The sequence below is a fragment of the Molossus molossus genome, unplaced genomic scaffold (assembly GCF_014108415.1).
Source record: "Molossus molossus isolate mMolMol1 unplaced genomic scaffold, mMolMol1.p scaffold_m16_p_31, whole genome shotgun sequence".
NCBI classification, from domain to species: domain Eukaryota; kingdom Metazoa; phylum Chordata; class Mammalia; order Chiroptera; family Molossidae; genus Molossus; species Molossus molossus.
In genome coordinates, this window is record NW_023425368.1 from 1,542,801 (window position 1) to 1,612,056 (window position 69,256).

The window sequence follows — 69,256 nt, forward strand, 5'->3', positions numbered from 1 at the left end:
AAAAAAAAGAAGAAAATAACACAATGACAGGAATAAGCCCTTCCTTTTTGGTAATTTAAGTATTTACGCTCAAACTCACCCAGCAAAAGATAGGTTGGTAGGACGGATGAAAACACATGATTCCCGCTGGCTGGTTTGGCTCAGGGGTCAGCGTGTCGGCCTGCGGACCAAAGAGTCACAGATTTGATTTGGGTCAAGGGCACGTACCTCGGTTGCGGTTCGTCCCCGGCACTGGTCAGGTCGTACAGGAGGCAACCAGTCGATGTGGCTTTATCACGTTGATGTTTCTCTCAGTCTCTCTCTCCCTCCCTCCCACTCTGATGATAACTGGAAAAATATTCTCGGGTGAGGAGCGAAAAGAAAAGAAAAGAGAAGAAAACGATATTGAACCCTGTGCTGTTTGTGCGGGCTCCCTTTAGGTCCAAGGACCATCAGGCTGAAGGAAATGGAACCAGCAGTCCGTGCAGAGCCCCCGACGAGAGCAGGGCGGCCACATGGATAGCAGGTGAAGCAGACTGAAAATGTTTAAAAAGTGAGGGTTACAGGAGACAAGAACATCACATATTAATGACAGACTGACTGCAGCTAGGTGACAGCACGGGTGTCCACGTGCCTGATTCTCCTGACAGGCTGACGGCAGCTAGGTGACAGCACGGGTGTCAGCGTGCCTGAGCCTCCTGACAGGCTGACTGCAGCTAGGTGACAGCACGGGTGTCCACGTGCCTGATTCTCCTGACAGGCTGACGGCAGCTAGGTGACAGCACGGGTGTCCACGTGCCTGATTCTCCTGACAGGCTGACGGCAGCTAGGTGACAGCACGGGTATCAGCGTGCCTGAGCCTCCTGACAGGCTGACTGCAGCTAGGTGACAGCACGGGTGTCCACGTGCCTGAGCCTCCTGACAGGCTGACGGCAGCTAGGTGACAGCACGGGTGTCCACGTGCCTGATTCTCCTGACAGGCTGACGGCAGCTAGGTGACAGCACGGGTGTCCACGTGCCTGAGCCTCCTGACAGGCTGACGGCAGCTAGGTGACAGCACAGGTATCCACGTGCCTGAGCCTCCTGACAGGCTGACTGCAGCTAGGTGACAGCACGGGTATCCACGTGCCTGAGCCTCCTGACAGGCTGACTGCAGCTAGGTGACAGCACGGGTGTCCACGTGCCTGAGCCTCCTGACAGGCTGACTGCAGCTAGGTGACAGCACGGGTATCAGCGTGCCTGAGCCTCCTTACAGGCTGACTGCAGCTAGGTGACAGCACGGGTATCCACGTGCCTGAGCCTCCTGACAGGCTGACTGCAGCTAGGTGACAGCACGGGTATCAGCGTGCCTGAGCCTCCTGACAGGCTGACGGCAGCTAGGTGACAGCACGGGTGTCACGTGCCTGATTCTCCTGACAGGCTGACGGCAGCTAGGTGACAGCACAGGTATCCACGTGCCTGAGCCTCCTGACAGGCTGACTGCAGCTAGGTGACAGCACGGGTATCAGCGTGCCTGAGCCTCCTGACAGGCTGACGGCAGCTAGGTGACAGCACGGGTGTCACGTGCCTGATTCTCCTGACAGGCTGACTGCAGCTAGGTGACAGCACGGGTGTCCACGTGCCTGAGCCTCCTGACAGGCTGACGGCAGCTAGGTGACAGCACGGGTGTCACGTGCCTGATTCTCCTGACAGGCTGACGGCAGCTAGGTGACAGCACGGGTGTCACGTGCCTGATTCTCCTGACAGGCTGACGGCAGCTAGGTGACAGCACGGGTGTCACGTGCCTGATTCTCCTGACAGGCTGACGGCAGCTAGGTGACAGCACGGGTGTCACGTGCCTGATTCTCCTGACAGGCTGACGGCAGCTAGGTGACAGCACGGGTGTCACGTGCCTGATTCTCCTGACAGGCTGACTGCAGCTAGGTGACAGCACGGGTGTCCACGTGCCTGAGCCTCCTGACAGGCTGACGGCAGCTAGGTGACAGCACGGGTGTCACGTGCCTGATTCACCTGACAGGCTGACGGCAGCTAGGTGACTTCACGGGTATCCACGTGCCTGAGCCTCCTGACAGGCTGACAGCAGCTAGGTGACAGCACGGGTGTCACGTGCCTGATTCTCCTGACAGGCTGACGGCAGCTAGGTGACAGCACGGGTGTCACGTGCCTGATTCTCCTGACAGGCTGACTGCAGCTAGGTGACAGCACGGGTATCCACGTGCCTGAGCCTCCTGACAGGCTGACTGCAGCTAGGTGACAGCACGGGTATCAGCGTGCCTGATTCTCCTGACAGGCTGACGGCAGCTAGGTGACAGCACGGGTGTCCACGTGCCTGAGCCTCCTGACAGGCTGACTGCAGCTAGGTGACAGCACGGGTGTCCACGTGCCTGAGCCTCCTGACAGGCTGACGGCAGCTAGGTGACAGCACGGGTATCCACGTGCCTGATTCTCCTGACAGGCTGACGGCAGCTAGGTGACAGCACGGGTGTCCACGTGCCTGATTCTCCTGACAGGCTGACAGCAGCTAGGTGACAGCACGGGTGTCACGTGCCTGATTCTCTTGACAGGCTGACTGCAGCTAGGTGACAGCACGGGTATCCACGTGCCTGAGCCTCCTGACAGGCTGACTGCAGCTCGTTGACAAGCACGGGTATCAGCGTGCTGCTTCTCCTGACAGGCTGACGGCAGCTATGGTGCCCGCCACGGGTGTCCACTCGTGCCTGTCTTCTCCTGACAGGCTGACTTCGCAGCTCGGTGACAGCCGGGTATCAGCGTGCCTGATTCTCCTGACAGGTCCTGACTGCAGCTAGGTGACAGCACGGTATCAGCGCCTGCATGAGCATCCTGACAGGCTGACGGCATGGCTCAGGGACAGCAAGGGTGCACGGGCCTGCTTCTCGACAGGCGACTGCCAGCTAGGCGACAGCACGGGTGTCCACGTGCGAGCCTCCTGACAGGCTGCCGGCAGTCTGGTGACAGCACGGGTGTCCACGTGCTGATTCTCGGACAGGGCTGACGGCAGCTAGGTGACACACGGGTTTGTCACGTGCCTGATTCTCCTGAAGGGCTGACGGCAGTAGGTGACATCACGGGTGTCACGTGCCTGATTCTCCTGACAGGCTGGGAACGGCAGCTAGGTGACAGCACGGGTGTGTCACCGTGCCTGATTCTTCCTGACAGGCCTGACGGGCAAGCCTAGGTGGCCAGCCGGAGGTGTCACGTGCGTTTCTGATTCTCCTGACAGGCTGACTGCAGCTAGGTGACAGCACGGGTGTCCACGTGCCTGAGCCTCCTGACAGGCTGACGGCAGCTAGGTGACTTCACGGGTATCCACGTGCCTGAGCCTCCTGACAGGCTGACAGCAGCTAGGTGACAGCACGGGTGTCACGTGCCTGATTCTCCTGACAGGCTGACGGCAGCTAGGTGACAGCACGGGTGTCACGTGCCTGATTCTCCTGACAGGGCTGACTGCAGCTAGGTGACAGCACGGGTATCCACGTGCCTGAGCCTCCTGACAGGCGACGGCAGCTAGGTGACAGCAACGGGTATCAGCGTGCCTGATTCTCCTGACCAGGCCTGACGGCAGCCTTAGGTGACAGCACGGGGTCCACGTAGCCTGAGCCGCCTGACAGGCTGACTGCAGCTAGGTGACAGCACGGGTAGCCACGTGCCGGAAGCCTCCTGACAGGCTGACTGCAAGCTAGGGACAGCCACGGGTGTTCCACGTGCCTGATTCCTCCTGACAGGCTGACTGCAGCTAGGTGACAGCACGGGTAATCAGCGGGCCTGAGTTCAACTCACTGACAGGCTGACTGCAGCTAGGGTGACAGCACGGTTATCCACGTGCCTGTAATTCTCCTGACAGGCTGACTGCAGCTAGGTGACAGCAACGGGTGTCCACTGCCTGAGGCTGACTGCAGCTAGGGACAGCACGGGTCCCGTGCCTGAGCCTCCTGACAGGACTGACTGCAGCTAGGTGACGCACGGGTATCCACGTGCCTGAGCCTCCTGACAGGCTGACTGCAGCTAGGTGACGCACGGTGTACCACGTGCCTGAGCCTCCTGCAGGCTGACTGCAGCTAGGTGACAGCACGGGGTGTCACTGCCTGATTCTCCTGACAGGCTGACGGCAGCTAGGTGACAGCACGGGTATCACGTGCCTGATTCTCCTGACAGGCTGACTGCAGCTAGGTGACAGCACGGGTATCCACGTGCCTGAGCCTCCTGACAGGCTGACTGCGCTAGGTGACAGCACGGTGTCACGTGCCTGATCTCCTGACAGGCGACTGCAGCTAGGTGACAGCACGGGTGTCCCGTGCCTGAGCCTCCTGACAGGCTGACTGCAGCTAGGTGACCGCACGGGTATCCACGTGCCTGAGCCTCCTGACAGGCTGACTGCAGCTAGGTGACAGCACGGGTGTCCACGTGCCTGAGCCTCCTGACAGGCTGACGGCAGCTAGGTGACAGTCACGGGTATCCACGTGCCTGAGCCTCCTGACAGGCTGACGCAGCTAGGTGACAGCACGGGTGTCCACGTGCCTGAGGCTCTGACAGGCTGACGGCAGCTAGGTGACTGCACGGGTGTCCACGTGCCTGAGTCTCCTGACAGGCTGACGGCAGCTAGGTGACAGCACGGGTGTCCACAGTGCCTGAGCCTCCTGACAGGCTGACGGCAGCTAGGTGACAGCACGGGTCACGTGCCTGATGCTCCTGACAGGCTGACTGACCAGCTAGGTGACAATGCACGGGTGATCCACGTGGCCTGAGCCTCCTACAGGCTGACTGCAGCTACGGTGACAGCACGGGATCCACGTGCCTGAGCCTCCTGACAGGCTGACTGCAGCTAGGTGACAGCACGGGTATCCACGTGCCTGAGTCCTCCTGACAGGCTGACGGCAGCTAGGTGACAAGCACGGGTGTCACGTGCCTGATTCTCCTGACAGGCTGACTGCAGCTAGGTGACAGCACGGGTATCCACGTGCCTGATTCTCCTGACAGGCTGACGGCAGCTAGGTGACAGCACGGGTGTCACGTGCCTGATTCTCCTGACAGGCTGACTGCAGCTAGGTGACAGCACGGGTATCCACGTGCCTGAGCCTCCTGACAGGCTGACGGCAGCTAGGTGACAGCACGGGTGTCACGTGCCTGATTCTCCTGACAGGCTGACTGCAGCTAGGTGACAGCACGGGTATCCACGTGCCTGATTCTCCTGACAGGCTGACGGCAGCTAGGTGACAGCACGGGTGTCACGTGCCTGATTCTCCTGACAGGCTGACTGCAGCTAGGTGACAGCACGGGTATCCACGTGCCTGAGCCTCCTGACAGGCTGATGGCAGCTAGGTGACAGCACGGGTGTCACGTGCCTGATTCTCCTGACAGGCTGACTGCAGCTAGGTGACAGCACGGGTATCCACGTGCCTGATCCTCCTGACAGGCTGACTGCAGCTAGGTGACAGCACGGGTATCCACGTGCCTGATTCTCCTGACAGGCTGACGGCAGCTAGGTGACAGCACGGGTGTCCACGTGCCTGAGCCTCCTGACAGGCTGACGGCAGCTAGGTGACTTCACGGGTATCCACGTGCCTGAGCCTCCTGACAGGCTGACAGCAGCTAGGTGACAGCACGGGTGTCACGTGCCTGATTCTCCTGACAGGCTGACTGCAGCTAGGTGACAGCACGGGTGTCACGTGCCTGATTCTCCTGACAGGCTGACTGCAGCTAGGTGACAGCACGGGTATCCACGTGCCTGAGCCTCCTGACAGGCTGACTGCAGCTAGGTGACAGCACGGGTGTCCACGTGCCTGAGCCTCCTGACAGGCTGACGGCAGCTAGGTGACTTCACGGGTATCCACGTGCCTGAGCCTCCTGACAGGCTGACAGCAGCTAGGTGACAGCACGGGTGTCACGTGCCTGATTCTCCTGACAGGCTGACGGCAGCTAGGTGACAGCACGGGTGTCACGTGCCTGATTCTCCTGACAGGCTGACTGCAGCTAGGTGACAGCACGGGTATCCACGTGCCTGAGCCTCCTGACAGGCTGACTGCAGCTAGGTGACAGCACGGGTATCAGCGTGCCTGATTCTCCTGACAGGCTGACGGCAGCTAGGTGACAGCACGGGTGTCCACGTGCCTGAGCCTCCTGACAGGCTGACTGCAGCTAGGTGACAGCACGGGTATCCACGTGCCTGAGCCTCCTGACAGGCTGACTGCAGCTAGGTGACAGCACGGGTATCCACGTGCCTGAGCCTCCTGACAGGCTGACGGCAGCTAGGTGACAGCACGGGTGTCCACGTGCCTGATCCTCCTGACAGGCTGACTGCAGCTAGGTGACAGCACGGGTATCAGCGTGCCTGATTCTCCTGACAGGCTGACTGCAGCTAGGTGACAGCACGGGTATCCACGTGCCTGATTCTCCTGACAGGCTGACTGCAGCTAGGTGACAGCACGGGTGTCACGTGCCTGAGCCTCCTGACAGGCTGACTGCAGCTAGGTGACAGCACGGGTATCCACGTGCCTGAGCCTCCTGACAGGCTGACTGCAGCTAGGTGACAGCACGGGTATCAGCATGCCTGATTCTCCTGACAGGCTGACGGCAGCTAGGTGACAGCACGGGTGTCCACGTGCCTGAGCCTCCTGACAGGCTGACTGCAGCTAGGTGACAGCACGGGTATCCACGTGCCTGAGCCTCCTGACAGGCTGACTGCAGCTAGGTGACAGCACGGGTATCCACGTGCCTGAGCCTCCTGACAGGCTGACGGCAGCTAGGTGACAGCACGGGTGTCCACGTGCCTGAGCCTCCTGACAGGCTGACTGCAGCTAGGTGACAGCACGGGTATCCACGTGCCTGATTCTCCTGACAGGCTGACTGCAGCTAGGTGACAGCACGGGTGTCACGTGCCTGATCCTCCTGACAGGCTGACTGCAGCTAGGTGACAGCACGGGTATCCACGTGCCTGAGCCTCCTGACAGGCTGACTGCGGCTAGGTGACAGCACGAGTATCAGCGTGCCTGATTCTCCTGACAGGCTGACGGCAGCTAGGTGACAGCACGGGTGTCCACGTGCCTGAGCCTCCTGACAGGCTGACTGCAGCTAGGTGACAGCACGGGTATCCACGTGCCTGAGCCGCCTGACAGGCTGACTGCAGCTAGGTGACAGCACGGGTATCCACGTGCCTGAGCCGCCTGACAGGCTGACTGCAGCTAGGTGACAGCACGGGTGTCCACGTGCCTGAGCCTCCTGACAGGCTGACTGCAGCTAGGTGACAGCACGGGTATCCACGTGCCTGAGCCTCCTGACAGGCTGACGGCAGCTAGGTGACAGCACGGGTGTCCACGTGCCTGATCCTCCTGACAGGCTGACTGCAGCTAGGTGACAGCACGGGTATCAGCGTGCCTGATTCTCCTGACAGGCTGACTGCAGCTAGGTGACAGCACGGGTATCCACGTGCCTGATTCTCCTGACAGGCTGACTGCAGCTAGGTGACAGCACGGGTATCCACGTGCCTGATTCTCCTGACAGGCTGACGGCAGCTAGGTGACAGCACGGGTGTCCACGTGCCTGATTCTCCTGACAGGCTGACGGCAGCTAGGTGACAGCACGGGTATCCACGTGCCTAATTCTCCTGACAGGCTGACTGCAGCTAGGTGACAGCACGGGTATCAGCGTGCCTGATTCTCCTGACAGGCTGACGGCAGCTAGGTGACAGCACGGGTATCAGCGTGCCTGATTCTCCTGACAGGCTGACTGCAGCTAGGTGACAGCACGGGTATCCACGTGCCTGAGCCTCCTGACAGGTGACCAGAGAGCAAAAACTTCTACCACCAACACCCTCTCGCAGTAGCGGGCAGACCAACCAGGCAGAGGAGAAGTAAGAAAACAGGGCCTACGAGTGGACCAGCTGTGTTTGGCGTGCGCAGAACAGTCCACCCCGCAGTGACAGCACACACATCACCCTCGAGGGCACGCGGACGCTGTCCAGCGCAGACCACGAGTTACGTCTCCACCAACTTGAAAGGGTGGATATCACGTACAAATCTCCGACCAAAACAGGATGATGTTAAAAATAACAAAAGGAAGACTGGTTAATTCACAACATTATGGAAATTAAGCAACACACTTTTACACAACCATTAAATCAAAGACAAGATCACAAGGGAAATTAGGAAGTACTTGGAGACAAATGAAAATGAAAACACATCATTCTAGAACTTACGGGATGTCGTGAAAGTAGTACGAAGGGGTCGTTTTGAAGCTGTAAATGCCCACATTAAAACACAGGAATGATCTTACATCAACAACCTAACTTTACGAACCTAAGGAACTAGAAAAGGAAGAATACACTAAGCCCAAAGCTAGCAAAAGGAAGGAAATAAAGATTAGAGCAAAGATAAACAAAATAGAGAATGGGGGGAGGGGGCTGTCAATAAGCCCGGCCAGTGTGGCTCAGTGGTTGAGCATCGACCCTGCACCAAGAGGTCGCCAGTTCGATTCCCGGTCAGGGCACATGCCCATGTTGTGGGCCCGATCCCCAGTGGGGGGCATGCAGGAGGCGGTCAGTCGATGTTCTCTCTCATCGATGTTTCTATCTCTCCCTCTCCCTTCCTCTCTCTCTCTAAAATCAATAAAGAAAAAAAATAAAATCAATGAAACTAAATGTTGGTTCTTCTAAAGGTTCAACAAAATTGACAAACCTTTAATTAAATGGACTAAGAAAGAGGGAAAACTCAAATCACTAAAGTCAGAAATGAATGAGGGACATAGCTACTAATTCTACAAAAATAAAATGGATTTGTATGAGTACTGTGAACAGTTGTACATCAACCAACTGGAAAACCTAGATGAAATGGACAAATTCCTAGAAACACAAAATGTACCAAGACTAAATCACAAAGAAGTAGAAAATCTCAATGCGCCTGTAACCAGTAAGGAGATTGAGTCATAATCAAAACCTTCCAACAAATCGTTGGACCTGAGGGCTTCACTGGTGAGTTTCAACAAACATTTAAAGAACTAATATCAATCCTTCTCAAACTTTTCCAAAAAAAATGTAAGAGGAGGGAACACTTTCTAACTTATTCTATGAGTCCAGCATTACCCTATACCAAAGCCAAACAAAGACACTACAAGAAAACAGACTTGTATCTATTATGAACATTTATGCAAAATTCCTCAACTAATTCTAACAAACCAATTCAGAAATATAAAGGACTATACACCATGACCAAGTGGGATTTGTTCCTGGAATGCAAGGATGGTTCAACCTATGAAAACCGATTATTTTAATACATCCCATTAACAGAATGAAGGAAAAATTCCCATGATCATCTCAATTGATGCAGAAGAAACAGTTATCAAAATTCAACACCTTTCATGATAAAAACACACAGAAAAACTGTTAGAACTAATCAGTGGATTCAGCAAAGTAGCAGATACAAAGTAACAGGATACAAAGTAACAGGATACAAAGTAGCAGGATACAAAGTAGCAGGGTACAAAGCCAGCACACAAAAGTCAGTGCCATGTTTATAAGCAAACAATGTAGAACCTGGAAAGGAAATCACAGAAACAGTTCCAGTTCCAGTAACATCCAAGAGAATAGAATTCTCAGGAACTAACTAAGGAGGTGAAAACCACAAACATTGCTGGAAGAAATTAAAGAAGACATAAATAACTGGGAATGCATTCTATGATCATTGATTAGAAGACTCAGTATTACCAGAATGATGATGCTACCCAAAGCAATCTACAATTCCCATGCAGTCTCTGTCAAAATCCCAATGGCATTTTATGCAGAAATGGAAAAACCAATCCTACAATTTATATGGAATCTCCAAGGACCCTGAGCCGCGAAAACAACCTTGAAAAGGAAGAACAAAGCTGGAGGCCTCACACGTTCCTTATTTCACAGCTTAGTACAAAGCTGCAGTCATGAAAACACAGTGGCCTGGGCATCAGGTCAGACACATGGACAGACAGATCAGAGGACACAGCCCAGAAAATGAACCCTTGCACCTATGGTCGAATGGTCTTTCACTAGGGCGCCAAAACCTTTCCACGGGGAAGGACGGTCTTTTTGATGACAGCACTAGAAACACTGTAGGTCCCCCACGTGGAAAGGGTGAAGCTGGACCCGTACCTAATACTCTACAAAAAAATGGACTCAAAACGGATCAAGGACCTAAATGTAAGACTTAAATCAATGGAGCTCACGGAAGAAAACGTGGGACTGAAGCTTCCCGACGTTGGTCTGGCGGTGAGATCTTGGCTATGACATCACAGGCGCAAGACGGAAGACACCGTGGATTTCATAAGAATTAGACATGTTCGCACATCCTCAGACAGTATCCACAGGGTGGAAAGGCAACGCCCAGAATGGGAGGGAACGTTTGCAACATGTGCCTCATCAGGGACTGCTACCCAGAATACACGAGGAACTCCTAGCACTGAACAACAGAATCCCAGTTTAAAATATGGGCCAGCCCTGGCCAGTTTGGCTCAGCGGTCAGAGCGTCGGCCTGCGGTCCAGAGAGACCCGGGTTCGGTTCCCGCTAAGGGCGCGTACCTCGGTTGCAGTTTGTCCCTGGCCCTGGTTGGTCGTGTGGGTGGCAGCCACTCGATGTGTCCCTTTCATGTCGATGTTTCGCTCTCTCTCTCTCCCTCCTACTCTATCTGAACAAAAAATGGAAACATGTCCTCGGGTGAGGATAAAAAAATGTAAAAAAATAAAATAAAATATGGGCCAAGGACTCGCATAGACATTTCTTCAAAGATGCTCAACATCACTGATCACAGGGGACGTGAAAATCCAAACTCCATGAGCACCACCTCACACCAACATAAACACACGCGCACAGAAAACCACAAGTGATCCTGAGGGCGAGGTGGAGTTAGAGTCCCTGTGCACGACTGTGGAAAATAGTACGGCGGGTCTGAAACAACTTACACAGAATGACCAGGTGACCCAGCAATTCCACGTCGGGGGACGAGACCCCAAGGAATGGATTGCAAGTTCTCGAGGTATCTGTACCCCCATGACCGTAGCGGCATTATTCACGGCAGATAAAAGGTGGACGCAACTTGAACATCCACAGACGGAGGAGGGTGAACAAAATGTCCATCCACAGCGTGGAGAGCCACTCGGCCTGCACAGGGAGGGGCGTCCTGACACCTGCTACGGCCTGGATGACCTCGGGGACATTGTGCTGAGTGAAATGACCCAGACACGGCACACACTGCGCGATCCCACTCACACGAGGCGTTTCAGTCTGATGGGTGGTGGTGCCGGGGCTGGGGAGGCGGATGGGGAGTCACGTTTATTGGGTGTCGCAGTGTTCCGGTGGGATCACGGAAGAGGACGAGCGAATCAGATGCAGTAATTAAACGGAATCAGCAGAGGGCTGGGCACTGTCGATGCAGAGCTCCGAGCCAGTATTTTATAGCATGTTTGTTGAATAAAGTTACAATGTAAGCATTCAGTCAATCACTAAAGAAGTGAAAAACATTGGCGATAACAATCCCTCCAGGACACCCTGTTCTATTCACAACTCAACCATTTATATAAAGAAGAGCAGTTCCTTGGGCCGGGCACACCCCTGTCCTCGGCGGCTGGCCTCCAAGGAGTCTGCGGGCTTGCACCCCGGCAGGCCCAGGTGCCCGGCCGGCCTTCTGTTCTTGTTTACCCAGAGTTACACGGCTCGGTTCCAACCAGGGCCCGCCCGGAGCTCACCACACTTCCCCCTTCTGTTTATGCTGTAATTTATGAAGCATGAGCGTAAATACAGCCGTCTTTTGATTCATGGCTTGACTTCGTCCACTCCCTCAGCGCCAGACTAGATAGAATAGGAAAGCAAAGATCAGCAATGTAATCAATGTCAAACCAGACGTACTGCCAACAATCTTGAACTCTTTAAAAGGATTCAGATCACTTGTCCCATCTGCAACACTGGCTAATAATTCATCACCACTCATTTTCTGCAATTGTTTTTCAAAAGTATTACTTATGTGTCTCTGCAAATCTAAAATTTTTGCTGTAACATTTTTATGATTTAACAAATGCTTTCTTACATTTTCCCGCGGAAAATGTGTTTGATTCCAGAGAATAGGAGTTACACAGATAGGAGAAGTATTTTAATCACATTTTAAAGTTATTTGTCTTAGCAGACCAACAATTTGATCCCCTAGCATAACAATGGCTTGTTCTAAATGACTTATTCTAGTATTCAATTCAGTATCACTTTGTCTTTGAGATGTCCATAATTCTTCTGAATGTTTATGCTCATCCTGGATATAGTCCACAGTTTGCACACTTTTTTTTTTCCCCTCACCCGAGGACATTTTTTCATTCTTTGTTCAGACACAGGAGGGAGAGAGAGAGAGAGAGAAACATTGATGTGAAAGGGACACATCGAGTGGCTGCCTCTTGCACAACCCAACCAGGGCCGGGGACAAACTGCAACCGAGGTACATGCCCTTAGCGGGAACCGAACCCGGGTCTCTCTGGACCGCAGGCCGATGCTCTGACCGCTGAGCCACACCGGCCAGGGCAGTGCGCGCACTTTGATGTACAGCCACCTGCTGCGGCACAGTAGCCACAGCCGTCAGCCCCATGGTTACAGCAGTGACTAGTCCGATCGTCCTTTTCGTCAAGGACTTTATCATTTGCTGCAGGATCATCATAGCGGGAGAGTCTTGCTGTTTTCGGTTCCGCTTCAGAGGAATCCACACCCCCTGTGTGAGCCTAAGGATGTGAATATCATCTCGGCTTTTACTAAATGGAACGTGTACAAAATGAGCAATTCAGACAGGGCAGAGCGGAATGTCCTTTGCGCCCGTGAGTTTGCCCAGTCACTAGTATATAAGGCAGCTGCACACAGGCAGAGATGTCATGGCTTTGATTCTTATCAAAGCCTAATCGAGTACGATTATTACTTTCATTTCTCCAGCCTGGTCCTGTCCGGGCAGCTGAGTGTTTTGGAGCTGGAGCTGTTTTTCCCGATGTGTGGCTGACTAGGGCCGTCCGGTAAACGAGGAGTTCGAGGTGTCACACCTCCTCTGTGACACACCACCCTCCAGTTCCCCTCTGTGGTCATGGTGTCCTCCTCTCGAGTCCGCCGTAAATCCCGCGTCCGTTCACCTGGACCGTTCACCCAGCGTGCCCAGTCGCTGAGTGAGTAGTTGCTGGGGTTTGACAAGGTGGCAGGTCAGGAGGATTCTCTCCCTTATGTTCCTTGCTTTCCTTCAGATCCACGGCCCTGCAGCAAATACGCTTCCTTAGGACCCTCTCCTTCAGTGTCATTCCTTACGTTAGCCATCCATGCTTGAGCCTGCATTTTCAAACAGTGGTCGCCGTGCCCAGTGCAAACGGGAATCCCTTCAACCCCTACAGTATAATTTCCTGTCTTAGTCCCTTCTGCTGCAGGCACTAAGGGCCCCCTGACGTCATGAGGTCCTGTCAACCAATTGGAGTCATTTACAGATCCTGGCACAGGACTACCTAGCCAGCGTATTCCTCGATCTAACGGGGGACTGGGAATGTATGCCCAACAGGTCTAATTGTCTGTCACAATACCTACCCGGTGGGGATCAGGGCGATCATGGCCAACATCAAACCTGCCGGAGATCCGGGTTGCCCCGTCTAGTGAACCCGTCGATCGCCGTCATTCGTTAACTTTTTCATCTGCCCCGGGTCAGACGGCTGCCTCTTTGGTCCGAGGTAATGGCCCTGTCACTGATGGTTTATCTAATGACATGGCCTGCATCTCATCAGTCGGAGGGTTGAGGTCGAGCCGACCCCGCTTACTCGTTCTCTGGGCTTGATTCGTGGAGCAGGAATTCTGTCCGTTCTCTGAAATTACACAAGCAGAACCTCGGCCCCGGCGTTGTACAGACCCAGGTTCCCACTCGTCCGTGTCATCTTTACAATAAACAGGCTGAGTGATGCTGGTGGGCTTTCTCTTAGCCAGTGTCTCAGCTGCTCTATGGTCATCTTCCCCAACATTTAAAAAACTGAGGGTAAAGAGTGCTTCCGTACTACATTCTCGGGGAATACCTCTCATCCCCCCCTTTCGTTTAATACGCATGTTTTTTAGAATTTCATTTGGCCGTTCCGTACTGGCCTGTCCCTGTGGGCGGCAAGCCAGCTGGATGCTCACTGTCCCACACCCGAAAGAATCGTCATACTTTAGCAGACAGGTGTGCAGGAGCCTTGTCTGTCTGAACAACCTGGGGACTACCCGTGACATTCAAGGCTTCAATCAGATGCTGAACCACATAAGCTGCTTCTTCACCAGCTACAGGACTAGCCCATCCAAGTCCAGAATAAGCATCAACAGAGCAGCATGCCGACGACCCAGACTAGACACACGAGGCACATCCATTGGCCACGGCCCGTTGGACCGCAACGCTCTCGGGCTGACACCCTGGGCACGCGGTTCACCTCGCAGAACGCCCCATTGAGGGCATTTTTCCACAACTTCTTTGGCTTGTCTTAATGTTACATCAAATTTGTGTTGTAATCCTTTACGATTTGCACGCGTATGAGCATGAAATTGGGTGGCTAATTGTACGGCTCTAATTATTAATTTATGAGCAGTATCATTACCTTTAGCCACAGGACCAGGGAGCCCAGGATGAGCTCTCATATGGGTGATATATACAGGTTGTTTGCCTTTTCCATGGCTGTGTCTGCGGTGTTTTAAAAAGATGAGATATGCCCTGGCCGGTTTGGCTCAGCGGTTAGAGCGTCGGCCTGCGGTCCGGAGAGACCCGGGTTCGGTTCCCGCTAAGGGCACGTACCTCGGTTGCAGTTTGTCCCCGGCCCTGGTTGGTCGTGCGGGTGGCAGCCACTCGATGTGTCCCTTCACATCGATGTTTCTCTCTCTCTCTCCCTTCCTCTCTCTCCCTCCCACTCTATCTGTACAAAATATGGAAAAATATCCTCAGGTGAGGATAAAAAAAAAAATAAAATAAAATAACTGTTAAAAAAAAAAAAAAAAAAGATGAGATATTTTCGTACCATCATTAGGTATATAGACTGTTTCTATTTGTTTAACAGTGTGTTCAACATACAGAGAATCAGTGGCAATGTCTGAGGCTACCATAACATCAGTTGGTAACATAATTACAGCCGCAATTTCTGCTGATTCTGCAATTTCTGTGCTGATGCGTACTTAGTGTGTGTTACCGATGAGGATTTACCCAAATATCCAGCCATTCCTGTTTTGTTTGCGTCAGTGTGATAGGTGTCAGCTTCAGGAACAGGGCTGCCCTTCACTATCTTAGGCAAGATCCATGTTGTTGTTTTTTAAAATTGTACACGTTTATCATGAGGAAACTGATTCGTTTTTCCAGTGCAATCTGTAAAAGCGTCCTGCCGATATTCACTGTTGTTTTTTTTTAATTCGTCTCTATTTGTTGTTTAGTTAATGGTACGATAATATGGTCAGGGTCTACACCTTTTAACTGTCTCATTTGCAACCGTCCTTTTACTATTAAGTCACGTATCGTTTCTAAATATGTCTGCAGCTTTTTTTTGCAGCTTTATGAGGGAGAAATAACTATTTTAGAATTTTTTTCTTGCCACAAAATTTCTGTTGGGGAGTGTGACGATGGAAGTATGGTTAGGCTCACTGGGAGTTTGTTAACTAAGAATGTTGTTTGCATATGTTTTTTTAATATTTTAATTTTTGTGTGTTAATTTTGACATAGTCCTAGGACTGTCCAAGGCAGAATCTCCCTGTAATGTGTTAAACACATGTTGTAAAGTGTATGTAGGAATACCTAATGAAGGCCTAAGTCAGTTAATATCTTCTAATAACTTTTGATAATCATTAAGAATACATAAAGTATTTTTTAACTTGAACTTTCTGTGGCATTATACTTTGATTTTCAATCGTTGTGTCTAAATAGTTATAGGGAGTCGTTTTTTGAACTTTTTCAGGAGCAACTACTAATCCAAATTCGTGAATAACTGATCCAATGTATTCTCATCAGCATGAGCAAATAAAATATCATCCATATAATGAATGGTAAGCGCATCGGGATATAATTTTCGCATTTCATCTAATGGTCGATGGACAAACTATTGACATAGTGTCGGACTATGTAGCATTTTTTGAGGTAAAACTTTCCATTGATGCCTCCGAGAAGGTTCATGATTCTTGGTGGGAGGAACAGCTACTGCAGGTCTCTCAGCCTGGGGGCTGCAAGGGTGTGGAAACACAAAACAATCTTTTAAATCTGCTATAATAATAAACCAGTTCTCAGGTGTCATACTTGGGCGAGGTAAGGCGGCTTGTAACGGACACATGGGTTGAATGATTTCACTGACTTTTTAAAAATCTGTTAACATTTTTTATTTTTCTTTACTACAAAAGCAGAACTCCAGAGGCTAACAGATTGCTCAGTGTGTCCTGCCCCTCGCTGCTCGGCAGCCAACTCTCCCAGCGCAGCGGGCTCGGCCGTCAGCGGCCACCGTCCGGCCCTACAGGCTTCCCCGTCAGCCGTCTCAAAGGCCGGGCGAAGCTTGGGACAGTGACCGCTACTCCGAATTTGGAAGCCCTAACCCTGATCCACTTGTTTGCCCCTTGGTTCCACATTAGTAACAATTTTTTGTTTATTTATTTATTTATTTATTTTAGTCTTTTGGAAAAGGAATATCCCACAGGTAACAATTGCGTGTTTTCGGTCCTTTGTTACTTAGAAGGAATGGGCTGGTGACCACAGTGAACATCTCCTGAGGATGCTGAGCGTCACTGGATGCGCCCCGATCTAAGGAGCGAGCGAAGCCCCCACATCTCCCCGCCCCTCCCTCCCGCGGCAGCCGCATCACCACCGGGCAGGAGCCTCCACGCGGGGCTGGCTCGTGGTCAGCAGGTGCAGACAGGGGAGCAGCGGGCACCCAGGAGATCCAGGGCCATCAGTTTGGTTTCTTTTCCATCGATACAAACTGAGGATGTGCTGACAAGTGTGTTACCTTTCCAGTCGGTTTTTTCAAAGCGCCTTCAGGATCTTCAGATTCCTGCACCGCACCTTCCCCAGGGCCGAAGGCCCACCTGGAGATTAAGGAAATTTCTTTTCTTCTCAGCTCCATTTTGTTCTAAATGTAAGCATCTAGATGGAAAGGCCCAAACTTTCCTGGCGGGAAGCTAGCGGTGTAGTCGCCGGCATGGCGCCCCGGGCAGAGCTACGGGAGGCGGTGGGGGAGTCGAAATTGTGGGCATCGGGGGCCCGGGACGAGTAAAGCATCGTCGGCCGATTCGCAGCCCCGAAGATTCTCAGTTGGAGCTTTGCGCCCCTCCAGGTCTGTCATAGCCTCCTCTCCTCCTTTTGGGATCCCCCAGAATCTGTCTGCAACAGCTGTCAGGCTCGTGCTGCTACGTCACACAAGGACCAGGCAGAGAGCGGAATTCTCTCTCCTTGCTGAAGTGCCTCCATCCAGCCTCCGTCACCTGCCTCCGTGTCTTCAGATCTAATGCAGCGCTCCCCTGTGGTTGGAACCAGTCACAATGCTTTTTTATTCAGAAAAATAATCCCTGAAAGGTCTTAGCTTTCACTTGCACCCCGGAGCTTCTGAGCAGAGTTGGCAGTAATTGAATATGGCCACGTCCTCTTCCAACCATGTTGTCTGACGGAGTCCGGACACGGGGAGGGAGCTTCACGGAGGCATCTCCTGGGAGAGGACGTGGCACGGGGGTGGCATTAATCGTTATTACGGGAGTTATAATATTGGGAATTGTTATTCTACTATATGACTACCCTGGGAATAGCAAACAAGGTATCTGAAGTCATGCCTCTTCAAATAAATTCTGAAGAAACTCCAGCTTCCCCTGAAACAGTCACACTGCATGTCCAGACTGTCTTAACAATTTACTAATTCAGTTAGGTACAAATTTCCCCCGAAAGTCCCTAATAAACAATGCGTGGATGAATGGCAACAGGTAGAGCTCATGGAGGCACCTTATACCCCTGTGCCTCCTCCCCAGATAGAAAGAGTATTTCTGGAGAATAGAAGAAAATTGTATCGACCCCTACCCACTGCTCAAGGGTTTCCTCATATAGCTTATTGGATAAAAGAAAACTATGGTCCCACCTAGAGGGGCCAGAAGTACACAAAGGACTCCTGACCCTCCCTCGCCCTTTACAGGAGCATATGACGAAGATGGAATAAGAACAGTTAACAAAGACTACAGACTACATGTTCCTTGGGCCAAGGCCCCCCTTGGTGTTTACGCACAAAGGAACAAAAGAAATCTCAGTCATTGCAAATGAATAGGTTTCCTAAGAAATGCTGTCCCGAGTTAGTTAGGGAAGTAAATCAAAAACTAACTGATCTAAAAACCCAGAACTAGATTTTAAGTAAAGGTCAACTATTAACCTCAGACAAAGGGCCTATTGAGAACTCTGTCTACAACCACCTTATAGGTCACTCTAGTCCTTCCCTTGATAGTATCTAATAAACACAAAAGGTCATAAATTAATTCCGATGAAAATGAAACTAACATCCTGGTTCTATGGGATGAAACTTCTATAGCCGCAAATGTTAAATTTAGGCCAAAAAAGAAAGTATATAAGCACACAGAAACTTGCAATAAATCGGAAGAGTGTCACACTGCTTCTGAGTCGTGTAGTCATCTGTCTCCCAGCGCCGATGCCTGACCCCCTCCGGGCCCCCCCCCCGGCCCCCCGCTGCGGCTGGACTGCGGCGGAGTATACTGCTGGGATCCCCGTTACTCTGCCAATACATTTCGGGAAGTCTCGCTCGCCCCTGAGCGTACTTTCCCGTCGGTGCGATCGTCCTGCTCCGTGCTGCCGCGTAGGACTTCAAAACTTCTCCTTCACGTCCCCGCTCCACGCAACTGTCACGGGGTTCGGGTGGGATCATGAAAGAGGACGAACGGATCAGACGCTGTGCTCAAACCGGGCGTCAGCAGAGGGCTCCACACTCCCTGCTGAGCCCCGAGCCAGTGTTCTGCAGCGTAAAACACTGGCGATAACAATCCCTCCAGGACACCCTGTTCTATTCACAACTCAACCATTTCCGTAAAGAAGAGCAGTTCCTTGGGCCGGGCACACCCCTGTCCTCGGCGGCTGGCCTCCAAGGAGTCTGTGGGCTTGCACCCCGGCAGGCCCAGGTGCCCGACCGGCCTTCTCCGAGGGACCCCTGCGCGCTCTGTTCTTGTTTACCCAGAGTCACAGGGCTCGGCTCCAACCAGGGCCGCCCGGAGCTCACCACCCTGGGGGCAGAGCGTCCGCTGGGACAGGTGAGGACGTTCTGGGGAGGACGGCGGGGACGCTGTAGGACAAGGAGTGTGCTCAGTGCTGAGCGTCTGCAAATGGCTGAGGCGACACCTTCTCTGTGCGTTTTACAATAAAAAAAACCCTCACGCAGAATGTAAAACTGTCAAGCTTTTAAAAAAAGATAACCCCAAAGACGGTCATCGGCCCTGGGCAGGGAAATAAGACCGGAGGCAGTAACCACGAAGAAAGACACAGATAAAGGGGACCCATCACAGCCGCGGACGCCTGTGTGCCCTGTGACCTCGGGGCCGCCGTGTCTGTCCCGCGCAGGGTGCGTGTTTCCGATCTTTGCTCCCAGCCTCCACCCAGCGTTTACCTTTCTACTTCCTGGGGTCCGTGCTCCCTGAGTAGCTTTCCACGGGTGGGGGCGGGGGTCACCTTCCCGAGTCCTTGTACGTTGAGAAGGTCTCGTTGTAAATGCTAAGTGATGTTTCCGTTGAGTGTAGAATCCAGTCCTGAACCCCCTCCCTGGGCACTCGGGAAAGGCTGACCGTCTCCCTGCGTCCTGCATCACGGGTGACAAACCTGACACGCCCGGTCCTCATCCCTTTGGGGGCAGACCGTCTCCCCTGGTGGCTTCCAAGTTCTCCCTTTCACGCTGTCCCCAAACTCACTGCCAGGCACTCGGGGTGGATCTGCGTCTCCACCTTCCTGGGCTCCCAGAGTCCTCCGGGTCTACGACACGTCTGCGGCCGGCACCAGCTGCTGTCTGCGCACACAGAAGGCCCCTCGGCAGTGGGGCTCCCCACACCCCCTCCCCGCGGGCGCCGGCGGCTCCACGGACACTCCCTCCGTGCTTCTCAGCTGCGGCCGATTCCACGTCTCTTCTGAGGGTCATGGCTCTGTGTCTGGGGTGGGGGTGCCCAGGTGCCCACCTGCAACCATGAAGTTGAAGCGGCCATCTGTCTCCTGGCCATCTTCACGCTGACATTCACAGTCGCCTCCCCGTCTCGTGCCTGACGGTGCGGCTCCGGAGTCAGTGTCAGGACTGGCGCCGCATCCTCCTGCCGGAGCAAGTCTCAGTGCGGTGCTCGGGCCCCCGGTAAGGGTGCTTGGGCCCCCCGTAAGGACGCTCAGCACCCCCCCAAGGACGCTCGGCCTCCCTGTAAGGACACTTGGTCTCCCCGTTAAGGACGCTTGCCCCCCCCGTAAGGACGCTCGGTCTCCCCGTAAGGACGCTCGGGCCCCCCCATAAGGACGCTCGGGCCCCCCCTGTAAGAACACACAGTCTCCCCGTAAGGATGCACGGCCTCCCTCATAAGGACCCTCTGGCCCCCGTCAGGACGCTCGTCCCCCCCCCCAAGGACGCTCCAGCTGCCCCGCTGGGGTGGTTCTCGGGGCTGAGAGGGAAGAGGCGGGAAGCTCGTCAGCGTGAACAGGACTCTCCCGGCCCAGGCACCTGCCAGCCGTGTTTGGACTGCGCAGAGGCACACGGGTTGTGCCGAGGACGGTGGAGGTTTGGGGAGCACGTGGGTTAACGAAGACGTGGGCCGGTGTCACCCGGCCGTGGAACCCCAGGAACTCAGACCATGAGACACCAGCTGAGTGTACAAAATTGCCCCCGTGGGGACTAGGAAGCAGCCAGCCTCACCTGCAGTGCACGTGCCACCGTGTCAGCCCACTGGGCCCCCCAGGTGCCTGTCCCCACCAGGCTTCCTGGGGAGGGGTGGGGGCCAGGGCGCTGGCAGCGGCCCCTGGCAAGAGCCAGGCCGCCCTCCCCAGGAGCCGGGGACCGGCCCATGGGGGAGCAGAGCCCTGTAAGTAAACGTGAGTCGCCGTCCCTGTCACTGGGCGGGTCCCGAGATGCTGGGAAGGCCCCAGAAGACCCTCCCACCAGCCCGCCTTTGCCCCAGGCGGCGGCAGCCCGTCACCGTCCTGCCCACTTGGCGGTCATTTCTCGTCCCTCCTGTGCGGGTCAAGCCCAAAGCCGGGGCACCCTCTGCCTCACTGCCTGCCACCCCCTGCACGTGCTCTGGACGAGCGACCCACGGGGGGTGGGGGCTGCCTCAGAGGAAAGGAACCCACACACAGGTGGAGGTGTGCCGGGTGCCCTGAAGAAAATACCTGCGGGAGGGAGTGTGGGCAGGCGGGGAGGGGCCGGCGGGGCAGCGGCTCCCTGGAGGTCTGAGCAGCGTTGCCCCCCCCCCCCTGGCCCATCTCTGAGCTGCCCCGGCCAGTGGGCCGCTGCTCCCTATGTGCCTCCTGTTGGCTGGTCCAGTCCTTCTCCACCTGGGACCAGCTTCCTGATGCTGAAGGTGTCTGAGCCCTTGGCCGACCCCTGGCTCCTGCCAGTGTCCTGACAGCCCCCCCAGGACTGACCCGGGCCCCCGCCCCTCCCGGCAGGTCCAGCACAAGCCCGGGGCTGCTTTGCAGCCTGTGGGGCCCGGCAGCCCAACTGGCCGATGGAGGGGAGAGCCCAGGGCAGACCCTGTGGCAGAAAGAGACCACGACCAGGACCTGTGCACGATGCTCAGTGTTTATTTGCAGGGTTGGGGCTGGGTGAGCAGAGGGCTTCAGGGCACTGCCCCTCCCCGGCCCCTCGGCCACCAGGTCCCGACGTGGGCGGGCAGCACCCTGCCTGACGCCCGTCCTGGAGGCGCTGGCCTGGCCTGGCCCGCGGTGAGTCCGCTGCTGAGGTGGCCGGCGGGAACCCGTGCTCCGTGGGGCTGCAGGGCTGGTGGGGTCCACGGGACCGGCGAGGGGCACCAGGGCTGTGTCCCTCTGACACCAGGAAGGGGTGAGTCTGGGCGGAGGGGTGTTTGTTTCAGATGAGGGCCGCCCCAATGGCAGGGCCCCTGCCCAGTGCCCTCTGCAGGATGACCTTCACTGTGCTGCCAGGTGTGGGTTCCACCCAGGGCAGGAAGGCAGGTGGGGGCAGAATGGCAGCAGACAGGGGGGGCCCCTAGAACGGCAAGACATGGGTGCTGTCCCCGGGAGCCGCAGGCGGGGACACGCAGGACAGGGCACAGCGGCAGTCGTCTATGTGGGTGTAGGTGTGCTGGACGGCCGTCCCATCGGGGCACCGCAGGGTCACCACCTCCTCGTGGGCCTTGGTCTCCTGGCAGCAGGTGCAGCGTCGCTGCAGGGCCTGGGCCTCGGCGGAGTACCTGTGGGCACGCGGCCGGGAGGCGGCTCACTGCCTGGCCTGTGACGGCTTCGCGGGCGGGCGTTCGGGGTCCCCTGGAGCCCCCACCTTTCCCGCCAGGCACCCTTTCCTCCCCAAACCAGCTCCTCAAACTTGCTGACCCCGCAGACTCCTCCTCCGGGAACCTGCCTTGGCCCCTTCGACCGCCCTCCTGGCCGAGGACTCAGCGGGCAGCAGCCCTGCCCGGAGGGCCTGGTCCACCCCCAGCGGACACTGCCCCCGGGGCCCTGGACACAGTGACCCAGGCACGGCTCGGAGGGTCAGGGGAGGCCCCAGGAATTCCTCAGATGGGCCTGGAGAGAGGGGAGCTCCTCTGTCGCCCCCTATCCTCCTTGCCGGACCCTCCCCCAGCACAGGGCGGTGGGCCGGGCCAGGGCCAGGTGGGCACTGGGTGGGGATCTTCCGGCCTGGGTGGGCTCCCCGCTTGCCCTCGGGCCCCGCGGCTGAGCACAGGCGGCTGGGGAGGCGCAGCGTCCACTCACTTGGACTCTCCCGGGCAGGCGCCCTCACAGAAGGTGAGGTTGGCGGGGGCCTCGCAGCCCTGGTGCCGCAACACCGTCCTGTTGACGCGGACCTGGCAGGAGTCTGCACAGAGGACGGGCCATGGAGGCCGCTAAGGCCCGGACCTGGGGCCGCTCCCGCCCACAGGGCCGCCCTGGCCGAGCTGGGGGGCGGGGCAGAGGCGGCCCCCACTTACCCTCTTCCTCGCAGGAGTAGCAGCAGCCGATTTTCCTGAGGACGCCCTGCAGCAGAGGACAGGCGGGCTGGGGGCGGGGCGGGCTCCTGGGGGGGGGGACAGGGCGGGGCCCTGGGCGGGGCCTCCTGAGAGGGCGGGGCCCTGGGAGGGCGTGGAGGGTTTCCAGGGAACAGGGTGTGACTTCCTGGTCGGGGCGGGGCGGGGCTCCCAGGGCGGGGCTTCCTGGGCGGGGCATGGGTGGGGCATGGGTGGGGCACACACCCTGCAGCTGGACACGTCCGGGCAGGGCGCAGGATTCGGGACCAGCACAGGGACCCCGCCCCCCGTCTGGCAGCGGTACTCCGTGCAGTTGTCCGCGAGGCCGTCCACCCAGGTCTCGTTGGGCTGAAATGCACGGGGGAGAGCGCAGACCGGGTGGGGGTTACCTCGCCCCCAAGAAGGGCAGGAGGGGAGGGTCTGCTGGGGGAGGGCTGAGACCCACCCCCTTACCTGGACCAGCTGGCCGTCAGGCGTGAGGCAGTCCGTCTGCACACACTCCCCGCAGCACTGCCCAGCCACCGTGGAATACTCAGAGCCCTGGGGTCAGAGGGGTGGTCACGTCTGCACCCCAGCCCTGCTCCCCAGCCCTCCTGCCCCCTCCACCACACCCCAAGGGCCCGGCAGCCCCCACACTCTGAAGCCCTGTCCCTGTCCATGGCTGGAAAGGCAGAAGTTGTTCAGGTCTGGCTCTGAGGGCCAAGGGGATGCCCCTGGTCCTGCTTCCAGGCCCCCCCCCCCCAGCCTCCTTCTGCCCTCTGGGACCTGGTCCCAGGCCCCCGCAGCCTGCAGGCCCTGCCCACCCCACCCCACCACCTTCCTGCTTCGTAACCTTCCTCTGGGAAAACAAGACCCCAACAAAGGTTGAGCTGAGAACCTGCCCTGGGGTCTGGGTGCCAGCGACTGGAAGATGCGGCCGGGCAGGCATGCCGGGGTGTGGGTCTGCCCGAGGGGCCGGCTCACCTGGGCACAGGTCGTGTTGCAGGTGGTCTCCTCGCACTGCACAGTGGGGCTCTGGGCGTCCGCAGACCGGCAGGTGCACATGTGGCAGGGAACGACCCCTGGGAAGGTGGCACCGACCTGCGCGGAGGGGAGGGTGAGCAGGGACCTCCGCCCGGACTCGGTGAGGCCCACGGGTGGATGCCGCTGCTTCACGCAGAATTACGGGTGTGCCCCTGGCCAGGCGCAGGCCAGGAGAGAAGCAGGACCCAGGCAGAGGCAGTGGGCAGGGACCCGGGCAGGCGGAAGGGGCCGAAGGGTGCGGTCCTGCCCCAGGGGTCTTCCCCGGAGGACGCTGCTGGGAGACCCAGGGTCTGGACAGAGGCACCGTGTCCCCTGTGTCCCCACCCAGCTCGAAAGAGCCCAGGGCCCCTCTGTGTATCTGCTCTCATGGCAGGAGGGGCAGGCAGGGCTAGAGCCGGCGCTCCACAGTGGGGGTGCGGGCCTGCCACCCCCCAACTCCACTGCCCCCCCCCCAGGCCACTGAGCCCTTACCCCATAGAAGGTGTCATTGTAGGTGCACAGCTTAGGCCCTGGAAGGAAAAGGAAAGCTGACACCCCCTGTCCCCCACACCCACCCCAGAGAACTCCCAGCCCCACCCACTCACAGCAGATGAAGGTGGGGCAGCAGCTGTCCTCTTGGATGCGGACCAGCACCTCTTCTGGCCCACATTTCGGGGGGTTCTGGGGGCAGGTGGTCACATTGCAGACTGCAGGAGAGATGAGGCGCTGTTGGGGGTGACCCCTGTCCTCCCCACCCTGCTAGTTTCTGGTGTAACAGGGTTTCCCCAAGTTGAAGCCAAAGAAGTATTTTTCTCTGTGGGGGCTAACCACTCTCTGTGGTCCTTCTGGGTGCCCTCCAGGTCCCCTCGCTGTCACCAAGTCCCTGGGAAGACGGGAGGTCACCAGCCTCACTTTTAGGTGGATAAGTGCAGCACCCAGAGGCCTCCCCACCTCGGGGGTCCAGCAGTGGTCCAGCCAGGATGCGGCGGCCCTCTGCCCTGCGGGCCCTGCTGGCTGGGGGGCTGCCCGCACCCCCTCTGCTGGTTCCCCCCACCCCTGGGGCCCGGAGCGGGGCTCACCGCACAGCGTCTCCTGGCAGCAGGGGTTGTCGGCCCGGGGCCTGGTCACTGTCGTGAAGCCAGCCTGGTTGCACTCCAGGGGCGGGTCCCGGGCCTCGCACTGCACGGGGACGCACTGCACCGACGTGGTGCCCTCGTCACACACACAGGCCTGGCAGTTGCTGACCCAGCGCTCCCCGGGCTGGAACAGACCAGGTCAGGGTCCCCGAGGGCTCCGGGGGCATGCCCTAGCCTCAGGCTGCACCCCCTGGCACACCAGGCACAGCCTCCCCGCGGCCAGGCCACCCTGCCCCTCCTCCAGCCCCCATCTCCGGACCAGCCCTCGCGACGGGGACACACTGCGCCCCGAAGCGCCCCACACCAGCCCCCCCACGGCTGCCCAGGCAGAGCTGGCCACCGCGAAGAGGGCTCTCCCCCTCCTCCTGCTTCAGGTGGGGCCGGTGGGGGCAGAACCACTCACGAATTTAGGAAACCCGTCTGGTCCCACGCAGGCTGGAAGGAGAGGAGAAGGGGTCACAGGGGGTCCTGGGGTTCGCAGCCAGTGGCAGAGGCCACAGGCCACAGGGACAGCCCCTCAGGCCTGGCCACTCCCCAGCCACGCCCCTGTCCTCCCGGGAACAGAAGCCCCTGGGGAAGCCCAGGGTTCACGGAGCCGGCTCAGCAGGGCTCCAGGCCTCACCTCTGCTGGCCCAACGCGTTGGCGCTGGGCTTGGGCTGCGGGGGCCCAGGACAGGGGTGCGCCCCCGTGCCTCCTCCCCGCCCCACCATCACCAGCCGCCCGCTCTGCAGGGCTTGGCCAGGGACCCCGGCCGAGGGTGCTTACTGCACTGGGGCACACAGACGTCCGTGTGGGCGTTGAAGAGGGTTTGGCCATCAGGGCAGTAGCAGCCCTCCGCCAGCCCCTGGCTCTCCCAGCTCTGGCTCCTGCAGGGCGAGGGGGGAGTCCTGGGACCCTGCACCCACGTGGACCGGCGGTCCCAGGGGGAGGGCAACGGCGTGGATGGAGTGCTGGGGTTGGAGGTCGGGGTGGGGAAGGGCACCCCAGAGATCCTGGCTGCTCCCACATCCCCAGACACCGCCTGGCTGGTGCTCACCTGATGTCACAGGACAAGGGCTGTGCGGGGCCACACGGCTTGTACACCTTTCCAGGGGGGCAGGTGAGGTCTGGGGGCACAGAGACGGATGTCAGGTGGGCCAAGGAGGCCAGAGCCCCCAGCGGCCGCGCCCAACTCACCGCACAGCCCGCCGGTGGCGTTCCGCCAGTCGCTGCACACGCCCCGGACACGGCAGAGCGCCGCGTAGGCCTCCAGGCTCTCGCAGGGCGCCTCGGGCCGGCCAGCCTGGCAGGCGGTGCTCACACAGGTGCTGAAGAACAGGCCGGGCGGGATGAGGCTGTGGCACGTGGCGAAGACGCTGTGGGCAGGGCAGAGCGAGGTTGGAGCGGGGAACCGGGTCCTGGGCCGACGGGGTCCCTGCCCCAGGACGGCCAGGCCCCAGGGAGGGACTCACGGGCTCAGGATCAGCTTGCAGACGGGTGCTGGGGGACACGGCGCAGAGGTGGGCGTGGTGGGCACCCAGGAAGGGGGGCTGCTGGGTGTGGGCGGGCCGATCCCTGGGCAGTCCTCCTTGCCACTCTCGGGGACCAGCCAGGTGGGGGCCATGTCGTGGCAGCTGGGGGCCGTGGTGCCATCCGGCCGGCGGCAGTCGTCCGTCTTGCTGTTGGTGCAGGTGCCTGGGGAGGGCGGGGCCGGGAGGGTCTCCTTGGGGCCAGGCAGCCAGCCCCTCCTTCCCCACCACCTCCGTTCCGGACTCAGTTACGAAGCTGACTACCGGGGCACGCGGCAGGGGAATGGGCAAATCTGGGGGTGGGGGTGCCGCCCCGGGGGCCACGGGCGGACATGAAGGAGGGGCCCCTGCTGCGCCCCGCTCACCGCACTGGCCCTCAGTGTTGTTGCTGAAGTGACCGTAGGGCAGCTGGATCTGGAAGACGTGGCCATCGAAGGCCACGCTGACGCCGATGGCCGGGATGCTGACGCGCATCCCGCTGTTCCCGGCCGTGGACACGCTGACGCCGTTCTTGCTGAAGCCCTGGCTCACCCGCACGCCGTCGAACAGGATCTGGGGGCGCACAGGCACCGTCACCGGGGGTGGGGGCCCATGCTCCGCAGCCCACCCCCTCAGGGCTGGGGTCCCCGTGGGCCGTGCCCGTGCTCACCAGACTCTCCTCCTGCCCGCCGGCGGTGGTCGTGGTGGTGAGCACGACCTCCACGGACTTGTAGTGGAGGCTGAGGGCGCGGGGGCAGGGGGCGGAAGCGGGGGCGGCCTCGCAGTAGTGGTTGTGGAGGAGCACCGTGAGGTTCCCGTGGCGGGGCCGGGCCTCCCGCACCAGCACGTAGGTGCAGTTGCCCCAGAAGGAGTAGGGGGTGCCGTCGAAGGTGATGTAGTGGGAGCCCCCCCAGCCGCTGCAGGAGCCTGCGGACACACACAGTCCTCACCCAGTGCCACCCAGCATGGCCACCTGGGCCTCAGCTGCCACGTTTATAAAAAGGGTGAAGGGGCCGTTGGTGGCCTCAGGACACATCCACTAAGAACCTTCAGACGTGGCCTCCTGTGGGGAAGGGTCGCCACAGCTGTCATTACATTAAGGAGCTCGAGGGGAGGTCCTCCCGGATCACCAGGGGCCCTAAGTCTGGTGATGAGTGTCCTCCGAAGGGACAGAGAGAGGGGCGGGGCCACGTGAAGATGGAGGCAGAGACCACAGCCCAGGACAAGGCAGGAAGCCCCGTCCCTGCGCTTTGGGGCGCAGCGGCCCTGGGACACTGGCACCTCAGACGCCACCTCTAGGACGAGGAGCCGGCCCTGCCGCTGGGAGCAGCCCGTCTGCCAGCCTCCCCCGGCCGCTCTGCAGGAGGCGGGCAGGACCCCGAGCACCGCGCCCTGCAAACCCCGTCTCCACCCCCTGCCTTCCGGTGTGCGCAGGCCCGGCACCCCCGGCCAGCCCTGGTGGGGTCCGGCCGGCCCCACGCCGCCCGGGTCCCCGGCCGCCGCTCACATTCACACTCGTAGTGCTGTTGGCAGGGCTCCTGCGGGCTCTGCACTCTGACCGGCTGGTGCCCGTTCACACAGGTGACCTGGGGCGTGGGCTTGGGCGGCAGCAGGACAACGCGGTTGTCGCCCTCACACCGGGCCACCGTGCAGTCCTCCAGGGTCCAGGACTCATTCACCTGCAGGCAGCAAGCAGAGCCAGGTGGGCTCCAGAGACGCGGCCCCCGCCCGCCGCAGTCTGTGCCGCGTGGCCTGGGGCAGGGCCGCTGTCCATGAGTCCGCCCGGCCTCAGGTGCTGACCTGGCCATGCCCCCCACCCTCCAGAGCTCCCCATAGAGGAGTCGCCAAGGGGCTGGCACACGACAAGAACAGGCGAGGAGGAGGTGCGCACCTGTCGGGGAGGGTTGATGAGGTCACAGCCGGGAGCTGGGGAGGTCGGGGGCACGGAGGTCGAGGGCTCTGGGGGCGTGGGGGTGGGGCAGGCACCCTGGACGCGGTCAAGCTCACAGTGCTGGTTGCAGATGGCATAAAAACGGCAGCCGGCCCCGTCGGTCCTGTTGTAGACCACGTCCCCTGCGCAGGAGAAAACCACGAAGACGAGGCACCCGAGTGAGCCAGGAGTGGTCTGCAGAAGCACCTGCCACAGGGCGGGGCGGGGTCCTGGCGGACTGCTCTCCAGGAGGGGACAGGCTCCCCCACACACCTGGTGAGAAGAGCTGTCCAAAGGCCTGGCAGCGGCAGGGCGTGGTGGGGCCGGGTGGGCTGGGCGCGGCGCTGGGCCCGTGGGGCGTGCTGGCAGAAGGCGGCGGGGTGGACGGCGTGGGGGCGCAGCGCGTGTCGCAACACAGCAGGCGCACGTGGAAGTTGTGGCAGTAGGGCACGGGCCCCGGCTGGTCGCGGTTGCGGCACACCAGCCCGGAGTGCACGCTGCACAGCACCACCTGCCCCACCTCCTCCAGGCTCAGGCCCGGCTCCCTCTCTGAGCGGCACTGGATGTCCTGAGGCTGCTCGCAGAAGACGTGGCCGGCCTCGCGCAGGACGGAGAAGGTCTCAAAGTCCCCGCCGTCGGGCACCGGCGTGGGGTAGTCCTCGTCGAACCAGTCGGTCCAGGTGCACTGTGGCTGGCAGACCGCCGAGGTCGTGGAGGTGGGACTGGTGGACGGGATCCCAGAGCTGGGCTGTACAGGGCGGGTCACCAGAGGTGCTGTGTGGGGGACACTCTTGGTGGTCGTGGCAGAGGAGGGTAGTGGCTGGGTGGTGGTCGTGGTCCAGACGCCTGTGGTCCGCGGTGACCGATGGTCCGTGCTGGCTCTGGTGGGGGGTGTGCTGGTTTGGGGGGGGCCGGGGCAGTGGCGGTCGTCACAGCAGAGCACGCGGATTTGGTAGTTGAGGCACATCTTGAACCGGCCGCCCTGGTCGCGGTTGCGGCACACCAGGCCCACCTCCAGCCGGCACAGCACCGTCTGGCCCAGCTGCTCCAGGGGCACGTCCGGCTGCGTCTGAGCCCGGCACTCCAGGGCCACCGGCTGCTCACAGACGGCCCCGCCGGCCGCGCGGATGTTGGCGTAGGTCTCAAAGTCCCCGCCGGAGGCCCCCGGCATGGGGTAGCTCTGGTCCAGCCAGTCCGTCCAGGCGCAGCGAGGCTGACAGGCAGTGGTCGTGGCCGATGTGCTTATGGGGCTGGTGGTCAGGGTGGGTGAGGTCTCAGCCTGTGTTGGGGTGCTTGTAACCTTGGGGGCAGTGGTAGAAAGTCCCAGGGTGGAGCCCCGCACGGAGCTGGTGGTCTCAGGGATGGGCCTGAGTGGGGAGATAGGTGGTGTGTGGGTGTCAGGGACCCTCTCGGTGGTCATGGGTGTAGAGGGTCCTGTCTCAGCAGTGGGGGTGGGGACACTCTCGGTGGTCCTGAGTGTAGAGGGTCCTGTCTCAGTAGTGGGGGTGGGGACACTCTCGGTGGTCCTGAGTGTAGAGGGTCCTGTCTCAGTAGTGGGGGTGGGGACACTCTCGGTGGTCCTGAGTGTAGAGGGTCCTGTCTCAGCAGTGGGGGTGGGGACACTCTTGGTGGTCCTGGCAGAGGAGGGCAGTGGCTGGGTGGTGGTCGTGGTCCAGACGCCTGTGGTCCGCGTTGACCGATGGTCCGTGCTGGCTCTGGTGGGGGGTATGCTGGTTTCGGGGGTGCTGGGGCAGTGACGGTCGTCACAGCAGAGCACGCGGATTTGGTAGTTGAGGCACATCTTGAACCGGCCGCCCTGGTCGCGGTTGCGGCACACCAGGCCCACCTCCAGCCGGCACAGCACCGTCTGGCCCAGCTGCTCCAGGGGCACGTCCGGCTGCGTCTGAGCCCGGCACTCCAGGGCCACCGGCTGCTCACAGACGGCCCCGCCGGCCGCGCGGATGTTGGCATAGGTCTCAAAGTCCCCGCCGGAGGCCCCCGGCATGGGGTAGCTCTGGTCCAGCCAGTCCGTCCAGGCGCAGCGAGGCTGACAGGCAGTGGTCGTGGCCGATGTGCTTATGGGGCTGGTGGTCAGGGTGGGTGAGGCCTCAGCCTGTGTTGGGGTGCTCGTAACCTTGGGGGCAGTGGTAGAAAGTCCCAGGGTGGAGCCCCGCACGGAGCTGGTGGTCTCAGGGATGGGCCTGAGTGGGGAGACAGGTGGTGTGTGGGTGTCAGGGACCCTCTCGGTGGTCCTGGGTGTAGAGGGTCCTGTCTCAGCCGTGGGGGTGGGGACACTCTCGGTGGTCCTGGGTGTAGAGTGTCCTGTCTCAGCCGTGGGGGTGGGGACACTCTCGGTGGTCCTGGGTGTAGAGGGTCCTGTCTCAGCCGTGGGGGTGGGGACACTCTCTGTGGTCCTGAGTGTAGAGGGTCCTGTCTCAGCCGTGGGGGTGGGGACACTCTCGGTGGTCCTGAGTGTAGAGGGTCCTGTCTCAGCCGTGGGGGTGGGGACACTCTCGGTGGTCCTGAGTGTAGAGGGTCCTGTCTCAGCCGTGGGGGTGGGGACACTCTTGGTGGTCCTGAGTGTAGAGGGTCCTGTCTCAGCAGTGGGGGTGGGGACACTCTCGGTGGTCCTGGCAGAGGAGGACAGTGGCTGGGTGGTGGTCGTGGTCCAGACGCCTGTGGTCCGCGGTGACCGATGGTCCGTGCTGGCTCTGGTGGGGGGCGTGCTGGTTTCGGGGGTGCTGGGGCAGTGGCGGTCGTCACAGCAGAGCACACGGATTTCGTAGTTGAAGCACATCTTGAACCGGCCGTCCTGGTCGCGGTTGCGGCACACCAGGCCCTCCTGCAGCCGGCACAGCACCGTCTGGCCCAGCTGCTCCAGGGGCACGTCCGGCTGCGTCTGAGCCCGGCACTCCAGGGCCACCGGCTGCTCACAGACGGCCCCGCCGGCCGCGCGGATGTTGGCGTAGGTCTCAAAGTCCCCGCCGGAGGCCCCCGGCATGGGGTAGCTCTGGTCCAGCCAGTCCGTCCAGGCGCAGCGAGGCTGACAGGCAGTGGTCGTGGCCGATGTGCTTATGGGGCTGGTGGTCAGGGTGGGTGAGGCCTCAGCCTGTGTTGGGGTGCTCGTAACCTTGGGGGCAGTGGTAGAAAGTCCCAGGGTGGAGCCCCGCACGGAGCTGGTGGTCTCAGGGATGGGCCTGAGTGGGGAGACAGGTGGTGTGTGGGTGTCAGGGACCCTCTCGGTGGTCCTGGGTGTAGAGGGTCCTGTCTCAGCCGTGGGGGTGGGGACACTCTCGGTGGTCCTGGGTGTAGAGGGTCCTGTCTCAGCCGTGGGGGTGGGGACACTCTCGGTGGTCCTGGGTGTAGAGGGTCCTGTCTCAGCCGTGGGGGTGGGGACACTCTCTGTGGTCCTGAGTGTAGAGGGTCCTGTCTCAGCCGTGGGGGTGGGGACACTCTCGGTGGTCCTGAGTGTAGAGGGTCCTGTCTCAGCCGTGGGGGTGGGGACACTCTCGGTGGTCCTGAGTGTAGAGGGTCCTGTCTCAGCAGTGGGGGTGGGGACACTCTCGGTGGTCCTGGCAGAGGAGGACAGTGGCTGGGTGGTGGTCGTGGTCCAGACGCCTGTGGTCCGCGGTGACCGATGGTCCGTGCTGGCTCTGGTGGGGGGCGTGCTGGTTTCGGGGGTGCTGGGGCAGTGGCGGTCGTCACAGCAGAGCACGCGGATTTCGTAGTTGAAGCACATCTTGAACCGGCCGCCCTGGTCGCGGTTGCGGCACACCAGGCCCTCCTGCAGCCGGCACAGCACCGTCTGGCCCAGCTGCTCCAGGGGCACGTCCGGCTGCGTCTGAGCCCGGCACTCCAGGGCCACCGGCTGCTCACAGACGGCCCCGCCGGCCGCGCGGATGTTGGCGTAGGTCTCAAAGTCCCCGCCGGAGGCCCCCGGCATGGGGTAGCTCTGGTCCAGCCAGTCCGTCCAGGCGCAGCGAGGCTGACAGGCAGTGGTCGTGGCAGATGTGCTTATGGGGCTGGTGGTCAGGGTGGGTGAGGCCTCAGCCTGTGTTGGGGTGCTCGTAACCTTGGGGGCAGTGGTAGAAAGTCCCAGGGTGGAGCCCCGCACGGAGCTGGTGGTCTCAGGGATGGGCCTGAGTGGGGAGACAGGTGGTGTGTGGGTGTCAGGGACTCTCTCGGTGGTCTTGGCTGTAGAGGGTCCTGTCTCAGCCGTGGGGGTGGGGACACTCTCGGTGGTCCTGAGTGTAGAGGGTCCTGTCTCAGCCGTGGGGGTGGGGACACTCTCGGTGGTCCTGAGTGTAGAGGGTCCTGTCTCAGCCGTGGGGGTGGGGACACTCTCGGTGGTCCTGAGTGTAGCGGGTCCTGTCTCAGCCGTGGGGGTGGGGACACTCTCGGTGGTCCTGAGTGTAGAGGGTCCTGTCTCAACCGTGGGGGTGGGGACACTCTCGGTGGTCCTGGGTGTAGAGGGTCCTGTCTCAGCCGTGGGGGTGGGGACACTCTCGGTGGTCCTGGCAGAGGAGGGCAGTGGCTGGGTGGTGATCGTGGTCCAGACGCCTGTGGTCCATGGTGACCGATGGTCCGTGCTGGCTCTGGTGGGGGGCGTGCTGGTTTCGGGGGTGCCTGGGCAGTGGCTGTCGTCACAGCAGAGCACGCGGATTTGGTAGTTGAGGCAGGTCTGGCCCTCCTGCTGCCGGCTGTTCCTGCAGATGAGCCCATACTCCCGGGCGCACTGCACCGTCTGGCCCAGCTGCGCGAGGGGCACCCCCGGGAAGAGGACCGCCTCGCACTGGATGGCATCCGGCTCCGTGCAGAGCTGGCCACCTGCCTCCACGATGTTGTGATAGGTCTCAATGTCACCCCCAAAGCGGCCTGGCCGGGGCTGGTCACTGTCCAGCCAGTCAGTCCAGCGGCACACAGGCTGGCACCCGTATGGGGTCGTGGTGTGGGCTGTGCTGGAGGTGGTCGGGCTGGTGGCCACTGGGGAGGTTGGCTTCAGGCTAGGCCCTGGGACTGTCACCGTGCTGGTTTCGGGGGTGCCGGAGCAGTGGCGGTAGTCACAGCAGAGCACACGGATTTCGTAGTTGAAGCACATCTTGAACCGGCCGCCCTGGTCGCGGTTGCGGCACACCAGGCCCTCCTGCAGCCGGCACAGCACCGTCTGGCCCAGCTGCTCCAGGGGCACGTCCGGCTGCGTCTGAGCCCGGCACTCCAGGGCCACCGGCTGCTCACAGACGGCCCCGCTGGCCGCGCGGATGTTGGCGTAGGTCTCAAAGTCCCCGCCGGAGGCCCCCGGCATGGGGTAGCTCTGGTCCAGCCAGTCCGTCCAGGCGCAGCGAGGCTGACAGGCAGTGGTCGTGGCCGATGTGCTTATGGGGCTGGTGGTCAGGGTGGGTGAGGCCTCAGCCTGTGTTGGGGTGCTCGTAACCTTGGGGGCAGTGGTAGAAAGTCCCAGGGTGGAGCCCCGCACGGAGCTGGTGGTCTCAGGGATGGGCCTGAGTGGGGAGACAGGTGGTGTGTGGGTTTCAGGGACCCACTTGGTGGTCATGGGTGTAGAGGGTCCTGTCTCAGCAGTGGGGGTGGGGACCCTCTCGGTGGTCTTGAGTGTAGAGGGTCCTGTCTCAGCCGTGGGGGTAGGGACACTTTCGGTGGTCCTGAGTGTAGAGGGTCCTGTCTCAGCCGTGGGGGTGGGGACACTCTCGGTGGTCATGGGTGTAGAGGGTCCTGTCTCAGCCGTGGGGGTGGGGACACTCTCGGTGGTCCTGAGTGTAGAGGGTCCTGTCTCAGCCGTGGGGGTGGGGACACTCTCGGTGGTCATGGGTGTAGAGGGTCCTGTCTCAGCCGTGGGGGTGGGGACACTCTCGGTGGTCCTGAGTGTAGAGGGTCCTGTCTCAGCCGTGGAGGTGGGGATACTCTCGGTGGTCCTGGGTGTAGAGGGTCCTGTCTCAGCAGTGGGGGTGGGGACCCTCTCGGTGGTCCTGGCAGAGGAGGACAGTGGCTGGGTGGTGGTCGTGGTCCAGGTGCCTGTGGTCCGCGGTGACCGATGATCCGTGCTGGCTCTGGTGGGGGGCGTGCTGGTTTCGGGGGTGCCGGGGCAGTGGCGGTAGTCACAGCAGAGCACGCGGATTTCGTAGTTGAAGCACATCTTGAACCGGCCGCCCTGGTCGCGGTTGCGGCACACCAGGCCCTCCTCCAGCTGGCACAGCACCGTCTGGCCCAGCTGCTCCAGGGGTACGTCCGGCTGCGTCTGAGCCCGGCACTCCAGGGCCACGGGCTGCTCACAGACGGCCCCGCCGGCTGCGCGGATGTTGGCGTAGGTCTCAAAGTCCCCGCCGGAGGCCCCCGGCATGGGGTAGCTCTGGTCCAGCCAGTCTGTCCAGGCGCACTGCGGTTCGCAGACTCCGGCGTTTGGGGAAGTCGGGATGCGTGAGACAGAGCTGGGCTTCCAGGGGCGGGAGGACAAAGTGGTCCCAAAGGTGGGACTGGTGGACGGGATCCCAGGGTTGGTCTGTACAGGGGAGGACACCAGGGGTGAGGCAGAGGGACTGAGGACAGAGGTCCTCTGGGTGGTCCTGAGGGAGGTGAGAGGTGTCTTGGACGAGGTAGGTGTGCTGGGTGCAGGCAGGGTCTGGGTGGACGGCAGAGGTACCGGCATGGTGGAGGTGAGGCAGTGGCTGGTGTGGCTGCAGCACAGCACCCGGATGTTGTAGTTGAAGCACATGTTGAACGGCCCCTTCTGGTCCTGGTTCCTGCAGACCAGCCCGTCCTGCAGGCTGCAGCTGACCACCTGCCCGATCTGGTCGAGGCTCACCTCGGGGTAGCTTTCCGCCCGGCACTCGACCTTCTGCGGGGCCTGGCACAGCTTGCCACCGGCAGCCCGGATGTTGTCGTAGGTCTCCATGTCCCCGCCCGTGACGCCCGAGGAGGGGAAATCCACATCAAACCATTCTGTCCACTCGCACTTGGGTTTGCAGCCAGTGTTGCCCTGGCTGGTGGTGGCTTCCGTGGTGGCCCGTGGTGTCTCCACTGTGCGTTTGCTCTCCCCGGTGTGTGGTGTGGGCAGTGGGCTCGTGGACGTCGTGACAGGACTGCTTAGCGTTCCTGGGCGAGCTGTGGACGCCCGTATGGCCTCTGACTCCGGCCTGTGCTCCTGCGAGGTTCCCCCCGTGGTTGCCTGCAGGGCTGTGGGCTTTGTGGAGCCTGGAGGAGACGTGGGCCTCCTTGTGGCAGATGTCATGAGTGTGTCTATTTGGCTGGGGCTTGGGGATGTTGCTGGGGAGACTGGTCCCACCGTGCGGAAAGGTACTGCTGTAGTGCTGCCCGGGGGGGCCTGTGTCACCCTTGGGCTACTCCCCAGCTGGGTCCATGTCCTTGTGGCTGATGGTATCATTGTGGTGGCTGTAGTGATGGTGGTGGCAGCGGTTGTTGTGGTGGTGGTGGCAGTGGTGGCAGTGGCTGTGGGGGTGGAGATGGCAGTGGTGGTGGCGGCAGTGGCTGTGGGCGTGGCAGTGGCTGTGGGCGTGGCAGTGGCTGTTTTGGTGGTGGCAGTGGTGGCAGTGTGCTCCCCACAGTGGTCGTGGCTGCAGCATAGCAGGCGGATTCTGTAGTTGTAGCACATCTTGAACATGCCCATCTGCTCATCATTCCTGCAGACCAGCCCAAAGCTGGGGTTGCAGTGCACCCGCTGCCCCAGCTCCTCGGGTCTCTTGTCGGGGAAGTTCTCCGCCCGGCACTCGATGTCCCGAGGCTGCTCACACACAGCGCCCCCTGCACTCCTGATCTTGTCATATGACTCGATGTCACCCCCAGCCTCCTCAGACTTGGGGTAATCCTCATCGAACCACTCCGTCCACTGACATCGGGGCTGGCAGGTGGTGCCCGGGGCCTCGGAGCTGCTGGCTGTCTGGGTCTCTGTCATCTGCGAGGTGAAGGCTGGGGTTGCCTGGGTGGTGGAGGTGGGCAGGGGCCCGGGGGTTGGCTTCTGGTTGGTGTCTGGGCTGGAGTTGGTGCTGCAGGGCACGTAGTCACAGCAGAGCACCCGCAGCTCATAGTTGTGGCAGAGTGGGGGGCTCTGCTGGTTGTTCAGGCACCTGAGCCCCCACACCGGGTCGCAGTCCACATTTTGGCCCAGCTGCTCCAGGGGTGTGTCTGGAAGCAGCTGTGCCCGGCACTCGATTTGGGCTGGGGCTGGGCAGACCTGGTGACCTGCCAGCCTCAGGTTTGCAAATGTCTCGAAGTCTCCACCTCCCATGCCCGGCTCTGGACTGCTGCTGTCGTACCAGGCAGACCAGCGGCACAGCTCCCGCACACACACGGTGAAGGTGGGGACCGGACCTGTGGGGGCAGAGGACCCCTCAGCCTCCTCGGTCCTGCGCCCGGGAAGTAGGGTGATTCATGCCCCCTGCCCCAGGATTAGCCCCTGGGCCTCTGCGGGATCCCATTCCATCCCTTGCTCCCAGGACTTCTGCCCCGAGTGCCCGCTGGGTCTTCCCTCTTCTCTGGGATCAGCTTACCTGTCGTGGAGGACGGGGTCTCTGCAGAGGTGAAGGCGAAGGGCGTGGTGGACGGGGTTCCCGGACACTCCCAGGCCCTCCGCGTGATCGTGCCGTTGTCTCCGCACAGCGCCATGAAGCAGGCGCCCAGCCCGTCGGTCGTGTTGTAGATGACGTCCCCGTAGCCGTAGGTCCTGCCCTCGTAGGTGCACTTGCAAGCTGGACACGCGGCAGGTACGGCGCTCAGCGGAGCCCCAGCCCCCAGCCCCCAGCCCCCCAGCACCCCAACCAGCCAGAACCCTCCTTACCGGCGAGGCTGTGCGTGCACTGGAGGCCGCCTGGGGCGCACTCACTGCCAGGAGAGACAGCCGCTGAGGGTCTGCCGGGCCCGCCCTGCCTTCGGCCCGCCCACCCCGCCAGGCCCCGCCCCTTGGCCCTACCAGACCCCGCCCCGTGGCCCGCCCCGCCCACCAGGCCCCGCCCCTCACGCCCGCCCTCCCCGCCAGGCCCCGCCCCCACCCCCGCCAGGCCCCGCCCCTTGGCCCTACCAGACCCCGCCCCGTGGCCCTCCCCGCCCACCAGGCCCCGCCCCCAAGCCCGCCCTCCCCGCCAGGCCCCGCCCCCGCCCCTCCCCACCCATCCCGCCAGGTCCTGCCCCTCCGCCCTGCCAGACCCCGCCCCTTGGCCCTCCCCACCCACCCCGCCAGGCCCCGCCCCTTGGCCCGCCCTCCCCACCAGGCCCCGCCCCTGCCCCGCCCCACCCATCCCGCCAGGTCCTGCCCCTCCACCCTGCCAGACCCCGCCCCTTGGCCCTCCCCGCCCATCCCGCCAGGCCCCGCCCCTCGGTTCCGCCCCGCCCGCCCCGCGAGGCCCCGCCCCGCCCCCTCACCAGCTCTGGCAGTTTTCCGCTGTGGAGACCTTGGTGCCAACATCGTGGTAGTTCCCGTCGTCATCGTAGCAGCCACACTGGGCCACACACCTCATCTGATCCTCATCGAAGAACGGCTTGCTGGGCGGACACTTCGGGTAGCAGCCTGGGGTGGGCACACGGGAGAGAAGGCTCACCCTCTGGGCCAGGGGGTCCGCGCTGCCCTGTCCCGGAGGGCGGGGCGTGTTGGTGGCAGGAGCCCACGAGCCCCCTGGCACCACCCGGCCCCTGACGCCTGTGTGATGGCCCCGGGGCAGCCTGCCCCTCACCTTCCTGGCCCGGCAGCTCCATCAGACAGCGTCCGCTGGGGTTCCGGCAGGTTTTCAGGCAGGGCACCCCACAGGGCTGGTAGTGCCACTGGCACTCCTCTTGGGGGTTGTAGTAGTCACAGAACAGAGCTGAGCACGGAGGGCAAAGGCTGAGGGCGATGCCAGCCCCGTGTCCCCTGGACGCCAGGGCAGCGCCAGGCCGGCCCGGCTTGTCCCGGGAGTGGCGGGTCTCAGGGGCCCCTCCCTGGCCTTCATTCCAGTTCCATTGCTCAGCCCTGGACTTGGCACGCCTGCCGCTCCCGGGTCATCCCGTTTGGGGCGACCTGTCTGGTCTCCACGGACACGTTTGTGCACACACATGGAGTGCGTGTTGGGTGTCCCGCGTGCACTGCGGCTGCTCAGCCTGGAGCCCCAGGCAGCCTGCCTCCACCGCCACCCTGGCCCGCCCTTCAGCACCACGGACAGAGCCCGACTCACGGCAGACGTCCGGGGTGCGCCAGGACACGCAGACGCCCACGTCCAGGCAGGCTTGGGCGTAGGCGGCCACCGCGGTGCAGAAACACTCGCAGTCGCCTCCGGAGTCGCAGGCGCACGCGTCGCTCACGCAGGCCTCGTAGTACTTGGTGGAGTCGACCTGCGGGGGGGGGGGGGGCACTCAGCCAGAACCGATCCGCCCATGATCCCCCGGTTGGGGACAGCAGCACAGCTGCCATCTGAGACCCATGACTGCTGCAGCCAGGGGGGATCCACTCCTGGCCCCGGTCCCCTCTCTGACCTCACCCCACCCCTCATTTCTTGCCTCTTGATTGGCCTCTCATGCAAATGCAGACCGCCCTCCTGGAGACTGTGTGGGGACCCTGCCCTGACAAATGGGGGGGGGGCTGCTGTCTCCTTGAGGTGAGGGGGCCAGCCCCCAACCACACCCTTCCCAGGCAGCAGAGCCCAGTGGACACTGCGGTGCACAGCACCACCCAAGCAGGGGCCGCACGTCAGGCTCAGAGGACTTTCTGAGCCGAGGCAGGAGGCACAGGCCGGCCTCCCAGCACAGACCATTCCTGCCAGGTGCTGTCACCGGGCAGGTCCCCGATCAGGAAACTGTGTGGGTGAGTGGGCCCTGGAGTCTGATAACCAAGAGGGACCGTGGGCAGTCTCTGAGGCTGGTCCCCGGTCCTCTGTGCCATGTGGCCTGGCGGGGGCTGACAGGTCAGGGAATGTGGGGGGGATGAGGGCAGGGCAGATGTGGCCTGTATGACTGGCAGCCCCACTTCCGGGGAAGGAAGCTCAGTGGTCAAGGGAGGCAGAGAGGACGCTCCGAGCTGAGAATGAGTACACCTCGGGCACCTGCCCAGGGGAGGTCCAGACGGTGCTCGGTGCTTGGTGCTCGGTGATCAAAGTAAAGAAGACCGTCCTCTGAGGCCCAGCCCGGGCCAGGCTCAGCTTCCACCAGGAGGGAAGGAGGTAGCCCCACCCCCTCCAGCCCTCAACCCTGCCCCCCAAGCCCAGAGCCCCTGCCATCAGCCCACCTGAGAACGGCAGGCCTCGAAGGTGGGGCTGTTGATGAGGCTGCACTGCTTCTGGGCCCAGGACTTGCGGTAGGGGTTGGCGGTGCAGGGGTCCCTGGGGGCCGGGGCATCAGGGCAGGTGGGGGAGAATTTCCAGCTGTTGCCAAACTCCAGAGCGTCGCCCACCACGGACTGGCTCCGCGTGGTGAAGTCGTTGATGGCGTTGTCATCGAAGTTCCCGCACAGCCCGCAGACCCTGCCCTGCAGACGCAGAGACAGACACGTGGAGCTGGGGCTGCAGGGGCCAGCCTGGCCGGGGAGGGGCGAGTGCAGCGGGCCCAGTTCCCTCAGGCAGCACCCTGTGAGCTTGCAGGAGGACGGGGTGCACAATGGGTCCCGTGGTGCACAGGTAGATAGGAAGGCAGGCAGGAGGCCAGGCAGACAGGTGGACAGGCGAGCAAGTGGACAAAGCAGGCAGATAGGCAGGTGGACAGGTGAACAGGGAGGCAGGCAAGCAGGCAGGCAAGTAGACAGGCAGTCAGAGGGGCAGGTGAACAGAACAGCCCATCTGCCCTCACCTTGTAATCCTGGTGCAGCCGGATGAACACGCTGGTCTTCCGGTCCCAGGACACAACCAGGCCGCTGCGGGTCTCGATGGCCAGGTGGGTGCCCATGTACCGGACCTTGTAGGGTGTGTCTGCACCGGGCCCCCTCTGCACCACCTTGTAGGCGCCCTCATGGAGGATCAGCTCATAGTTCTGCGAGGGACACAAGGGAGCTGAGGGGCCAGGGCCCACCCTGGGGCCCAGGGCGGAGGCCCCGCGGGTGCTCCGGGGCCCACAGCACCAGGCTGGCATTAAGGATGAGCCAGGCTCCTGAAGGTCGGTGAATGCCAGGCGAGAGGTTGGGCAGGACATGCTGGGAGCTGGGAGGCTGCGGGGAGAGTCAGGGGCCTTGGGCTAGCAGAGGAGCCCAGAGCCCAGCACGGGCTGCGGGAGGCCAGGGGGTTCCTGGGGTTCCAGCGGAGGTCCTGCTGCTCCGCCCAGCACCCCACCCCACCCCGCTCACCCCCATTGCTGCTCCCTTCTGTGTGCTCCTCCCCCACCCTTCGGGGAAACCCATCCAGCCAGTAGCTCTGCTCTCTGCCCTGCCTCCCCTGGAAGTGGGTGTCCTGGGGTGGTGGGCTGAATGGAGGCCCCCGCAAGGCGTGTCCTGTCCTAACCCCCAAAACCTGGGCATGTGACCTTATCTGGGGAAAGGGTCTTTTCAGATATGATTAGGCAAAGGATCTCGCAATATATCCTGGATTTGGGGTGGGCCTAAGCCCAATGAGGAGCGCCCCTGGAAGAGGAGTGGGGTACACAGAAGAAGCCACGGCAGGACCCGCCCCGAGAGCCTCCGAGAGACAGCCCTGCCACAGCTGGGTGTCGGAGTCCGGGCCCCAGCACGGGGGAGAAGGAATGTCCCCGGTTTTAGGTGGCTGTGGCTGGGGGGCCAGGAGTCCCAGGGCTGGGGACCCCGACAGGCCGAGCCCGTCAGCGGCAGAAGGAGAAGGTTCCTGGCCACCGCCTCACCTCCAGGAAGATCTTGATGGCCTTGGAGCAGGTGACACCGGTGGTCCCACAGGGGACGTTCTCAGTGACAATGCGGAAGGTCCCGCTGCTGGAGCTGTTGCCTCCACAGTGGTCCTGGGACGGCAGACGGGTCAGCAGGCGGGTCAGGCCCTGAGCCTGGCCGCCCGCGGGGCTGAGCAAGGGCGCCACCTACCTGGGCCAGTGTGTACTCGCAGCTGCCCTCAAAGCTGTACCGCCTGCCGTCGAAGGTGATGAAGTGGCCGTCCCCGTAGGCCACACAGGTGCCCAGGCAGGGCCGCTGGCTGCACTGCCACTTGTGGTCCTGGCAGGTGCTGCAGGGAGCAGGGGTGACATCCTGCTCACGGGCCCCGTGGAGACAAGGGCAGGGGCACGCTGCTGCCCGTCACGAGGGGCCAAAGGAAGCAGAGTCCACAGCTCTGGCAGGACAGGGCAGGCCGGGCCCAGGGCACCGCCCAGAGGACGGATGGGACCCACGGGGCCTTTCAAGGGGACGAGCAGCGCCGGGCCTCTCTGCCTCCTGCCCAGGACCCCGGGGCCAGGGCCCACTCGGGCCTCTGTCCCTGTGGCCGCTCAGCTGCACTCTGCCCGCCCCCGCAGCCCGCCTCTGACGCACCAGTCGTTACAGTCGACCCTGATGGTGTCCCCAGGCCTGTAGGCTACGTCGTTGTGCAGGCAGGGGCAGTCCTCCTCGGCCACGCAGCCCCCGCTCCCATTGGACACCAGCCCCGGGGGGGCAGACACAGCCAGACAAGCAGTGAACGCTGAACTGCGGACAGGGGAGCCCATCAGCAGCCCGCCCCTGCTGCGGCCCAGGGGAGGGGGTGCTGCCCGTGGTGGGCGGTCCGGGCCAGGGGCACCCTCGGGCAGCAGTGTGGCGGTGCCCTCCCGGCGGGCTGACTCACACACTCCACGCCCAGCGTGTGGCAGCTTCGGAGGCACTCGACCCCGGGCGTGCCCGCCGCGGCGTTGCTGCAGTTCAGGTACACCATCGGGGCCACGCAGCCTGTGGAAGGGGAGCGCTCTGGGGGCCGGCCGCGCAGCAGGGACCCCACTCCAGGCCCGCAGAAGCCCCTCCCACTTCCACCGGAGCTGGTGCCCACGGCCGGCGGCCGGCAGGAGGGGGACGGTACCTGAGCTGGTCTGCTTTGCGGCACCCAGGCAGCTCAGCTTCCCACTCGCACACGAGCTACGAGAGACAGACCCTGATCTGCGCCGCCGCCCACTGCCCCCCAGACGCCCCGATCTCGGCTGGGAGGGCGGCGGGTCCCCAGGCTGGCCCCAGAGGGAGCGCCACCCACCCAACACCTCCTGGGCCCGGGGTGGGGGGACCCCTCCCTTACCACACCACATCGTTGTCATGTACCACCTCCCCGGGGGCCACCACAGAGCCCCGGAAGTAGCAGGGACAGGCCTCGGCGGGCACACAGTTGCCCGTGTCGTCCAGGAAGGTGCCGCGGGGGCAGGTGCAGCCGTCCACGGGCACGAAGGTGACTCCACAGGTGACGTCCTCCTGGCTCAGGGCTCGGCAGGTGGGCTGGCAGCCGTCCACCACGTACGCGTAGCTCTGGGACTTGGGGCACAGGCTCTTGTACTTGGCTGGGGCAGAGTCGGAGACGACACTCGGTCAGTGGCTGGGCTGGGGTTTACGCGGCCGGGGACTCAGTTTCCCCTCTGGAAGCGGGGACAGTAACGACACTCCCGGGGGCGGAGGTGCCAGGTTCCCCCTGGGGACACTAGGCGGGGGCCCCCAGCACTGCCCGGCCTGGAGGAGCCGCAGCTCCCACACTCACTGCAGACGCCGGCCCTCCAGCCGCTGAGCAGCACGCCCCGGGCGGCGCAGGCGCGGACGTAGGAGGACAGGGCGGCGCACAGGCAGTCCTCGCTCTTCTCACAGTTGCACGTGTCGAACAGGCAGTTCTGGGGGCGCATCGGGCGTCAGGGACTCCGGCCCACCAGAGCCCCTCCTCTCTCCTCCAGCCTCCTGGGACACCCCTGCCCAGCCTGGGGCTTCGCCCCCAAGGAGGGCCCACAGCACAGGCCAAGGAGCCCGGCCACCAGGAGAGACAGCTGCGCACTCGGGGGGCGGGAAGGGGGGGGGCACAGGCTGGGCAGACCCGACAGGACGGCGTGAAGAGGGCTGAGTGGGGTCTGAGGAGGGGTCTGTGTGGGACCAGGACAGGGCCCAGCGAGAACTCTCCGCAAACATGGCCTCAGACAGCCTGGGGGGGCATGGACAGGGCAGGGTGGAGGTCCTCCGCTCCCCACGGGGCAGAGGTGCGCCTGTCTTCCGGTGCAGAAGACCCCCAGGGGTGCCGTCATGCACTCTGGGGCTTCGAGCTTCCAGAAATGAGGAGCCAACGACTGCGGGCTGAATTGTGTCCCCCAAACGGTAAACCCCGGGGCCTGCAGAGGTGAGCTGACTGCAAACGGGGGCTGGCTCTGCAGTGCGACTCAGCAAAGATGACGTCCTTGGGGGTCCCGACCCAGCCGACTGTGCGACGGACACGGCACAGCAGCCCCGTGACGATGGAGGGAGGCCAAGACGGCCGATGGAACAGCCAGCCCAGGAAGGCCTGGAGCCCCGGGCACTGGGAGGGGCAGGACGGAGCCTCCCCTGCAGCCTTCCAGGGGAGCTCGGCCCTTGACAGAGGGCAGCCGGAAAGGGGCGCAGAGGATAGCTCCGGGGAGCAGGTCGGGGTGACACCCGGAGGCCTGGGGTCCCCGCTGGCCAGGGGTCTCACCAAGTAGAAGGGGGCAGGGTTGACGAGGGAGTGGCAGGGCGAGAAGCTGCCGGCAGGGTCGGTCAGCAGGGCGCACCAGTGCTGGGCATAGTTCTCTGGGAGAAGGGACACGGGGCTGTCACCAGGCGCAGCTCCCCAACTCCTCCCCGCCGCACCCCGCCTCTGCTACGCACATAGGCCCTGCCTCGTGGATGCTGCTTACAGGCAGACAGTCTTCCTGACGGGGTCCCAGCACCCACCCTGTCACCCCGGACCCTGATGCCTGCACACACACCTAGATGCTGGGAGTCTCCCCACCCCCCGCCCCAGTTGGGGGAGGGTTCCTGTGCACGGGGGCAGTAGCCGAAGCCCGGGGTGGGGGGGGTACCGTTCTCCACGCTGAGGGAGCAGGGGTCCTCGAAGCTGTTCTTGACGTTGGGACAGGTGGCCTGGGTCTTCCAGGTGTTGGCGAAGGCGGCGGCCGTGCCCTCCACCACACCGCTGAGGGTCCGGAAGTCGTCGGCCTGGTTCTGGTTGAAGTTCCCGCAGAGACCTGGGCCGGGAGGGGCATCAGCCCAGCCCCCGCTCCCCGGCCCCATGGGTTCTCACACGGCGACGGTCCCAGAGCCATCTGCAGACGCGCTCCAGCAGGGGGAGCACCTGCGTCGCCCCCTCAGTAAAGGCAGCCTGGCTCCCTCTCCATCCGCCAGCCCCCACTCCCTGCTGCCGGTCTGACTGGTCAGTTATCGGGTGCCTGGGGAGCCGCTGCCTCCCAGCCCCGTCTCCTCAGCTGTCTGCCGTCCCCAGCTTGCACCAGGGACCCGAGTCCTGCTCCACCCCCACTGCCCACCCCTCCGAGCTCAGGCCCAGCCTCACCGCACATCTGGCCTCGGTAGGCAGGGTCCAGCCTCAGGATCACCTGCATAAGGGGCACCAGCTGCACCTCCAGCTGCAGCCCAAAGCCCGTCTGCACCAGGATGAAGAAGGTCGAAGGCCTAAACATGGTGATGTTGGCTGTGGGGGGTGGGGGCACAGTCAGAGGCTACACGGTTAGGCTCCGGCCACGCGGACCACCAGTCCCTGAGCCTCTGTGCTCCCGGGGTGGCCCAGGAGGCAGAGACAGGTGTCTGGTGGTCTAGGAGCTGGGCAGGGGCTCACGGCCACCTTAGACGCCAGGGTCCCCGCAGCAGCCCCCGGTGGGATCTTGTTGCTACTGCAGGTGACAACCAACCCGGGGGTGCTCTGAAGCTGCCCGAGGCCTGCGCAGGTACCTGCTGACACAGGCAGCTGGGTGTAGATGGAGTTCATGAACACCCCGCCGTTGGCCTCGATCCAGATGGTCTAGGAGGGGAGGTGGGCTCGGTCAGTGGGGGACAGCCCTGGAGGGTGCCAGCCACTGGGGTCTCGGGTTTCAGGGAGGGACTTGGAGCCCGCCTCTTCCCCATATCTGTCCTCCTCGCCCTGGTGGGCAATGGACCCTCACCGTGTCGCCGCCGGCCACGCTCAGTGTCACTGTCTTGAGGCAGTTCTCGTCGTCGGTCAGGCCGCATCTCCGCAGCTCAGCCAGCACAGTGAAGCTGTGATCTGCGCATTTCTAAGGGCCAAGCGGAGAGGGGGCTGAGTGTGCACACGCATGTGTGTGGACATGCATGTGTGCGAGTGTGCATGTGTGCATGTGTGTGTGTGCATGTCTCTGTGTGTATCTCTGTGTGCACGTATGTGAGCGCATGTGTCTCTGTGTGCATGTGTATCTCTGTGTGTGCACGTGTGTGAATGCATGTATCTGTGTTCATGTGTGTATTAGTGTGTGTTCATGTGTATCTCTGTGTACATGTGTACCTCTGTGTGTGCACGTGTGTGAGTGCATGTGTCTGTGTGCACATGTATCTCTGTGTGTGTATCTCTGTGTGTGCACATGTGTGAGTGCATGTGTTTGAGTGCACATGTATCTCTGTGTGTGCATGTGTATCAGCATGTGTGCATGTGTATCTCTGTGTGTGCACATGTGTGCATGCATGTGTTTGAGTGCACGTGTGTATCTCTGTGTGCACGTGTGTGAGTGCATGTGTATGCGTGTGCATGTGTATCTGTGTGTATGTGCACATGTGTGTGTGGTGCCCCTGTGCCCAGGATGGAGGTGGACAGTGGTTCTCAGTGGCCTCTGGCAACTGCAGTCACCTCCAGGTAACTTGTCTCAGGGCCTGGGAGCCCCTCGGCCCCATGAGTGTGAGTCTGGGGACTTCCTCTGGGGCTTCACCCACTCTGACAGCCACCACAGACCCTCCCAGGGCAGAGAAGGCTGAGGCCAGCACCCAGGCGCACCTTGGACAGGACGTAGCTGCAGTCCCCGTGCATGTTGTAGAGTTTCTCGTCATAGGTGGAGATGTGGGCCCCGCCCTGGACGGAGCAGGTGCCCGGGCACGGGAGGTCCTGGCACTGCCACAGTCCCCCGGAACAGGTGCTGGAGGCGGCCACAAGCACAGCGGTTGGGGGGGACGGAGGGGGACCCACCAACCCACGCACCCAGTGGGCAGAACCGGGGAGGGCCTACCAGGAGCTGCAGCTGGTGGTGAAGGAGGCCCCCGGGGCGTAGGTGCGGCCGCTGTGGGTGCAGGGGCAGCGCTCCAGGGGCAGGCAGCCCGTGTGGGTGACATCATCCAGCACCGTGCCTGAGGGTGGGTGGACGGTCAGCGGAGGCTCTGGTCGGCGCTGGGAGCCCAGTGACCGGAGGCAGAGGGCATGGGGCAGAGGGTGTGGTGGGGGCGCCCCGAGGGACAGGGGGACCTGCCTGGAGGGCAGAAGCAGCCGTCCGTGCAGTGGTCCTCGCAGAGCTGTGAGCTGCCCGGGTTGGAGCAAGTGTCCGCGCAGGGCGAGCCGCACTCCTGGTGCTGCATGTTCAGGGGGCAGGTCCGGGCTGCGGGGAGGGGACAGCGCTTGGCCCCCAGGAAGCCCCAGGCGGCAGAATGGGCAAGGAAACCACCTCCACCCCCACTTCCATGTGCCCGCAAGGATCCCCAAAAGCCACAGCTGGACCCAGGAGCCCCGGGTCTCAGAGCCTTGGCCCAGCCCCCGCCAACCCCTGGTTCTGGTGAGCGTGGCCCACTGTGCCCGGGCTGGGTCCTCCCTCTGGGTCCCCTAGGCCTGGCATCTTTTCCTGCCCATCCCTTCTCTGTGGGCCCCACCTGCCCGATGTCCCCAGAAGCCGGGGCACCCCCGGGGGTCTCCTCCATCACCCCCTCCCCAGAAACTCAGCCTGGGTGCAGCCCTGGGCACTCACGGCAGAGGCCAGGGCCCCTCCAGTCCTGCGGCTGGCCCCCTGCGTGGGCACACTGGCGGGAGTACTCAGCGAAGGTGGCGCACGGGCAGCTGGGGCAGCGGCACAGGTCCTGGGCGCAGGCGGCCACGTAGGCGGCGGTGTCCACCAGGTGGCTGCACTGAGCGAAGGCCGGGCCCAGCAGGGTGCGGCGGCAGATGCCCTCCTGGGGAGCAGAGAGCTCGGCGCTCTGCCTCTGCCCAGGGTTGCGGGGACCCTGCCCTGCCTCCTGAACCCTGCCAGGGAACCCTCTTTTCCCTTGTGGTTCCTTCCATCCAGCCAGCCCTCTGTCTGTCCATCCTCCCCTCCTCCGGCGTCCTTCTCAGCCTCTGAACTTGCCCCCGCCCCCCGGGGCAGAGCTCTGCTTGGCTCTGGGAGTGACACACCCTGTCCATGCCCCCCCGCCCCCCCGGGCTCCGGGACACGGGGGCACCTGGGAAATGCAGACCCCTGGAGGCAGCTCAACACCAGAGGGGGCAGCCCGCAGGCCAGCGAGCTGGGGGTGAGCCACACTTCCTGATTTAAGGATTGGGGTTTCTGCTGGTTTCGGGGGTCCTGGAGCTTCTAGGCCACTTCCAGAGGCGGGGTCCTCCCAGGTCTCAGAGGGGCTCCCTGAGTACCCACTCCTAACAGGACTGTGTGGAGGGTGGGTGTATTCACACACGCAGGTGGGCACACACACGTATACGGGGTCACACACACGCAGGTATGTGCAGTGGAGGGAAGAGTGTGGGTGCAGAGGGTGCACCTCAAAAGTGGAGGCCAAGTCCTCAGCTGCCCTGGGTCCGGGAGACCCTCTCACCTCGACGCCCAGGGTCCCAACCCCAGGAAGCCTGAGCTCATTCTCTCTGCCCCACGCCCTGGGACCAGGGGCTCACCCCATCTGTGCAGTTGTCGGCTGTGGAGGGCTGGGGGTCCTGGCACTGCTCAGTGGGCCCGTCCAGCTTCTGCAGGTTCCCGAACTGTAGAGGGGTCAGCCTGACGTCTGGGGAGAACAGACGCTCCATGTGGGGACCAAGGAGGAGCTCTGGGGGCCGTGGAGGGGGGCTGGCCATGCCCAGGACTGCCACCCTTTGCAGTGTCCAGGTGAGTGCCCACAGCTCCAGCCCCCTGGGACTGTCTGGCCCTGACCCGGGTACCTGCGCACACTGACCACGCCCTGACCCGGCTACCTGCACACGCTGACCCGGCTACCTGCACGCCGACCCGGCTACCTGCACGCCCTGACCGGCTACCTGCACGCCCTGACCGGCTACCTGTGCACGCTGACCCGGGCGGCACTCACTGTGGGCATAGAACTCGTTGACAGCTGGGAGCCCATTGAAGTCCCCGCAGAGGCCACATGTCTGGTTGGCATACTTGGGGTTCAGCTCCAGCTGCGGGCAGGGAGGGGCAGCTCCAGCCTCTGTAGGTCTGGTGGGGCCCCCGCAGGCCCCCAGCCCACCAGCGGGGATGCCCACAGCCGGGGGAGGCCAGGGGCAGGCCTCTCACCAGGGCGCTGTCCTCTCCATTCCACATGAAGGTCAGCACCAGTCGGACGGTGACCTTGACGTAGTGGCTGCTCTGCTCCACCAGGAGGCTGGCCCGGCTGTACGGCAGCTTCTCCCTAGGGCGGGAAGTTCTGGTCCTCCCCTGGCCCTGCGTCTGGGCAGGCCCAGTGCCCTCCCGTGGCTCAGACCCGGGCCCACCGAGTCTTGACCGCTCCCGCCGCAGCAGGCTCACCGCTGCCCGTCGATGAGGACGGAGCCGTTGGAGATCTCCAGCACCAGCCCCTGGGTTTTCAGGACCACGTGGGTGATGGTGGGCCTGAAGCCGGCCAGGCCGCGGCGCAGCTGGACGTTGAAGTCCTCGTAGGCGGCCCCGCAGTGCGCGGAGAAGACGTAGTTGCAGAGGCCGGGGAAGCGGAAGATGTCGCCGTCGAAGGTCTTGTAGTGGAAGTCCCCCCACGTGCTGCAGACCCGCCCGTTGTGCGCCAGGTTCGAGGCTGCGGGGAGAGCTTGGTGGGGCCTCCGTGGGCCGAGGCACGGGGTGTGGGGGTGGGGAGCCAAGAGGGCAGCCACCCTCCAGCTACTGCACCTGCCTCCTCCCCACAGAGCCCCGGATTCTCCTGGGCCCCGCCGGTACCCGGAACAGCCCTGGCGAGCTGCCTGCAGGAAGGCTCCCAGCTGCCCCTCCCATCCCAGCTTTAGCCCAGATCTGTGACCACCCAGGGCGGGCAAACACCTCCGCCCCCGTCAGCAGGGGTGGCGTCTACTCACGGCTCATGGTGGGGAGGACGGCGATGGGGGGGACGAAGATCATGTGCCGGGCTGCAGAGTGAGGGCCGGTCACACAGGGAGCGTGGCCAGGCAGTCGTACCCCTTCCCGGGACCCCCACCCTGACCCACCTCAGGGAGCCCAGAACTAATGGTTGTTCCCTCAGGGACCCTCCCTGTCTGCCTGAGACATGCTCCTACCTTGGGCTTTCCTGTGTGTGCATTGCCCTGAATGTGTGTATACACATGTGTAAGTGTGAATGTGTGGGCATGTGTGAGTGTGCACATGTGTGTGCACACTGTGCGTGTGCGTGTATGCATGTGAGTGTGTGCCTATGTGAGTGAGAGTCCATGTGTGTGCATGCTGTGTGTGAGTACACATGAGAGTGTGTGCATGTGTGAGTGTGCATGTGAGTGTGGACATGTGTGTGCACACTGTGTATGTGTGCGTGTGTGTGGACATGTGTGTATGCATGTGTGTGCCTATGTGAGGGAGAGTCCATGTGTGTGCATGCTGTGTGTGAGTACACATGAGAGTGTGTGCATGTGTGAGTGTGCATGTGAGTGTGGACATGTGTGTGCACAGTGCATGTGTGTGTGTGTGGACATGTGTGTATGCATGTGAGTGTGTGCCTATGTGAGTGAGAGTCCATGTGTGTGCATGCTGTGTGTGAGTACATGTGAGTGTGTGCATGTGTGAGTGTGCATGTGTGTGTGGACATGTGTGTGCACAGTGCATGTGTGTGTGTGTGGACATGTGTGTATGCATGTGAGGTGTGCCTATGTGAGGGAGAGTCCATGTGTGTGCATGCTGTGTGTGAGTACATGTGAGTGTGTGCATGTGTGAGTGTGCATGTGTGTGTGGACATGTGTGTACACAGTGCGTGTGTGTGTGTGAGCATTTGAGCATCTGCTCTGCATCTTCGTTTTCTTCTCATTCAGAGCCCTCCACTCTCTCCTCCCCTGGGCAGATGGGATCTGGGAAGAGTTTCTGTGGGTCCCGTAGCTGAGGTGGAAAGGGGTCTGTCCCCACCCCACCTGACCTCTACCACCTGCTAGGGCCCCGTACCAGTGTCCATCCTCCGACTGTCCTCGGCAGCCTCTGCCGCTCCCCCGCTAGGTTCCACGCTGCCCTGAGCCTCTGCGGGAAAGGGGAGGGAGTCAGCGAGAAGCTGGACACGTCACCACCACACCCTCGGCTGCCTGTCTGGGCCCCCTGGGGCGGGTGTCGAGGCTGCAGGGTGGCGGCCGCATGAGCAGGCTCCGGCCTCCCCGTCCTCGGTGGGACGCAGGCAGGGCCTCCGCTGGGTGGAAGTCCTGCCCGGGGCTGCACCTCTGGGCGGGCTATGGAATCAGGAAAAAGCCTTGGCCCCACGACCTCAGTCACCTCAGGGAGAGGACTCGGCCCCTCCCACGCCCCTCGGAGAAGGACAAAGGCGGGCTTTGTTGGGGAGAAGGACACGCAGTTGGGGAGGCTTCGGAGTGTGACTTAGCAGAAACCCGAGACCAGAGCAGTCCCGGGCGAGAGCCACTGAGCATGGCAGGCAGGTGGGAGCCTGGGGCCCTGAAGCTGGGCCACCTGTGCCCACTGCCCCCAGCCGGGCCTCCCTGCCAGCCTGGCCAGGGCCCCATGACCACTCACCGCCTTGGTGCACAGGACTGAGACCCAGGCCCCTCTCCACGGGGCTCAGGGGGGAGCACCCCTTCATGCGGCCCAGGATTCCTTCCTCGTGTCTGCCAGGGGTCCCACCCTGGGCCCCAGCCTGCTTGAGGTGGGCCCCACAGTGCCCGGGGGGGCTGGAGCTCAGCCAGAGGCACTGTGGCCACCATCATGGCGAGAATGCCTCCTGGTGGACTTTCCCAGCCAGACCACTGACCTGGAAACTGGGGGCTGGCCCTCCACACATCTGTCCTCCCCAGGGCCCTGGTTCTGCCCCCAGCCCCCGACCTCAGCCCCTCCCGCCTGTCCCTCACCCGGTCCCATGGAGAGAGACCAGGACGCTCAGCACCCCTCCAGGTCACACAGCACCCCTCCAGGTCATACAGCACCCCTCCAGGATGCTCAGCACCCCCTCCAGGTCACACAGCACCCCTCCAGGACGCTCAGCACCCCTCCAGGTCACACAGCACCCCTCCAGGACGCTCAGCACCCCCTCCAGGACGCTCAGCACCCCCTCCAGGATGCTCAGCGCCCCCTCCAGGTCACACAGCACCCCTCCAGGTCACACAGCGCCCCTCCTGCGGGCCCCTGACCTGTTTCCAGGCAAATGAGCTCATGCAGGGCCCGCCTTTAGCTGGGGGACCAGGCATGAACCTGGTCTGCATCGCTCACCTGAGAAATGCCCACCACCAACCCCACCCTGAGGCGATCTGGGTGCACAGCCCCCTGCGTGAAGGCCCTCCACTCAGGGCCCACCCTCCCCCACCCCTAATGGGGGCTTCAGCCCAGGGGCACCCACCCACCCCCCGAGGCTTTGCCCCCAAGAAGGGGGAAGTTGGAGGATGAGGTGGGGCTGCAGGCTCCCTCGGGTGTCCTGAGATCTGAGGTCCACGGGGCAGTGTGGGCCCAGAGGAGCCCCAAGGAGCCCACCTGGCTTTGCAAACCTGCACCCCAAGCTGAGCAGCAGGCCGGCCGTGTCCCGGGACCCTCCCAGGAGCTCCTGTGGGAAAGGCCCCCCCACCTCCAGCCCGGCTCACCCCAAGAAAGGGGACTCGGGCTGGGCTTGGGGAGGGGGCCGCTCCCCTTCTCCACCTCACTTTCACTGGGCCGCGCCCACCTCCCCAGACCCCGAGGTCCAGGAGGGGCCCTGTGGGAACAGAGTGCGGGTGGGGGGTTGGGGGACGGGTGTCACCCAGACAGCCCGAGGCTACGTCTTTTTTGTTGACAATGTTAGGGTTCGCGGTGCTCCTGGGATGCCGAGGCCCAGGGTCACAGGGTGGGGGAGACAGGCTGGGAGGGCAGCTGAGCAAAGCCCGTGTGCGACGGGGCAGGGTTCAGACGTGGCCCCGCTGCTGGGTCACCGCTGCCCCTCTGCAGCCTGTTCCGGGAGGTGCTCCAAAGCCTCCGTGGGGACCGCACTGCTGATGGCACCCCAGGCTGGCTGGAGGGTGGGGTGAAGGCGCACTCCCGTCTGGGCAGGACCCGTGCTGGTGGCTGTCCCTGCCCACGTCATGGGGGTCTCATGGGGACCGGAGAGACCCTTGCCTTGGCCCCTCACCAGTGCCCACTCCTTCAGTCCTGGAGGCCGAGACCCCTTGGCCGTTTCCCCAGGGGACCCAGATCTGAACACACGGGGCGGGGTCCTGCCTGTCCACTCTCGCAGGAGAAGCCCCGGCGAGTGGCCGCGGAGGCCATGCGTGACGAAGGGTGAGCCTCCGCCTTACCTGCCTTCTGCACCCAGAGCAGGGCCAGGAGGGCCCACGCCAGCGCCCAGCACACGCTTGGGTCCCCCATCCTGGGGATCGGCGGGCGGGCGGTGAAGAGGGAGCGGGCAAGGTGCTGGCTCCCCGGGGGCCCCGGGGCTTTTGTAGCAGGGAGCCCTGGCCCCGCGCCCAGCTCCCGGGCCACAGGGGCCCTGTCCGCTCCCCCCCGCCGGCCACGTGTGTTTGCTCTTGGGGAGGGGCCGAAGCAGGAAGGTGGTGTGGAGGAGGAAGGATTTTTGGCTCTGGGGCCCGGAGACACAGGACCCGCGCCCCCAGCAGCTCCTGAGAATCAGCAGGGAGAGAGGCCCCCGGCCCACCAACCCAGGAGGGCGCTGCTGGTCCCTCCGAGGGCAAAGCCCCTGTCGGCAGGCCCACCTCAGGGGGTCCTGGCTCGCTGGAGCCCCCACCTCCCCCAGTAGGGACGCCGTCGGCACAGGGCCCCCACTCTGCTCCACGTCGAGCACCCCTGCTCCCCGGGAGCCTGAGAGGTGGGCCCGAGCGGGAAGTCAGCTCACCGCCTGTCCCAGGAGGCGAGGCCCTGAGGTCACTGTTCGCTTGGCCTGGCAAGCGGCCCTGGTTCTCCTGCTCAGCTGGGGTGTGGTTGGTCAGGTGGAGAAGCTGGGGTGCCTGGTCTGCGTAGCTAATGGGGGTCCCAGGACGGGGCTCTGTGCCTCAGACCCCAGCAGTGCCTCTTGCAAGTGTCTGGGCTCCTCTGTGCCACCAAGTACGTTGCAGTTCAGGGACAAACAAGGCCTTGCGGGTGGACAGCCGGTTCAGCCAGCACCTGTCCAACGCCCCTGGTCAAGCAGGGCCCAGCCTGGGGGCCTGGGTGGCCCCACCTCACCCCCAAGGCTGGCTTGTTAACCTGGGGGTCCTGGACACCCCTGGGGTCCTCGGCCCGCAGCAGCCATGCAAGGACCACGTGTCCATAGTGATGTGACCCTGGAGGCCCCCAGCAGGGCTGACGGAGTCACCCCAGGGAGAACTGGGGGCTTCTCCACCAGTACCTGCCTAAAGTCGTAGCCAAACAGCCCAGCTCCCCGGCTGGTGGGTCCTGTTTCGGGGTCACATGGTAACCAACACCCCAGCCTTCTTACTCTCTGGCTCCTAGTGTCTTCACCCCAAACCTGACAACATCCTCATCCCTGGGGAAGGACTGACTGGGAAGCACAGGGCCCCTTCCTGTGATCAGCCCCTAGGGCTGGCGGTGGGCAGTTTCCAGGTGGGTTTGTGGGGTGCACAGAAGGGGCACCTGGTACACCCCCACCACCAGCCTGGTGCCTGTCTCATCGAGGCTGAATGTGCGGCCACGGAATTGCTGGCCTGCGGGGTCCGTGGCCCTGCAGACCTGGGCCTGGACTGGGGCAGGGGGTCCTCGGATCTCTGACGCATGAGCTGGGTCGTGGCTCCCACGCACCCAGGGACCCCAGGGACCCCAGGAACAGTGCTTGTGCCCCATCACTGCTGTTGTTTCCAAGGTTGAAGGTTCGGAGCTGGGTCTTCAGGGTCTCCAAAGCTCTCATGTCCAGCCCAGTCGTCCTCACTGCAGACGGGCGCAGCTGGAGGGGCCGCAGAGGGGGGCACGGGGGGCCCCTCCCAGGACAAGCCTAGAAGCGGGACTGGAGCCCCTGCTCTGCCCCCCTGTGCTCCAGCTGAGCCGTGCGACCCTGTCCACCTCGCCATCCTGCCCTGCCTCTGGGCGAGCAGCCGGCGCTCCGCGATGCACTGGCCCCGGTCCCTGGAGAGGCGGCAGGAGCTGGCACAGGAGCCCAGCTGGCCGCCCACGAGCGCCATCCCGGCAGACGAGCGGGCCTCAGGGTCGCAGCTATTGAGACATCCCGGATGCGACCAGGCCCAGCCTGTTTGCTCAGACAGTTTACCCCTTCACAGTTGAGGAAGCCGAGAACAGAGGCTGGTGCCTGGCTGCCGGGAAGGAGGGCCCGGGCCAGCGGCCGCCTGCGCTGGGAGCAGAGCGGCCAGGGACGAGCCAGGGACGTGCCAGGAACCACCCGCCTCGGGCACGCCCTGTCCCTCCTTCAGTCCAGGGGCGGCGGGGACCGAGACCTCACTGGGCCACACAGAGCCCAGAGGTGACCCCGGCCATGAATAAAGACCCCGACCAGCCCAGAGGCAGCCTTCCCTAGCCCGGCCTCGCCCTGGGGAACAGGGCCTGTCTGCTCACCCCGCCTGCACCCCGCACCCCGCACCCTGCCGTGGAGCACAGACTCCAGGACAAGGGGCCGGGGAGCATCAAGCCTCAGGTATTTCCTGAGTGCTGGCCGTTTGCCCAGAGCCCGTGGGCACCCTGGAGGGGCCAGGGGGCCTGCGCACAGCCCTGGAGCCCCAGGTGTGTTTGGCGTAAGTCTGTGTGCTCTGGGGATGGGCATTACACCCGCGTGCTTCCTGCCCCCCAGAGAGCTGCGTGGACATGGCTGGCAGTGGGGGTCCCAGCAGCCCTAGCCTCTGCCCCGAGGGGCTCACACTCCCAGTGAGCTGAGGGGCCCAGTGGTGTGACCAGTGGGCTTTGAGCCAAACAAGTCCAAGGCCGGGTGGTCCAGGCATGGGGGGCTGGTCCAGGCAGTGGGGGTGGGGGGTCCAGGCAGGAGGGGGGTCCAGGTGAGAAGGCACCTCAGGCCCTGGGATGGCCAACCCTGTCCCTGCCCCAAACACACTCAGGACACTTCCAGCGAGACTCGGGGGACCAGCCTGGTCCAGAAGGAACCGATGGAGAATGTTGGGCCATCGTGGCCCAGTCCCCCAGCTGGTCCATCAACAAACAGTACCGAGCCCCTCCTCCGGCGCTGGGTTGTGGGGTGCAGAGGAGGCTGACAGCCCTGTTCTGGGTGAAGCTGGGGGGGGGCAGCTCACGCTCCATCAGGGTGTCCTGGCCCCAGAGCTGCTCCGCTGTGGAAGGGCCAGGCCCACCCCCTAACCCACCAGGGCTGCAAGGATGCGGGGACCTTCTCCCCAGACGCCGCTGCCCCACTGCCGCCGTCGTCTGTTTTCCTGGTCTTCATGGAGGTCCCTTCCCCGGCCGGGTGTCCTTTCCTCCTCCCTCCCTCCCCCTTCTTCCTTCTTTCCAGCCAGTTGTGCTGAGCCCTGGGCGGTGCTGCCCTGAGCACTGGGGGCTCCACTGGACAAGGACAGAGAGGGCGGGGCGTGTGGGGCGAGGTGGCAGCCGAGCCGAGGGAAGGGGAGGAGGCAGCGCCTGCAAATTAGGGGGCCAGCTGCACCAGAGGGGACAGCGGGTGCAAAGACCCTGGGGCAGGGACGACTGTGGCCCGCTGGAGGGTCCCAAGGCACCTGGTGGGCCTGGGACTGGGCCGTGGGAAGGAGGCGGGGCCCGCGGCGGGGTGGGCTGGGCCAGATGAAAGCCGGAGCTTGGATTTGGTCTGAATCTGGGGGCTCCTGGGGCGCTCAAAGGAGGAAAACCATAGGGGATGATCTTTTGTAGTAAAATGAACATAACGAAATTCACCATTTTTAAGTGTCATTAAGTACATTCGTGGTGTACAAACTTCACCACCATCCATCTCTCGAACAGTTTTATCATCTCAGACAGAGAATTCACCAGACACTAACCCCCCCCCCCCACTTTCTGCCTGTGGATCTGACTGTTCCAGGGACCTTGTGGAGGTGGGGTCACACAGTCTGTCCCTCAGCAGTGTCCTCCAGGTCCGTCCATGCAGCAGCGTCAGGATGTCCTTCCCCTTTAAGGCTGAGAGACTCCACTGTGTGCACGGACCACGCTCTGTGTATCTGTCCTCTGTCCATGGACACTCAGGCTGCCCCCCGCTGTGGCCTGTTGTCATGTGCTGCAGGGTCATGCGCGTATCTGTCTGACTCCCTGCGCCACCTCACACCACAGCTCCGTTTAACTTTCTTTTTAATCCTCACCTGGGCATATTTTTACATTTTATCTTCAGACAGAAGGAAGGGAGAGGGAGAGAGAGAGAGAAACATCGATGAGAGAGAACATCGACTGGCCGCCTCCTGCACGCCCCCCACCGGGGATCAGGCCCACAACCTGGGCATGTGTCCTGACCGGGAGTCAAACCAGCGACCTCTCGGTGCAGGGTCGACGCTCAGCCACTGAGCCACGTGGGCCAGGCAGTAGAATTGTTTTCTTAATTTCCTTTTTGAGGTTGCTCATTGCTAGTACATAGCTATCGATGGATTCACGTATCAGCTCATTCCTAGTTCATCTGGGCTGCCAGGTCCCAGCCTCAGTCGTTTGTAAATAACAGGAACTGGTTTCTCATCGTTCCGGAGGCTGCGAATCCAAGGTCAAGGTGCCGGTGTGGTCGGGCTCCGCTGAGGGTCCTCTCCTGGACTGCAGGCTGCCGACTTCCGGCAAAGCCAGTAGGGGACTAGGGACCACCCTGGAGCCTCTTCTATGAGGCGTCACTCCCACTCATGGGGGGCACGCTCTCACCACGCCACCACCTCTCAAAGACCCTGCCCCTTGTACCATCACCTTTGGGGTTAGGATTTTATTTTAGTTTTTTTAATTTATTTTTTAATCCTCGCCTGAGGATATTTTTCTATTTATCTTCAGATAAAGTGGGAAGGAGAGAGAGAGAGAGAAACATCGACATGAGAGGGACACATTGACTGGTTGCCTCCCCCGCGACCCCCACCATGGCCGGGAACAAACCACAACCGAGGTACGTGCCCTTGACCGGAATCAAACCCGAGACTCATTGGTCCGCGGGCCGACGCCCTGCCGCTGAGCCAAACCCGCCAGGGCTGGGGTTAGGATTTTAACATATAGCTTTGGGGGAACACATTCAGACCATAGCAAACTTGAATCGCTTTTTGGTGGAACTTTTTGAGTTCCCTATGTACACGGTCATGTCGTCTATGACGAGGGATAGTTTTACTTCTTCACTTCCAGCCCGGGTGCCTTTTAGTTCCCTGTCCCGCCTAATTGTTCTGGCTGGACCATCCAGGCCTGTGCTGAATAGCAGTGGTCAGAGTGGGCACCCTTGTCTTGTTCCCCATCTCAGGGAAAACTCTTTCATCGCTGACATGCTGTTGATGTGGGTTTTTCTTACCTGGCTTTTATTGCGTTGAGAGTATTCCCTTCTATTCCTAGTGTGTTGAGTGCTTTGTTTGTTTTTAGTCATGAAAGGGTGTTGAATTTTGTACGTCGAACCATCCTTGCATTCCAGGAGCAAAACCCACTGGGTTATGGTGTCTAGTCCTTTTAATATGCATCTGAATGGGTTTGCTAATTTTTTATTTTAAATCCTCAGCCAAGGACATTTTTCCATTTATCTTCAGATAGAGTGGGAGGGAGGGAGGAGGGAGAGAGAGAGAGAGAAACATCGATGTGAGAAGGACGAATTGTCTGGCTGCCTCCCACACTATCCTGACCAGGGCCGGGGACAATTCGCAACCGAGATACATGCCCTTGACTGGAATCAAACCCGCAACTCAGTGGTCTGAGGGTTGACGCTCTAACCACTGAGCAAATTGGCCAGGGCTTTGCTAATATTTTTTGAGGATTTTTGCATCAATATTCACAATGGATATTGGTCCATAGTTTTCTAGAGTGTCTTTGACTTACTTTGGTGTCAGGGGAATAATGGACTCATAGAATGAATTAGTAAGTGTTCCCTCCTTCACAGGAGAGTTTGAGAAGCTATTGTATTAATTCTTCTTTAAAAGTTTGATAGATTTCACCAGTGAAGCCTTCTTCAAGGACTCTTCTTTGTTGGGAGAGTTTTGGTTCCTGATTCAATCTCATTACTAATTATAGGTCTATTCAATTTGTCTATTTCTTATGAGTCAGTTTTTTTAGATTGTGTGTTTTCATGAATTTGTCCTTTTCTTCTAGGTTATCAAATTTATGTAAAATATTCTTTTTTAATAATAGCTTTATTTTCTGTAAATCAATAGCAATGCCCATTTCTGATTTTAGAAACTTGAGTCTTCTCTCTTTTTTCTTAGTCTATTGAGTCTTCTCTCTTTTTTCTTAGTCTATCTAGCTACAGGTTTGTCAATTTCATTGATCTTCCAAAGAACCAACTTTTTTTTGGTCTTCTCTACTGTTTTCTAGTCTATTATATTTATTAACTTTATTATTTCCTTTCTTCTTCTACTTTTAGGTTTGGTTTTCTTTTCTAGTTCCTTACGGTGTACAGTTACATTAATGATTTAAGAACATTCTTCTTTTTTAATGTAGGTGTTTACAGTTATACATTTCCTCTTAGAACTCCTTTGGTGAATCTCCTATGTTTTGGTATGTTGTGGTTTTTAATCCATCTCTAAGTCTTTTCTACTTTTTTCTTTGGCTTATTAGTTGTTTGTGAATTTTACCATTGTACTTCTATTATTGATTTGTAGCTTCATTCCTTTGTGGTTGGAAAGATACTTTGAATGATTTTAGTCTTTTAAAGTGTATTACAATGTGTTTCAGAGTGTGACATACAGTTTATCACAAATACAGTTTATCACAAACAATGTTTCATGTGCCCTTGAGGACAAGGTATATTCTGCCGTTGTTAGATGGTGTGTTCTGTATATATAGGTTAGATATAATTGGTTTATAATATGGTTCCCATCCTTTATTTTCTTATTAACCTCAGGTTTCTCTATTCGTTATTGAAAGTGTGGTATTGAAATGTCCAGCTGTTACTTTGGAACAATCTATCCCTCATTTTAATTAAGTCGATGTTTCTTCATATATTTTGGGGCTTTATTGTTTGGTGCATATATGTTTAAAAGTGTTACAGCTTCCTGTTGAATTGACTCTCTATCAATAAATAATATCCTTCTTTATCTCTTGTAACCTTTTAAAATTTAAGTGTATTTTTGTCTGGTATTTTGGTTGCTATTTGTATAAATGTCCTTTTCCAATATTTTACTCTCAACCTAAATGTCTTCAGTTCTAAAGTGAGTCTCTTATAGACAGCATACAATTGGATTATGGGTTTTAATCAATTCTGCCCATCTCTGATTTTTTTTTTTTTTTGGTAGGTGTCCCTAGCAGGAACCAAACCCAAGACTCTCTGGTCTGCAGGCCAACACTCCAACCACTGAGCCAAACCAGCAAGAACGTCCATTTCCGCCTTTTGAATGGAGAATTTTTAGTTACATTTAGAGTAGTTATTGATAAGGGTGGACTTACCTTTACCACTGTTTTACTTGGCTCTGTCTGTTACCTGGCTCCTCATTTACTCCATCACCACCTTCTTTTATGTTTAGTTGATGTCTGGTAGCAACAAATGTTTATTTTCTTCTCATTTCTTTATGTGTTTACTTTATAGATATTTTCTTTGTGGTTATCATAAGATTACATATGATACCCTAAGGTTATAATAGTCTAATTTGAATTGATACCAACTTAACTTCAGTTGGTTACAAAGACTCTAATCCTATATAGCTCCATTCCCTCCTTATGTTACTGTAAAAAATTACATATTTATATCTGTGTTCCCAATAACATAGACTTACAATTATTATGGTGCATTTATTTTTGAATCACGTAGAAAATAAAAGTGGAGTTACAACCAAAAATGATAATAATAGTGGCTTTTATGTTTGCCCACATATTTAGATTTACTGGAAATTTATTTCTTCATACAGCTTTAATTTACTGCCTAATTTCTTTTGTTTCAACCTGAAAGACTTTTCTTACCATTTCTCATAAAGTAGGTCTAGCAGTGATAAACTCCCTCAACTCTTGTTTACCTAGAAATGTCTTAATTTCTCTCTTATTTTTGAAGGAAAGTTTTGCCAGATATAGATTTCTTTGTTAACTGTTTTCTGTTTGTTTGTTTGTTTTTTGTTATTGTTGTAGGTTTGTTTTTGTTTTGTTTTGTTTTTGTTGCTCCTCACCTGAAGATATTTTTCCACTGGGGCAGGGGATCTAACCTTCAACCCAAGCACGTGCCCTTGACCGGGAATCAAACCCAACGACCCTTCGGTTTGAGGGCCAACACTCTAACCACTGAGCCAAACCAACCAGGGCTGTTAACTGTTTTTCTTTCAGTACTTTATATATGTCATCCACTGCATTTCTGGATTCCAAGGATTCTGCTGATAAGTTGGTTAATAATCCTATTGAGGATGTCTTATAAGTGACAAGTAGCTTCTCTCTTGATGTTTTGAGATTTTCTCTTCGTCTTTCAACAGTTACAATGTATGTCAGAAGGTATCTTTCAACAGTTACAATGTATGTCAGAAGGTATCTCTTTGAGTTTATCCTACTTGGTGTTGAGTTTCTTGGAAGTTTTTAGCATTATTTCTTCAAATTATATTTCTGTCCCTTTCTCTTCTCTACTGGGACTGTCATCATGCATATGTAGACCTGCTTGATGATGTCCCATAAGTTCCTTAGGCTCTGTTCACGTCTCTTCGTTATTTTCTTCTGCTCTTCCAACTTGATACTTTTAATTGTCCTGTCTTCAAGTTCAATAAATCTTTCTTCTGCCTGCTCATGTCTATTGTTGAACCCTCTAGTGAACTTTCCATATCAGGTGTACATTTCAGCTCCAGAATTTCTGTCTGTCTTTTTAAAAATACTTTTCACCTCTTTGTTCATATCTCATTTTGTGAATGCATATTTTTGTGAATGCATATTTTTCCTGATTTTCTTTAGTTTTTTTGTCCATGTTTTCCTTACCTCTTTGAGCATAGTTAAGACAATTGTTTTAAAGACTGATATTTGGACCTCCTCAGGGATGACTTTTGTAAATTTATTTTGCTCCTTTAAAAGGACCATATATTTTTGTTTATTTGTAAGTCTGGTGATTTTTTTTATTAAAAACTGGAGAGTTCACTATTATAATAGTGTAACTCTGGAAACCAGTTTTTTCCCCTCCTCAATGTTTGCTGTCTTTCTTTTGTTTTCTTTTTGTTTTGTTACTTTGCTATTGTTTAAGGCTGTAGTGGTCGCTTTGTTTTTGCAAAGACTATTCCTTATTGTGTGTGATCACTAAAGTCTCTGTTCCTTTAGTTCATGGTCAGCTCATGTTTCGACTGTTTACATACATATCAGGAGCTTTCCCAGCCTAGACAGCCTTGCTCTGCACTGAAGCGGTCTTTCAACACTTAGGTAGACCTGCTCTGAGCCTAGGGACATCTCCAGGTATCAGGTGGTCTACTGTATGTCTCCACCTGCAGTCTCTTACCCCAGGAGCCTGGGGGTCTGCAGTCTCCGAGCAGTTGTTATGAGTGGTGCCTAGTGCTTTGCCACATGAGTTCTAAGTTGAGCGGAACAGAGATGAGTCCCTTGCATCAGTCCTCCTGATGTCCACCTCACAGCTTAGAACAGACATGCACAATAACTGCAAACATGGTGTTTTCTGCTCCTTTAGATGTGTGTGGTGGGGGCAGAACGGGAACTGGGCTGGCAATTCAGGACCAGACAGCCACTGCCCAGAGTGGGGTGGGGGTGCAAGAATGAGCAAAAATGAAAAATGCCACAAAACATTCCTACCATTTTGAAGATGGCTTTTTCTTAACTGGACATTGGTTGGTGGCTGCGAAACTTTGACTGTCTTATATTTCTGAAAAAGTTGGTTCAGACTCTCTCTCTCTCTCAGTGTTTCTGTGGGAAATGAGAGCTTAGAGCTTCCCAGTTCACCACATTGCTCATTGATTTATATTTTTAAAAAGACTTATTCTGAAAATAGAAGTTCATGAGACCAAACTGATATAACTGAATAAATGAAAGCAAATAAATGGGAGAGAAGAGAAAGTTCTTTGTGCAACAGAATGCCAACAAAGAGGAAACGCTTCGATGTCCCCTAACACCCGCGGTGACCAGCCGAGGAGCAGTGGGTGCTGATGTGCTCCCCAAGCATCTCCCCAGAGACCCTTATTAATTCTGAGGACGAAATGGTGGCTTTCCGGTGCAGGAAACTGGCAGACAAGTGGTGAAGGTGAACATCCCTGCGATGAGTTCACTAGATACCACGTGCCTCCCCATGTGATGCCCGAGAAGGGTACCAGCTCCCGGTGCTGTTCCTGCCAGATGCCTGCCCCAACCTGAGCTGGAGGAAACTGCTGACAGACGCAGGTCTGAGGGTGCTGCACAGCTAACCGCCTGCGCCCCCCACAAAGGCCACGGTCCAGAAACAGAGAGAAAGGCGGAGGGCAGATTCCAGGTCGAAGGAGATGGAGGACACAGTGCTCGTGTGACATGTGGTACTGGGCCCAATCCTAGGCCAGGAGGAAAGGACACGGTCAGGGCACGGGAGGACTGTGACAGGGTGTCCCTCTCGACTCAGCCCATGCGACCCTGCCCTGTTTCTAGGAGCCACGCACCCACCTACTTAGGGGCAAAGGGGCTGGCTTTTTAAGTCCAAGAGGTTCCGAAAACTCAGTAGCTGCAGATCGGACGGGAGGGAGGGTGCACACTCAGGCTCCTGCGCAAACAGGTGAGAGGGGCCGCCGGGAGCCTTGATTCTCTCTCTGCAATTTTGCTGTAAACGTGAAATCACGGCAGAACAAACATTCTCCCTGACATTCCAGGCTGCCTGTGGTTTGAATGGCCGAGAGGAAGGCTGGGTGCAGTGGCCCCAGTTTCACCTCGCTGTGGACACAGTAGTGGGTAGTGGGGCAGGGGAAACAAGGAAAGGGGAGGCCTTGGTGGGGGGGAATGGGCGGTGGGGGAGGGGCATCCACTCCATCTTTTGGACAGAGCCAGCCTGAGTAGCCAGCACAGGTGCCTGAGGTGGCAGGTCTCAAAACAGGCCCTTTCCCCTCCCCCTCTCTTCCCCCAGCCCTGGCGAATGTCCTGGAGAAGTAGCACCCCCAAACGGGGCCAGGTTTGCAAAGTCTCCCCGGATCCCCTCCATGGGGAGCAGAGCCAGGCTGGTGAGGATGGGCACGGCCCAGTGGGGCCCAGAATGGCCCCAGCATGGGCAGGGCGGGCGTGGACAGAGGAGGAGGAGGTCTGGCAGGCCCCCGGGCCCTGGTTTGCTCAGGACTAAGCCAGCACATAGCAGAGCAAACAGCAGCAGGGGCGTCTGTGTCCTGGGCCAGTGGCAGAGATTAGCCAAGTGTCAGTGGGCAAACAGGCCTCACTTCCCTCCAGGAACCCCAGTGTTGACTCAGTGCCCAGAGTTGGCAGAGGGCCCCAGATATGGCCCCTCACAGCCCCAGGCCACTTCCCCCCCTACTGGTGCTGAAAGGTACCTGGTACCAAGGCTGAGGTGTCCGGGAAATCACACCCATCCCACCAGCCTCAGTGACCAGGGGACACAGCACCGTCCTTGGCCTCACCAACCTTGTCCTGCCTCCTGTGGCGCCCGGGCCAATCCGCAGCACCCCAAGCTCACCCTGCTGCGTTTTCTCGGGGAGGCGGGCAGATGCACCATCTGTGTTCTGTCCGAGCTCCGCCGAGTCCCCATGTCCAGGAAGCAGTTTCTGCTCTGTAATGAGTGGAGCAAATGAACCAGGGGGACAAGAACTAACCCCCTGCCTGGGCCGTGAAACCACAGGTCAGCTTCGAGCTGGCCCAGGTCAGTGGTTGGTGAGCTTGAACTCTGACCGGCACCCACACTCACGGGAGGGGCAGCATGGTCAGGAGATCCCGAGGGGAGCACAGTGAGCTGGACTTTGTGGTGGGGGTGTGGGGAGCATCAAAGCAAAGTCCCTCTGTCCAGAGGAGGCTGCCGAGTCTCTGGGGGAGGAACTTCTGCCTTCGAGCAGCCTCACCCCCAGGCCCGGCCTCGGGCGCCTCGCAGCCCCGTGTCACACCAGCCAGGGACTGCGTGAGCGGTGCACACCCACATGCCAGCAAACGAGGGGCAGAGTGGGCACCCTCGCCTCTGCAGACAGAGCCGCAGACCAGCCGGGCACCTCTGGAGAGACTGGGTCCCCCCGGCCCAGTGGGAGGCATGGGCACCGCCCCGCAGTGATCTCGCCCGCCAGGTGGGCTCCGGCCCTGGGCGGGCCCCGCCTCCTGCGTGAGCTTTGCGTGGGGCGGCTCACGGGGGCCCCACCAGGCTGCGCTGCAGGACCTGAGTGCTTGGTTTGCACAGAGCGCTGCCTGGTCCTCCATGGGCCTGGGGACGCTCTGGTCGCCTCGGCTGAGGACAGCTTGGCCGCTGGACAAGAGGAAACACGGGCTCCGCCACAGAGATGGAGCCTCAGCCTCCAATCCCTGCTGCGACCGGGGGCAGCAGCTGCCCTCGGGCTGGGGTGAGGGGTTCAGGAAGGCGCCTAATCTGGAGACTGGGCGGGAAGTGCCCCATCCATGGGATTCACTTAGGGCACAGGAGACGAGCTTGGGGACGGGAGGCCAGGCCACCGCTCTCACCTGGGGACCAACCCAGGTGCCCAGATGCCCAGATGCCCAGATGCCCAGAAGCCCAGATGCCCAGATGCCCAGACGCCCAGATGCCCAGATGCCCAGATGCCCAGATGCCCAGAAGCCCAGATGTCCAGATGCCAAGATGCCCAGAACCCCAGATGTCCAGATGTCACAGATGGCCCATAAGGCCCAGAATGCCCAGATGCCCAGATGTCCAGATGCCCAGATGCCCAGAAGCCCAGATGTCCAGATGCCCAGATGCCCAGAACCCCAGATGTCCAGATGTCCAGATGCCCAGAAGCCCAGATGCCCAGATGCCCAGATGCCCAGAACCCCAGATGCCCAGATGTCCAGATGCCCAGATGCCCAGAAGCCCAGATGTCCAGATGTCCAGATGCCCAGAACCCCAGATGCCCAGATGTCCAGATGCCCAAAACCCCAGATGCCCAGATGTCCAGATGCCCAGGAGCCCAGATGCCCAGATGTCCAGATGCCCAGAACCCCAGATGCCCAGATGTCCAGATGCCCAGATGCCCAGATGCCCAGATGTCCAGATGCCCAGATGCCCAGATGCCCAGATGTCCAGATGCCCAGATGCCCAGATGCCCAGATGTCCAGATGTCCAGATGCCCAGAAGCCCAGATGCCCAGATGCCCAGATGCCCAGATGTCCAGATGCCCAGAACCCCAGATGTCCAGATGCCCAGATGCCCAGAAGCCCAGATGCCCAGATGTCCAGAACCCCAGATGCCCAGATGTCCAGATGCCCAGAACCCCAGATGCCCAGAACCCCAGATGCCCAGATGCCCAGATGCCCAGATGCCCAGATGCCCAGATGCCCAGAAGCCCAGATGTCCAGATGCCCAGATGCCCAGAAGCCCAGATGTCCAGATGCCCAGAACCCCAGATGCCCAGATGTCCAGATGACCAGATGCCCAGATGTCCAGATGCCCAGATGCCCAGAAGCCCAGATGCCCAGATGTCCAGATGCCCAGAACCCCAGATGCCCAGATGTCCAGATGCCCAGATGCCCAGAAGCCCAGATGCCCAGATGTCCAGATGCCCAGAACCCCAGATGCCCAGATGTCCAGATGCCCAGATGCCCAGATGCCCAGAAGCCCAGATGCCCAGATGCCCAGATGCCCAGATGTCCAGATGCCCAGAACCCCAGATGCCCAGATGTCCAGATGCCCAGATGCCCAGATGTCCAGATGCCCAGATGCCCAGAAGCCCAGATGTCCAGATGTCCAGATGCCCAGAACCCCAGATGCCCAGATGTCCAGATGCCCAGATGTCCAGATGCCCAGAAGCCCAGATGCCCAGAAGCCCAGATGCCCAGATGCCTAGATGTCCAGATGCCCAGAACCCCAGATGTTCAGATGCCCAGATGCCCAGAAGCCTAGAAGCCCAGAACCCCCGATGCCCAGATGTCCAGATGCCCAGATGCCCAGAACCCCCGATGCCTGGCGCCGTGCACAGCTGCAGGGCTCTTGTGCTGGGTCCCCTCGTGGGCTGGGTCCTCCTGCTTAGACAGGGCCCCTGAAGGTGGCTGTACCCACTGACAGGCTGGGACCTCCAGGGTGCCCTACCTGCTCCTTCATTGCATGGGGAGTGAGAGACTGTTGCTCACAGAAGGAGAGGGTGGCCCTAGCCTGTTGAGGGCCAGTAGGCTTGGGCATCCACCCTGTGCTCCTGGTGCCGCCTTCCCAGAGCCCCACTGGGCTGTTTGCCTTGGGGGTGTGGTGGGCTTGTGTTCAGCTGCATCAGCTCTGGTCTCTCTGGGGGCCACGCCTGAGACCTCTGGCCAGCTCCAGCCAGGCAGCCCTTGCCCGGCCCCTGAGGCCCTGTGGAGGGGTGGGCACTGGACGGGGTCCTGACTGACCCCCATGGCCTAACTGCCCTTGGTTCACGTGGGTTTGGATTCGCAGCTCTGGGTGTATTCCAACCACATCCACAGTCTTTGAAACCTGTCATAAATACACGTTCCCCTGGGACCTGGGACACCTGAGCTTTGTGACAGCAACATTGCATTTTGTTTTGTTTCTGTAAAGAAATAAACACCTGGCAGCCAGGGCCAGGTGAATGCACAGAACATCACACGCGGGCCACACAACACAACCAGCTTAAAAACGAGCCTGCTCCACGGGGTGAGGCTCATTTGGCGCGTGATGTGAGCAGGTACTGATTTCACTGGCCTGATGCGGCCCACGGGCCCCACGTCCCCGCCCCTGCATGGAGGCCCACGGGGAGGGCGGCTGGCAGGGGCAAGGCCAGGAGGGGTCCCTCCCTGCACCAGCGGGTGCACCCACCTGAGCGTCTTACACCCTCAGGACTGCCTACAGCGGGTATCGATCCGCGTGAGGGACCCCATCCACTTCCAGGCCACGGAAACCCTGGCTTCCCATTCTCCTGCCCCTGAGTCATTCGGTGTCCAGAGCTGGATGAGGCCCACACTCCGCTCTCCCTCCCGCGATGGGCTCCCCAGTGGGGAGCTGGGAGCGCCCTGTAGCTCAGACCCTGGCGTCTGACCCTCACCCACCCGCCCCCAAGCCCCTCCGGCAGCAGCTCCATCTTCTCAGTCCCGCCCCTGGACCCACATCTGCACCATCGCAGGCTGACCTTCACCTGCAACCCTCCTGCCCCTCCCCTCTCCCCCCACAGCAGGGTCTGAAGGACAAGGCCAAGCCAGCCTGGCCCTTTCCAGCCGCCTGTGGAGGCACCTAATGTCCCGACCTCCCAACCCTGCACCTGGCCGGGCCCTTGCTGGGACGCCCTTCTCAGACCCCAGCCAGAGTCCACCCTCCCACCTCACCCAGCTGCCCGTGGTCCCCTTTCTGCTCACTCCTGAGGCACCTGTCCACCCTGCTCACACAGTGAGCCCCTGGCACCCGGAGCCCCAGGGGCTTCGAGCATGGGCTCCCCTGGGTGCAGCCAGCTCCTCCGGGCACCCCAGGGCCCAGCCCCAAGGTCGCTGTCCCCTCCTGGCTGGCAGGGCAGCACCCTCCTTGTTCTTCCTTGTCACAGCTGACCGGATATCTGAGGACTCTGACGTCGTCCAGGTTCCACAGTGAGCTTGCCAACTTCCTCAGAGGGCTGCGCCCGGCTGCCCGGTTGGAGCTGTGCTGACTCATGGAGGCGCATCTCTTCGTCCACCAGCTGGGTCCTGTTCCGTGCCCCCAGCCCCTTCCCAGGGTGTAGCCACACCCTCTGGGTCACCAGGTGGCGGACGCTGCTGGGTGGGTGGCTGCATTCCGGCGCCGTTGCCGGCGGTGCCCAGGGTGTGGGGACGCACTGACCGGGGGCCTGCTCTGGGGACTGGCCGCAGGCTGGACTGTCACTGGTTCCTCTGTCCCCTGCCCTGGGCATTGTCTGAAACTGGTCTCTTCTCCCTCCCTTCCCTGCCCACCGTGCATCCCTGCCAGCGGTGCACCTCGTTCTCCTGCCCATGTGGAAGGCCATCCCAGCCGCCGGGCACAGCCCATGGGCAGGGGCTGTGTGCTCAGCATCTGGAGGGAGCTGTGCCCAGGTGAGTGTGCCCTGCCAGCTGCCCTCCTGCCCATCCCCAAGTCAGGGGTCCTCCCTGTGCCCCCATCATTCTCTTCAGGTCTGTGCTCCCCGAGCTTAATGGCTGCCCTGATGTCACTGTGTCCATCACTCTGCCCCTGGGCCAGGCATGTGCCCAAGAACCCTGGTCTGTGTGAGAAGTCACCCCACTGCCCAGGGGCTGGGTCTGTGCCTGTGTGTGCTGGGATCCCCATCTCTAGCCTCAGACCAAGTGGC

The 69,256-nt window shown here is 60.4% G+C and overlaps 1 protein-coding gene across 1 annotated transcript; it reads right to left on the reverse strand.

Moving 5' to 3' along the window:
* Positions 1 to 22,162: 22,162 nt before the first annotated feature.
* MUC5B (mucin 5B, oligomeric mucus/gel-forming) lies at positions 22,163 to 55,000 on the reverse strand. Its single transcript, XM_036281042.1, is given in 54 exon segments — positions 22,163 to 22,379; positions 22,900 to 23,002; positions 23,115 to 23,160; positions 23,376 to 23,498; positions 23,604 to 23,690; positions 24,114 to 24,230; positions 24,645 to 24,682; positions 24,758 to 24,859; positions 25,232 to 25,412; positions 25,692 to 25,723; positions 26,055 to 26,155; positions 26,326 to 26,395; positions 26,466 to 26,644; positions 26,741 to 26,963; positions 27,163 to 27,349; positions 27,447 to 27,703; positions 28,284 to 28,455; positions 28,668 to 28,849; positions 28,980 to 36,066; positions 36,166 to 37,043; positions 37,223 to 37,420; positions 37,510 to 37,553; positions 38,091 to 38,235; positions 38,399 to 38,527; positions 38,876 to 39,032; positions 39,922 to 40,161; positions 40,479 to 40,658; positions 41,475 to 41,588; positions 41,668 to 41,806; positions 42,109 to 42,227; positions 42,229 to 42,261; positions 42,398 to 42,498; positions 42,626 to 42,681; positions 42,836 to 43,091; positions 43,286 to 43,412; positions 44,237 to 44,331; positions 44,604 to 44,768; positions 45,092 to 45,229; positions 45,487 to 45,556; positions 45,699 to 45,809; positions 46,538 to 46,676; positions 46,767 to 46,884; positions 47,004 to 47,129; positions 47,493 to 47,694; positions 48,407 to 48,513; positions 48,814 to 48,904; positions 49,020 to 49,134; positions 49,251 to 49,512; positions 49,787 to 49,837; positions 50,853 to 50,924; positions 53,168 to 53,238; positions 53,582 to 53,687; positions 54,624 to 54,765; positions 54,887 to 55,000. Coding segments are annotated over 54 exon segments (14,703 nt in total). The 3' UTR covers positions 22,163 to 22,174.
* Positions 55,001 to 69,256: the final 14,256 nt, after the last annotated feature.